Here is a 72,089-nt window from a genome sequence, read left to right on the forward strand (position 1 = left end):
CAGACTGCACACCTGCACAACAAGAATCGAAAACGTGTGACTGGACAAGAGACCTCGTATGTAGTCAACAATGTATACGACAGCTCAATAGATGACCACTCACACCGTCCATCTGTTCGTCCGTGCGTGCGTACACTTGTCCGTGCGTCCTTCATACTAGTCGGTGACTTCAACGTAGACCTTATGGACGCTAGTACCCATCCCTCCGCCCACTCGTTGTCAATAATTTCATGAAAACGCACTGTTTTTCCTGATCACTCTCAAATTCAAAATTGCGAATGGCTGTTCGCACCATTTTTTGGTTGATATAAACTGTCAATGACCTTCAGTGCATTGCGCTTAATAGCCAGATGGTACGGCTGTATCTGAGTAGTACACATGTTACTTAAAAACTGGATAGCCATCATTGCACCCCAACGAACACCGCATGGACCTTATGGTCTATTTGAAAAGCAGTTGCGAGACCAAGCGTGGCTGTGTGGTAGAGTACATGGTGGCCATGCAGAATTGTAAGGCTCAATTCCTGGTGGGACCCTGGCGTTTTTTTTTTTGCGTACCTCGGGCCTATGTTGCTGATGTCATTTCCTTTTCAACACTTACGCGTTAAAGTTAACCATGTGTGTTTGCGCCGTTCCGGGCTAGATATAAAGTGTCAATCACCTGGGGTACATATCCGCATACCATTGGCACGTATCTATCGGCACTTTTGTGCCACTAGTGCCAATGAAAAGACAGACAGACAGACAGACAGACAGCCAGGCAGGCAAGCAGGCAGATGGATAGATAGATAGATAGATAGATAGATAGATAGATAGATAAATAGATAGATAGATAGATAGATAGATAGATAGATAGATAGATAGATAGATAGATAGATGGATAGATAGATAGATAGATAGATAGATAGATAGATAGATAGATAGATAGATAGATAGATAGATAGATAGATAGATAGATAGATAGATAGATAGATAGATAGATAGATAGATAGATAGATAGATAGATAGATAGATAGATAGATAGATAGATATCAAATGCGCTTGGAGTATGCAAAGAAATGTTTAGAACAGAGCACAATGAAGTGAATCGGTGAGGGCGATGGAACTGAAACCTGTAAATAGCTACGTCGACAGCACAACTGTGACTACGGGTGCGAATCAGGCATCGCTAGAACTCTGCGCTTGGAGAGCAGCCACGCACTTCCGACAAAATGGTCTGATGTATGAAGTCAATATGTTACTTCGTTGCTATATGCTAAAACGTCTGCCAGAAAGAAACCAAGAATGTCAAAGTGTTAGTTTCGATGCATTGCTTAGGATGGGAATTCAGAGCTTTATAAAAAAAATCACAACATATCCATGGAGTAAATGATAATGAGTGGGACGAAGCGCTAGAGAGTTTCATCACTAAATTGTGAACCATCACCGAATATCGCCCATTGCATCATCAAAGACGTGACAAACACTTTATATTGATAGAAAAAAATTATTATTTGTAAGTGGTAGCTATATGTCGCTTCCGTTCCCCCTTCGATAAACAGCTCTATGGTACAGGAAGTTGTGAATCGGTGATTGGGCATAGCGGGCAGTTTGCAAAGGTGCACCTATAGGCGCTCACGTACAAACAAGAGATAGACACAGTGGGGTAATCTATGGTTCTTTAACACGCATCTGGATACAAGTACACAACTATCTTGCATTTCGTATTAGCAGCTTCTCAACAGTATTTGTTTTATGGTAGGAGAAGTGGTGAATAGGTGATGGGGCGAAGTGAGATGTTTGCATGGACGAAGTAGTGGGCAGTTGGCAAAGCTGGAACTATAGGCGGTCACTTACATATATATAAGAGATGGACAGACCCACACTATTAAGAGCTTCACCCTAATAATTCAGAAGATTAGAAAATAATCATGATTCTCGCAGGCAACACATAGACAAATTTACATATAAAAGTAATATGGAAAATGCTACTAAAAGATAGTCGACGAAAGAATTGAAATGTACGCACGTGTTGACTGAGTTCAATAATGTTAAAAAAGGGAGAGTGTAAACATTACCCTTTAAAGCTGGTGCACACCGACGACTAGCAGCGGTCACGCGACCATTTGCGACTGGTCGCAAACAGTCGCGAACGGTCGCAAACGGTCGCAAAGCGACTGCTTTGGCTAGTCGCTTCCTGACCAGTTTTTCAGTCGCGCGACTGCAGTCGCAAAGCGGCTGGAACCAATCAGCGATGCTCAATTTTTGTTCTTTTGTTTTTTCATTGCGCTGGCTTCCTGCCGCCAGATACAAACTAGTGCGTTCCTCTGTGCCTGTGGCACCATGGCCACCGCGGAATACATGGCTTAGAGATGGCGGGGCGCAGAAGCTCAAGCAAAGCGTCGAGTTTACGTGGCGGTATTCGTAAGAAGGTAAACACCGTCAAAGTAAAGAGAAATTAAATAGTGCACTATTTTTTCCCCGAATTCAGAACCATTTTATTGTCTTGAACTTGATTTGTCACCGCCTTCAATGCAGCGCGTTTGTAAGGCGTTTGTAGTTCATGCCTTGGCAACGACTTAAGACACCACGTTTGAGACGCGTTGTGCGAGACGCGTTAGACTGTGGCAAGTCAATTTAAATTCAAGGACCGTTTCTGAATACGTACGACTCTCGAAAATACTCCTCGTCGTCTCAGTGCAGCTCGGGAGGCAGGTGGCTTGCATAGCTGGCCAACTCCCGCGATCGAAAGGATGGTCACACCCACTACCGTTTTAGATGCGGAAGCATCTTATACTCGCGCCTTGTAGTGCGCCGTCCGCGCCGTCCGCGCCGTCCGCACCGCTTCTCGAACATTCGACAGCTGACGCGCGCGCATGCGCCGTCGCGCCGTCGCCCACTCTTCCACCATCTGTGCATCCCTTCCTCCTCTACACACCGCGTGCGCTTCACTCCTCCACCATCTGTGCACCCTTCCTCCTCTACACACCGCGTTCGACATCTACAATTCTCCTGATTCTCCAGTGGACGCGCATGTGGCGTCGCGCTTCGAGAACATTCAACAGCTGACAGTGCATGCGCCGTCGTGCTGTATATATACTCAAGGTCGGCGCTCGCTCGCTCAGTTGCCGCTCGTCGGTTGGTTTGTACGGCGCGTCGACGTCCAAGGTCGCGGTGAAATGAATTCCAACGAATCCACAAACACAATGATCGACGTCCCTTCGACCAGCGCCGCCCTTTCGCATACGTGTGTACGTGTTCACCCATTTAACACCCCCTCCTACAACCACGCAAACCAATTTTGCCATCGACCCAAGTAAGTCGCAATTTAACACCCCATTTCACAACCACGTTAACCAATTTAGCCATCGACCCAAGTAAGTCGCACTTTAACACCCCGTTAACCAATTATATGGTCCGCATCCTCCTCAGTGTTCCCCCGAGGGAAGCTGCGGGCAATTTTTTTTTTGGATGCATCCGTGATACCAGCGCTGACATCATGGCACAGCACATCAGCACCATGACATTGTCTCGTTCTTCGCTTGAATCGAATTTGATGCTCTTGAGAACGCTGTGCGAGAACGGACGAAAACAATAGATGCGGCACTTCCGGTTTGCTCCGCTCTCTCAGCTCAGTCAGTTGGCGGTGATCAGCTGATCGGCGCCGGTCTCTAGAGTTCTCGCTGATAACGAGATCCGGACGTGACTCTCAGCTTTTGCGACTTCCGGTCGCTCGCATGCAGCCCGTGCCGGTGTGAACATCAGTGGCTTTTTGGTCGCCAGTCGCAAATGGTCGCGCGACCGGCTAGTCGCCGGTGTGTACCAGCCTTTAGTAAATCAGCACTCAGCTCGTTTTTTAAACAAATAATACTGAAGTAATACAATAAGAATGTGGTGTTGTCACTCCTTTGTGTGAAGTAGTAGTGGGGTAGTAAAACCCTTGTATCATTTTTCTTACTACACGTTGTGTCGAATAGCATCGCGAGTACTCAGCGTTCATCTGAAATTGTTCTCGGAAAGAATTATTTTCATGAGAACGAAGTATGGCACCTATTTCTGCAGATAGCATTTTACAGTTAGAATAATGCGTCCAGAACCGATGAATGTGGTCTACGTCGTGCAGGAAGCAGCGAAGAGACGTTTAGAAATTGCTTCTGTTCCTGAAATATTGTTTATTTTCGAATATTTCTTGATCGTTGGACTGGATTTCAGGAGATACAACATTTCCGGAAAGAAGAGGCCCCAGTTCTCGAATAATCATTGCAAGGACGGACACACGCAGCATTTTAGTAAATACTTCGAAAGAACTTTCCCCATCGATACGAGAATAGCCTTGAAACTGGCAGGCCATTTCATATGTCTCGGTGCTGAGCAAGAGGGGGCTTTCCCGACGTACCGCCTCAATTAAAGAGCGTAAACGTGAAGGACGTGTCTGCACGTGACTGGGAAGAGTGGTATATAAGCAGGCGTCGTTCACCACCCGATATCGCACAACTTCGTAGCCAGCACGGAAAGAAGTCTTCGGTGAGTACATTGAAAATGTCACTTCATTCAACCAAAAACATTGGAAACTTTCGCTACAGCAAAATATTTCATGTTGCCAACTTGCTTTTGTAAGAACACTATTTTTCGTGGCTCAGTTTCATAGCAGTGTGGATGGAGAGACTGAATATCCTAACGTCGAATACCAACGATTAGAGTACAATTGCCCGTAGAGAACAGTAAGTGACTATGTGCGGATAATACCGGTATAGCTGATGAAAACTTCAGTTTGCAGCACGTTCTTGATTGGTATTATCCGTATACGCTATTGTACTTTCTCGAATCGTGCACAGAACGACAAGCGCACGCAGCAAGACAGGCGAGTTGATGTGTGTCGTGCCATAAAACTTGCGTGCTGCTCTTATAGAAGTCTCTGAAGTACATTACGCTAGTTACGCTAGATTAAATGAATATGTTGATGCTCGACACTTTTACTTAGGTTTTAAATTATGTTTCCCATCTGTGTCGAGGGATTAATAGCTTCATTCGTTTCTCCATGAACTCTCACATAGCGCGATGGCTCCAAATTAGTTTTTTTTTCTCTTTCGCAGCCTAGGTATATTAAAAGAATTACGGATGCTGAACATTGAAGAACTTATCATTGCTACACAAATTCCATCATGCCAACTTTTCAGTGATCTTAAGAATAGCATCCGTATAGTTGACGTTTCAAAAGCTTTCATTAAGCATAACACTATCGACCAAAATCATGTAGCTTTTTTGCTCCTTTCTCGACGACCTTTAGTGCGAGTGCGACCCTGTCGTCATACTAGTTGATTTATGAAAAATTACCTTTTCTGTGGTGACGCAGTCTTTTACATCTTTGACGATGTCTTTTTTACCTCACAGCTAATCACAACCATGATTGCTGTGAGCAGCAAGTCCTTCCTCCTCGCCCTGTTGGTGCTCACTGTCGTCTGCAGCATAGCCGCTGCCCAGTTCGGCTTCGGACGAGGAGGATACGGAAGGGGCTATGGCGGCTATGGAGGAGGCTTCGGCCGTGGATACGGAGGAGGCTATGGCCGCGGATACGGCGGATACGGCCGCGGATTTGGAGGCTATGGACGTGGATTCTACGGCTGAGCGCTAACTTCATTTGCACGAATAACAATCTACTACTACCACGAACAACGAAGATGAATTTACTATATTCAACGCACGGCACGAAGAAATAAATTGTTTATTGCTGACAAGCAAGTTGTCTTGTGAAACTTTTTACACAGAAGCAAAAGTGCTCGAAGCGATCATCTGATGTTTCTGTGAATAGATATAGGCATTATCACTCTAATTTTATTGTTATCGTCGGCAGGTACTTTGCGCAAACTATTAGCCCGTCTGTCCAATATGCGTAGAGAGCCCGCCAAAGTGCCCCCCCCCCCCCCCCCGCGTTTTGTGTTGAAAATTGGTTCAAGAGCTTCAAGGGGTCACGCAACACTCTTTCAGCCTTGCCAGAAACCGCTGTCATCAGTAGTCGAGGCATTTGAGAACACACGAGCCAGAAACTATAGCACGCCACGGTGCATGGAATGCACTGTGAGGGTAAAGTTCCCAGAAGTTCCCCAGAACGTGTGACCATGGCGCCGTGGGTGGTGTACCCGGCCTACATTGTCGCGGGCCGAGAGATCGTGGGTTTGACTACCGTTGACGGAACTTTAATTTTCGACCCCTGATAGCGTGCTTTTTTGCACGTCATTTTCACGGCCAGAGTAAGTTACTGAAGTCGGGGAGGTCAAGGTCATGAAAGACTATTATAGTAAAGAAAAAAAGAAAAGAAAAAGCAACTTTATGATTCCCTACTAGTGATAAACAAGGGATGAGTTTTGAAAAGTAAGGTCTGTTTTTGCAGAGATGGGTGTTTCTGACAGTGAAACGCTCGACTTTTTTCCGTGCTCCAATGAGTAGCCATACATACAAAAATCTGGCACACTTCGTGGCCACGCGCAGTGCTTGAGCTGATTGTTTTTATTTCATAGCGTGTAATGTTGAGGAAAGTATAACAAACATAAACGGACAATACAAGACAAGAATTGTTCGAATTTGAGTTCGTAAATTGGTGGCTGTTAAAGACACCCTTTAACTGCAGAAACCATAGCAATAGCCACTCCAATGCATATATATAGCTCCAATGCATATATGCTCCTAGAGCTAATATTGCATTTGGCTGAGTTAACCTGATGCTCATTAACATGAAGTGACGCCAACGAACCAGTTCCTGCAAGCGCTGTTAGCAGCGGGTGTTACACTTCTGCAGTGCTCTGTGCAGGTGTGATGTTAAGATATAGCGCATAATTCACCAGGCACCTGCTCTGACTTTACTGCGTGTTCACACACTGAAGAACATCCAATATTTACCTCCTAATTTTCAACAGCAACATAAACGTTTTTGGAAATAACTGGAAAAGGTAAATATAATCGACCAGCCTGTGCAAGACTCGCGTAACAGCGAAGACAGATTAGTTGGTTGTCATTTTATTGGGGCTGCGATAGAAATGCCTAACCTCAGTTTTGAAAATTGCGTTTTTTATCGCACAATACTTTATACTAGATTCACTGTCGTGAATATGCAAACGCTTCTTGACACGATAACAAAAAAAAGAACAGAACGAGAACGACCCGCACGAAGGCTAGTCCGCAATGCTCGAATGAATCTTTGTCCGTAAACAGCCCGTAATTATCTCCTTCTGATTACCATATGCGTACCAACAGCATGTTGCAAGCGCCTCTACACGCTTCATAGTGAAAACCCCACGCACTTACCATAATTGTGGCTCGACACCATGTACTGACCACGGGACGGTGAGCTGCTCGCGCTGGCCCGTCTCAAGTTCAGTGACATTGGCTATTAAAGGTGTGATATGCAACAGCGTTGCGTGCACGCCCATTGCGGCAACGTCCCGCTAGCAAAACCTATAATCTTGTGGCTGCCGACGGCCCCTGACGCGCTCGGGCGGCACCCGTCTCCGAAAAGGTGCTGTGTCGTGGTAGGTTCCGCTGCCGTTATTACACTATAAATCTATAACTACGTCGCGCTTCAACCCTTCTGAGACAAAGCCGCGTGCAGAAATAGGGCAGAATATTTCAGTTCACCTAAAACTGAGCGATCGTGGTAAGAAAATCTAATAGAGAGAAAATAAACATTTAGAAAAATAAGTTATTTGTTTATTCACACTTTAAGAAAAAAAATAGGTACAACAGCGCGGAATAGCCAGAGCCATCAATCTCAGCGCGTCATTGCATGGTCATTTTCAGTCGAAATGACCTGCACGTGTTATTATAAAATACAAAAACTTGTACACACACGCAGAGCACTACATTGCCCCTTTCGGTACAGTTAGAGAAAAGGACAGCGAATTCATTCAATGTGACGTCACCTAGATGAGCTGCGAACGAGGAAAAGAAGTCGCTCGCAATTGGTAACCACACACTTTCTTCCTCATCTGCTCGTGTCTTTGTAGTAATCACCGCATTACGCTGTTAACAATTCAATTCGTTCCTGGGAAAGCCCATGCTTTTAGATGCGGAGCATCTTATACTCGCGCCTTGTAGTACGCCGTCCGCGCCGTCCGCGCCGTCCGCACCGCTTCTCGAACATTCGACAGCTGACGCGCGCGCATGCGCCGTCGCGCCGTCGCCCACTCTTCCACCATCTGTGCATCCCTTCCTCCTCTACACACCGCGTGCGCTTCACTCCTCCACCATCTGTGCACCCTTCCTCCTCTACACACCGCGTTCGACATCTACAATTCTCCTGATTCTCCAGTGGACGCGCATGTGGCGTCGCGCTTCGAGAACATTCAACAGCTGACAGTGCATGCGCCGTCGTGCTGTATATATACTCAAGGTCGGCGCTCGCTCGCTCAGTTGCCGCTCGTCGGTTGGTTTGTACGGCGCGTCGACGTCCAAGGTCGCGGTGAAATGAATTCCAACGAATCCACAAACACAATGATCGACGTCCCTTCGACCAGCGCCGCCCTTTCGCATACGTGTGTACGTGTTCACTCATTTAACACCCCCTCCTACAACCACGTTAACCAATTTAGCCATCGACCCAAGTAAGTCGCAATTTAACACCCCATTTCACAACCACGTTAACCAATTTAGCCATCGACCCAAGTAAGTCGCACTTTAACACCCCGTTAACCAATTATATGGTCCGCATCCTCCTCAGTGTTCCCCCGAGGGAAGCTGCGGGCAATTTTTTTTTCATCATTGGCTGCATTGATAAGCGGTGTTGGACGACTGATGAACGAAAATGCTTCTGTATTCCGGTGGGATTGTTGTTAAAATTATCTTTACTTCCGAAAACGGACTACACATTCACAATAAAATAACGAGTTATACAGATGAAGCGCTACCAATACCTGCTGTTAGAAACTGTAAAAAAATAAAATTCTGAGCCTCTGCAATACACACACCTTGCTCGATGTGCGTATTGTTGGCTCAATGTAGTAACTTGAATTCGCTGTAGCACGTCAATCTGTCTTATTCAACCCGCCTTGCCGTGGTAGTCTAGTGGCCAAGGTACTTGGCTACTGACCCGCAGGTCGCGGGTTCGAATCCCGGCTGCGGCGGCTGCAATTCCGATGGAGGCGGAAATGTTGTAGGCCCGTGTGCCCAGATTTGGGTGCACGTTAAAGAACCCCAGGTGGTCGAAGTTTCCGGAGCCATCCACTACGGCGTCTCACAATCATATGGTGGTTTTGGGACGTTAAACCCTACATATCAATCAATGTCTCATTCAACCCCTCTGTATTTATGCCTCTGCGCATTTTATTTCATAGCACATTTCGCAGGGCGTGTGAATTAGTGAGTGAAGCTTTCTGCTTCACTAAGCTGTTTGCAATGAAGAATCACGTAAGTACACATTAGGTACACTTTCAGGCTCCCTAAGAACGCTAAGGATTTAAGGTGTGAGCTTGCATGTGAAGGTGAATGGTAGAATAAAAGAAATGGCAGATCTCACGTACAGTGAGAAATAATGATATGCGAAGGACGAATGAGGAAGGTTGATGTGTCACTTCAAAATCAGCTCAACGTTATGAGGCGGGGGTAAATTATGCCGCACATGACCTACATGTCATAGATGATTATCATATTCGAACGTGTCATTTACCTTCATCGTCTATTAACGTCTGTTGATACCTAATTTGGTATATGTAGTGCTAACGAAACAGCCGCGAGCAGGCTATGAGCGTTGCATGTAGTCAATTTGAATGTAGTAGCGTTGCATGTAGTCACATACCTTCGTCATCCATTCACGTTCTGTAATGGCATGTGTGAAGTTAACGGAACGGCCACGAGCGCATCGTAAGCGTGGAATGTAGTCATGTTGTTACATGACACGCATGTCGTGATATTCATGTTGGGGTCTGTCACTTGTGTTGGCCATGCAGTCATGTCATAATATACTAGTTTTGCAACATGTCATGTGAATTTAATTACCGCAAGAGCAGCGAGACCATGAAATGTAAATCATGACATTCATGACATACATATCATGGTTTTCATGTTACGACTAGTCGGTTATGCTTGTAATACAGTCATGATATCGCATACCAAGTTTGGTATTGATACCCATATTGAAAAGTCCAGGAGAGCTAAAAGTCGCAGGTGGCTAGATAGATAGATAGATAGATAGATAGATAGATAGATAGATAGATAGATAGATAGATAGATAGATAGATAGATAGATAGATAGATAGATAGATAGATCCAAGTCGCCGAAGTTCGCTAAGAAAAGCTTGGCATTTAAAAATGGGCAGATCCAACGTACAGTGGGAATCGATGATATGCGAAGCATGAAGGAGAAATGGTGGTAGGTCACTTTGAGTTCAGCACAACGCTATGAGGTGGAGTTGAATTATGCCGTACATGACTTCCGTGTCATGAGTATCATGTTTGAATGTGTCGTTTACCTTCGTCATCTATTCATGTCACGTGACACTAAACTTAGTATATTTGGAGCTAGCGAGACAGCCGTGAGCACGCTATGAGCATGGTATGTTGTCATGTTCTTACATGAAACGCATGTTAGGATTATCATGTTTGCACCAGTAATATATTTTGTCGTCCATTGACGTCACGTAACACAAAATTTGGTATATGGGGAGCTAGCAAAACGGCCGCGAGCACATCATGAAGGTCCCTATATACTCTAATATAGCGTCGACGCGCGCGCACGCTGGGCACAGCGACGGTATACGTTAGCAAAACTTGAGCACTCCATAGTCTGACGCCAGGTGCGACCAGCGTCCGTTGGCGCGGCTCGACGGCAACCGGTGCGAAAGGCGACATGCTGCATTTCGCGCTGATGCCCTAGAGTAGAGAGAGAGAAAGAGAGAGAAAATGTAGGGAAGGTAGGGAGGTTAACCACACCATGCGTCCAGTTTTCTACCCTACACACGGGGAGGGGGAGAGGGGAGTAAAAAAAGAGAGAGAATGATAGACACATGTCACATCACACACACAATGCCAATGGCTCGAAGAGCGTCGAGCTCAAATCCCGTAGATGTCGTGACGTGTGATGTTTTGAATTTGACGGTGGTTGATCGAACTGGTATGACAAAGGCACCTGTTGAACTTCCCGAGACCAAACCGTCCGTGTAAACATGAATTCGGTTAGCATACGACAAATGCAAAAGGTCCAGTGAGATCTGCTTGAGGGCTGCAGATGACAGGCTTGCTTTTTTAGATATCCTCAGCACTTCAAGGTGCACAGTGGGTCTTTCAAGCACCACTCTGGAGATAGTGGTATGGTTGCGGGCGAGAATCTCCACGAGATGAAATTATGGTTAGCTGTAACAACTTTGGAAAACGCTGCCTTTCGTCTTTCTAGTGGCAAGCTAGCAAGGTGGTGGTTAGGGACTCTGGATATGTGACGGATATGTGTCCGGAGTGTGTCGACAGTTATATATGTTGTAATCGGATGGTCTTCAGCAATACCGATTGTTGCTAACGTATTAGCGCACCGAAGTAGCCCCAAGCATGTGCGGAAGACTTGGCCTTGAATGCTTTGCAGGACCCTGATGTTAGTTGTTCCGGCGTTGGAAAACACGGGCGTGCTATACCGCAAATATCCCAAGAAGAGCGCTCTGCACAGCTCAAGCATAGATGACACTGATGTGCCGCACGTTTTACCAGCGAGAAATCTCATCACGTGTGTGATAGAGCTGAGACTCTCCTTCAAGTGCGAGATCTGAGCACTCCACGAGAGATCTCTGTCGATAATGACGCCCAGGAATCGGTAACGTCTCATATACGAAAGGTTCAGGTTGTAGATAGAAACAGGATAACAGATCATGGGCTTGCGGGTAAAAGGGACTAAGGCGCACTTCTCGGTGGAAATTGTGAGGCCTGGAGCATAGAGGTACGTCGACGTTATTCTCGCTGATGTTTGGAGCCGTGCACGAACCTGGGGTCGTGTCACTGCTGAAGCCCAGATATATATATCATCAGCGTATGTAGAGAGATTGACTGGTCGAGGTAGACTTTGTACAAGGCCAATGATCGTGAGGTTAAACAGCGTAGGGCTGAGAACCTCGCCTTGTGGAACGCCACGAGCAGTGTAATGATCAATGGTGTGGCCTTCCGCAGTAAGCACGAAGAAGAATCTCCTCTGTAAGTAGCTCCGAATCCATCGAAACACTTCTCCACCGATTCCAATGTTAGCCAAGGCATCTAGGATGGCATAGTGCGTTACGTTGTCGTATGCATTTTGTAATCTAGGAACACTGCAAACGAGATGCGCTTGCGGTATTTCTGTTGTTGCACCGAGGTTACGAGGTCGATGACATTATCAGTAGCAGAGTGCCCTCTTCGAAAACTAGCCATGGCCTCTGGGTATATATTATAGCATTCAAGGTACCACTCGAGGCGTGTCAGAACCATTCTTTCCATTATTTTCTTCACGCAGCCGGATAGCGCAATGGGTCGATATAATGCCAGATGAAGCGGCGACTTCCCAGGTTTGAGCATTGGTACTAAGCGGCTGGATTTCCACCTTTCTGGAACAACGGCATCGTTCCATGACTGATTGTAGCATTTTAGTAGCTGGTCTTGGCCGTGTCTTCCAAGATGGCATAAAGCAGCGTATGTAATACCGTCCGGCCCAGCTGACGATGAACGTCTGCAGGTGGCTAGAGCTGCATCCAGTTCCTCGAGTGAGAAAAGCATATTCAGTTCAGAAACTCGTGCTACAGGAACATCCCCGAGAACTTCGTCACTCATGGTAACCACATTGCCCGCAATCCTCACGCAGAAATCTTCAGCAACGTCAACCTGCAGGCGGCCTCGATGGAGAGCCAATGTGCTGAATGGACGTTGTGGTGGAGTCGAGCCAAGGCCACGCACCGTACTCCATATATGGAACATAGGCTTGCGAGAATCGAATGATGCACAAAATTTTTCCACCGTTGGTCATCCAGCTTGTTTAATTCGACGTTGGATTTTCTTTTGTAGACGTCGAGCGTCTCTGAGGTTATGAATCGAATTAGTGCACCTGTACCTACTCTCAGCCCACCTACGAATCGTTCGTAGTCGTTCAAGTTCTATATCAAATTCTGTACGCTTTAATGTGTATTTAAAGGCACACGTAAACTCTTCTATCACATTTTTCATTACCTCCTCGAAGCCGCACGCGCTATCATCGCATGCCTCTTCCACCTTTGTCTTGTACATTGTTCAATTAACTCTTTTGTTAGTTGATGAGGAGGAAGTTGCAAAACCTGTGACCTTCAGATACGTTGGAGTATGATCACTGCCATCAGTCTCAATATCAGTGAACCATCGCACTTGTCGGGTGAATCGCAGTGACACCATTGCAAGATCCAAACAACTGCTATATCTCAAAACACGCAAATACGTTGGACTGCCGTCAATTATAACGTTAAGTTCGTGGCGTGAGGCGAATTCAGCAAGTTTCCGGCCTCTGGAATCAATCTTTGTGCTTCAGCAAACCAAGTGATGAGCATTGAAATCACCAGTAACAATCCAGGGTCCACGTGTAGCGTTCAAGATGTCATGTAGTCTTTCACAATCGAACTGACCAGATGGTGAGATGTATGCGTCAATAAGCGTGAAGTCTACCTTCTTCTTTGCAACGTGGAGGCATACGTATAGATTTCCGTTATGGGGTTGCACCAAATGTGGAATGTAGGTTAAATCTGTGCGGATATATATAATTACTTTGCTGTGCTCACCACAAGTAGACGAAGTGAAGTCTTTGTAGCCCGAAAGCTTTATCGCTTTTGACAGATTTGGCTCACATATTACTAATATAGGACATCTGTTGCGGAAAATGTACTGTCGAAAACATGACATCGTTTATTTAGGTCCTCTGGCATTCCACTGTAAAACTGTCGCACTACGTACTTCGTCTCAGAATGAAGGCAGTGAACGAGCCATTTTGTCTATGCAAAGTTGGCAAGCACTGGACTCAGGGCATTCAATGCTTGCACTGCGTATCGTGCTGTAGGCGTGTTCGTGCGAATGGGATTGATGAGAGACTTGATCATCGTCAAAATTTCACGGTCACGCTCTGTCGCCTCATCTTGGCGAGATGCAGAAAGTGGTGCTACCGGTGCACGTTCCAGTTTTTTCTTCAGGGGTTATCCTTGGAAGTGATGGCCATGCTTTTTCCAGAGCCTCCTTTTCAGGGGCAGCATTCTCAGTGCACGTGTTCCTTTTGTCCGGCGGTGATGGTGAGGCTGATTCAACGAAAGGAGGCTTTATAGAGGGCTTGATACTGTGGGCAGGCTTTCTAGATGAGCGTCTGTGACGAAAATGATGTCGCCTGACGACAGCAACCGCTTCTCGGTGAGTCGAATGCCATAGAGTAACAATACTCTATGCCATGCGTTGCCGAAACAACACTGCGTCTCCCACTTTTTATGACGGAGGGATGCCGTACGCGCCGAAACCCGCAGCGCGGCGGGCTACCTGCAAGTATATGCAGGACCGGAGCCTGGCGTGGCTACGCCAGCGGGACGCGACGAACTTAACACCGCCAAGCAGGCGCACCACGTCGTGTCGAAATGTATTGGCGCCTTGACTGTGGCATGTAGACATGTCCTCACATGACATGCATCTGATGATTACTATGTTTGCACTAGTCACAGTTTTCACCTTGATCATCCATTGGCGTCACTTAATGCCAAATGTGGCATATGTAAAGCTAGCGAAACGGCCGCGAGCACATCATAAGTGTGGCATGCAGTCATGTTGTTACATGACGCGTATGTCGTGATTATCATGTTTGGATTTATCATTTACCTATGTCGTTCATTCGCGTCGATAAGTACCGAGTTTGGTACATGTGAAGCTAGCGAAATGGCCACGAGCGCATGATGAGCGTAGCATGTAGTCATGCTGTTACATGATACGCAGCTCTTGTTTATCATGTTTGCCCCAGTATCATACCTTCGTCATTTATTCGCGTGCCGTAATAGTACATTTGGCATAAGTGAAGCTTGCGAAACAGCTGCCAACGTATCATAATTGTGGAATGTAGTCATGTTGTTACATGACATGCATGTCAGGATTTTCATGTTATGGTTTGTCGCTTGTGTTCGCCATGCAATCATGCCATACTATAAAAGTTTTTGCAACATACCGTGTGAACGAAACCACCGCAAGAGATGCAGGACCATAAATTGTAATTCCTGACATTTTTAGCATACATGTCATAATTTTCATGTTATGACTAGCCACATACGTTCTTTATACAGTCATGCTATCCCATGCCAAGTTTGGTATCAATACCACTATTGAAACGGCCAGGAGAGCTAAAGGTCGTAGGCAACTAGATAGATAGATAGATAGATAGATAGATAGATAGATAGATAGATAGATAGATAGATAGATAGATAGATAGATAGATAGATAGATAGATAGATAGATAGATAGATAGATAGATAGAAACGCTCGAAGTCACTGAAATTCGCTAAGAAATGCTTCGTATTTAAACGCGATTGCAGACCTAATATTCGCATATACGGCAACATGAATTCTTCTTGTACTAGGTTCACAAGTGTAAGCAGGGTTTTTAAAAATCATAGAATCCAAATATAAGTATAGATACAAGCCTTATAAATATAATCGCACGATTGTTTTGTGAAGATAATAAAAGGAAGTACAGCACTTCCCTACTGAAAAATCCTGTACAAATAGGACCCGTATCATACGATGTTATTGGATACGGGGATTATGGGCCATATGGGGGATACAGGGATTACGGGCCATATGGGGGATACAGGGCTTATGGGGCATACAGGGGTATATGGGCCATACAGGAGTTAAGGGGTTTGTGGGTAATATAGGTGATAGGGGTCCGAGGAATTCTCCGGTCCTGCTGAAAATCATAATATAGTGCAAAAAAGAGAGAACAGTCACACAAAACCACACACCATATAATTTTAAGCAAGCATAAACTAGCCCAAAAACAAGTCCTTCCGCAGAACAACCCCGGTTACTTTGGGCAAGTAGTAAGGGTCATAAGTAATGTTTGCCTAAGCATGGTAATAAGGCTATGCCAGTTTATAAAGTGTAAAAAATATGAATATGCCACAATGGGCAATTTAATGGTGCTTCGAAAGTGCAGTTGATTAAAGGGGTGGAAGTGTTGTATGTAGTGTAGTGTCGGGACATTTGAGAAAAACAAGACAAATACTTTTGCATCCTCGAATTTATTTATATGATCAAACATTTTGCAAGGAAGTGTGTTTATCTTTCTCAGCCTGCTAGGTGCATGCATATCTGCTGGCCGATTCACAAATTTTGCAAAACCATTTGCTTAGTACTGGGCAAACACATGTAGCACTTACTAAATACTTTAGTTATTTGTTTAACTGTAAGTTAAAACATAAAGCAAAATACCATAAAGAGTACTGACACAAAATTTTGTGGCTAATATAGCCTACGACATCGATTCCCTTGAACATGCGTATATCTACAAATTGGATGAACAATTATAGCTCAGATGGCCAATTATATGAATATTAAAGTTTGCGTGCCTGAACCAGTGCTATATGCCGCATCTCGCATCATTGAATCACTGAAAGTGACCTGAAGCTGAGTCCCAACTTCCAGGTGCCACCATTGTTGCCGAGCTCAGAGTTGGCACAGCTACATTATTGACATCATAGTCGTTGTTGCCTTTTGGCCACACTTGTGCTAGCAGGCTACTATTCAGTGACTGCTGTGTCCATGCCTAATGTAAACATGTGGAACGTGAGGATGCCCCAAGAAAATCTTTGCACCCAAACGAGAACGATCAACTTGACGACAACGACATTGTGCTGCATATGCAGCAGCAAAAGAATGTGAGCACATAACGCAGGCAGCACGGAAGTGCGTCAGTGTTTTGTGTGTAAGGAGGAAGAAGAACAATACGCCATAGTGGACCATCTCTTAAGCCAGAAGCGCCGAGCGGGAGCTGTTTGCCCCAGCGGCTTGATTACTGTGTCGGTTGTCACCGCCCACTTTCACTATTGATAGACCTGCTGTGCAAGTGCTTACACCTGGAAGCCCCGTTTATGTGTACCATTTAGCACACTAGCTGGCATATATTTGTTGCATTCCGTGGCTCGTGTTCTCAGAGCTGTGCCAAGATAAAACTAGTCTGTAATAAACAGACAGCAATTGTCCATCTGTCCCATGCTGCAGCAAGCAATCCGCCACATTGTGACTAATAGGCTGTCAACAATGTTAATATTGCAAGACAAAAATTTGCGTCAGTACCTCTTTAAGCAATATTCACTAGCCACAACCTCCAAATTTCTCACTGTCAGGGCCCCGTTCAGGGGCACCTGTTTGTCCTCTTGATGCACAAATACTCCAACACGGGGCTACTATGAGGCTCTTGTTCTGAAGCTGAAGGACACTCCACAGGAGCTTTGTGGCCTCCTTGCATCACGACCGCAGCCTCGCCCACTGCTCCTTCTTCTGCCTCTCAAATGAACCTGCAGGAGAAAAATGTCTCTGTGATCGTTTTTTCTGGTGTGGGAGTTAACATCGTTACACTCACTCTCAAATTATTGCTTTAAAACTTAAAACTTACTAGCACAACTACTTCAAAGAACAAAGTTTCAATAGTGAAAACTGATCCAAGAGGTTCCACAATTTTGAATTCAAACAGGTAAATAGAAGGTCTCACAGAAGAATATGCGTGGAGCTCTAGGCACGTGCATGAGTTGTGATCTGTGGTCTTAGCACAGCATTTAGAAGGGCACATGTCTTTTCTACTGAGAACGAAAAATGGGGTGAAAAATGTGAAGTAAACAATAAGTAGGGGTACACAAATATTCATATTTTTGAATATCTTTTGAATAATGTTTGCTATTCGATTCAATTTGTACTGCAAATTTTGCTATTTGAACTATTATAACTTACCAGAGACAAAACAAAGTCAATGTCTGACTGATAGGGACCCTCCAAATTTTTAATATGTTTCACCTCATCACACTCGTATTGCGTGAAAGCTGCCTTTCTGGCTCTGCTACGGTCACAAATGTACTGACTCTAGAAAAGGTTGATCCTAACAAGGAGATGATAGGTGTGGCAGAGGCAAGGGCTTATTTATAGTGGTTTTTGACCTGAAATTTGATCAACTCTTCGGCTGCATGAAATCGTGCATATAAACACATTCGTGCATACATAAATTCAATTGTGCAGTGCCTTATTCTTTATAAGGCAACTATGAAATGCCACCTTACCAACACTTATCAATTTTGCCAAAAGGAAGACTTTTATCTCATAAGAATAAACATTGGAAGCCTCTCCAACTTTTTTCTAGAATTTCACATGAAGTATTTGAAAAAAATTCTAGAAGTATACAAGAAATTTCAGAAAAATATTCAATTTGCACACACACTTCAATATTAGAATTCACTTTGGCACACATACTATAACAATAAAGTTCAAGAGAAGTGGGAAAATCAGAAATAGTTGAGCATTTTATCGGACACTTGTGCCACAGAGAATTATTCTCCTTGTTCTTCAAGCACTTTGAAGATGTTGAAGCAGGCAAAACCATATAAAGCATAGCCAATTAAGGGCACACTTGCACCAGAGAGAGCTTTTCCTCCTGTTTTTCAAATGCCTTGACGGTAACATTTAATGTCCAGCAATTTAAGGGCCCCGGTCATCTACTGTCATCACTTAAATCGTTTTCAAATTGTTCTTATAAAGTGTAGCAGATGGCAGATATACAGGAATTAGGCATACTAAAATGGGCATTTCTTTCACAAATTCAGTATAGTATACACAACACTCTCCATGAAGCAATTTAAGTCGCCCAGCAACCCTTTTCGGGCATGGTCAGAAAATGCTGCCGAGGGTAGTCGAGGCACCTGAGAGCATGTGAGACAGACATAATAGGGCAACACGCAGCTTGTTATTCATAATTTATTATCAGTCACCTGAAAAACGCTGTTTCTCCTGAACAAATAAGGCTCCGAATTCAACTGACTGCGCTTCAAGTGCAATGTGTACAACCGAAACCGGAGGCTGCCACATGCCCCTGCACCTGTTCGTGATTACACTGAAAAGAAGCCCCATGTTTGAAGAAAAAAAAAGGGGGGGGGGGATAAAAATAAAAGAGCTCAAGTTTAGAACGCACGTTGATAAAAAGGCATAGCTTCTTGTCCCCCAGTCATCCCCTCCCGCGTGGCTTTGAGTGAGCTCACTCGAACGAAAGGTAAAAGAAAGTACGTAAAGCATGTGACGAATTCCTGTAGCTCCGCTAGTACTTCGCAGATTGCAAAATTTTTTCCAACAGTCGATTTGGGATGAATAAGTTTCTCTAATGAAGACATTTGATGATTACTTGGAAAGGCTTTTCAGGGCTTCTTCATTACAAGGCAATGCGAACATGTGCCTGTAACATGAAGGTAGGAACTCTTCAACCTGATATGGTTTTGTTATGGCACAACGTAGTCATCACAATTCCAGCTTCCAGTTTTAAATTTAGTCGACCTGTTCCAAAACTTTACCCACTGTACAAACCACACCTTTAAATCAGTAAACTATTCAAAAATGAAGAAAATGCAATTATTATGTGAGCAAATACAGTACATGGATATAAAAAAGATAAGTGCAAGCAGCAGGAGTGTAAATGGCATGCATGAGGAATGTCGTGGAACTGGTAGAGATTAGTATTAATGCATCAACAGCAAACAAAACAAAAATTTTCAAAAAAAAAGCACAGCTGCCTACTTTGTTGTTTATGAGGGCCAGAACTGTAAGCGGCAGTTCCATCACTGGGTGCTGCCCCTCGAAAAGCAAAAAAAATTTATAATTAATTCAGCTATAAAATAAGGTGATTCCACACAAGCATGCAACCACAGCTGACACAAATGAGCACTTAAACAGCATTAAAAAAGAAGCGCCCAAGCACAGCCCCTAATGAGCCCTTTGCAGCTACACGAGCTATCAATAGCTGTTTCTCTGAAGCATGCATGCTCCTGCACCCTCCTCTGAAAGAAGGCACCGCGCAATAGCCAGCATGCTTCACACCAAATGCTGGTGCAAAAGCCCCCCGAAAAAATGAGAACTCAGGACACAATGTCATGTGGAATCCGCTACAGTGCTATGAGAAAAGCATGCAAGAAACTTATTCATTTCAAGCCTTTGCCTTTATTTTGCTATGCATGGATGAGTCATGTCAATATTCCTCGAACCAGGGTGCAAATGGCAACTATTGGCACCCTTGTTCAAGAATTATAGCAATTGAGAATCGATATTAGCAGTTACCTCTTTTGGATTCAATCTCACTTAACTCTACAAAACAAAACGCTGGTTAAAGCAAATGTGAGTGCTCCCAAGAGTGAAGGGTTTTTGTGTTGTTAGTGACTAATGACGAAGTCTGGTGAGTCAACTTACGAGTCCATTAAAATATGATTATCTTTTTCACCTATAGTTTCAGTGCTCCATAAAAGCAATATATTGCATAATAGGTGCTCCAGCTGGCACCTTGCAGTGTCTCGTGGCAGTGTAGCGGCCTCCCTCCACATGGATTTGCGCCTTGAGCTCTCAATTTTCACAGCTCACACATATCTCAATGCACAAGCATTTGTGCACCGACTCAATATTTATAGCTGAGAGGCCAGAACTACAAGTAGGGGGGGGGGGGGGGGAGTCGAGGTTCTTTGACATGCCCTCCTGTGAATTTCTTCCCGGGACATTCTCATAAAATATCTGAGGTGCCATCTCTTTGAATACAGATTACCTTACTGGGTTGCAGTCACTATATAAAGGTCTGAGATTGAAAGGTTGTAACTGGAGCACCAATTATGCAACACATTGCTGTTAAGGAGCATTGAAACCATGTGTGGAAAAGATCATCAACTGGAGCACCAATTATGCAACACATTGCTGTTAAGGAGCATTGAAATCATGTGTGGAAGAGATCATCATATTTTAACGGACTCGGAAGTCTACTCACCAGACTTGTCAGACTTGCAATGAGCAGCGAGTCTGAGTCCACTAGTAAGGCCTAAGGAAAAAATATATTTCATGAGTGAGTGTGAATGATTCGCAGATTTCTTTTTAACCTATGCAGGGTGCTGCTCAATATAAGCACGCAGAGACAGGGTAAATGCAGAAGTGGTTCAGCTGGTAAGGTAATGTGTTATGATATAGAAGAGTTCTTCGGTTGTCCAGAGAAGTGTTACATTATTAAGTAGTACCATCGATCATCTTACATCGCTGCCGAGAAAAACACTGACCAGAAAAAATTTGAAACAATGCAGTGTGATGTTTTGCATACAAAACAGCTCCTAATAGCACCTTAATAGGGCATCAGTCAGTCGGTCTATGATTAAGATTTTATAGATGATGCTGTGCAGTCACTGAGGAGGTGTTTTGAAAGAGAGTCTCGACACTGAGGAGTAACAAGTATTCACCGACTGCAGCAGGGGAGCTCCTGGTCAATACTGCAGTCTACATGGAGGGACTAGTCGGGCTGGTGATGAAATCATTGCTTGAAGGATTGAATATTCTGGAGTGCCTGAGTTTCATGCTTGCGATGAGTAATACTTGATGATTGTCTCACCATCATTGTTAGACCCATTTGAGTTGTCAAGTGATTTAACTAGCCATTCATTTAGAATAAAATATTGCAATGGCAATTATATGGACACTTTCAACAGCTGCTACCATTGAACATAAGGGCGCAGTTATGAGTGCTGGTGCGTGCTATTTGGATAAATATCACTACACGACTTGTTTACGTGGTGTGCTCTCAGCACTTTCTATTCGTTGAGACTACCGACAGCACAAAAACCCACTCACTCTCCGCAGCACTGACATTGACTTTAACCAGTGTTTCGTTTTGTGAAATGGAATCTCAAGAGTTAAGTGCTAACCTTTGTATAGCATTCCCATTTGCTCCTATTTCCTTCATTGCTTTGTGCTTGTAACAAAACTCTGAGCTAAGACTTTATCTTTGGACCCCAACCAGCATTTGCTGGCGTGCTAAGACAGGGGTACAACAGCCGAAATAGCATATGGAGCAATTTTTGGAGCAGCAAAATGTTACTTTTGGAGCACTAAATTCCAAGTTCGGAGCTGGTTATGGAAAAAAAGAACATGCATTTTTATCAAGACATAGCGAATTTGGAGCACTATAAAAAAAGGTGGCTTACATTTAGAGAAAAAACATGTATAAACAGTTCAACATAACCTAAATTATGTAGTGTGAGCATACTATTTACTACTATTTCAATGAAGGTAGTATTTTGAACCACCTCGCTAAGGAACCAATGATAAAGTCTATATTAGCGTTTACTGAACCTGTTAAATCAATTGACAAACTCTGAGAATTTCAATATCAATCTGCCGATATTGTGAGCTTGAAATTTGGAAGATTCGTAAAAACGAGAAGTAGAGGTGGTGAAAAAAAAAATTGGCGCACAATTTAGTTTATTTCTGTAGAGAAGCATAAATGTCACACACTGCTTCAAATGATTGACAGTAGCTTATTTATACGTCAGTAATTATACTGGTACTCAGAATTTAATGGTGTACAAACGCATGAGTAACTGAGCAAAATGTGAAGTGTCCCAGTATCGCGAACAGCCCCTTGTAAATCTCAACACGCTTTTTCGCAGGCACCGGTCTAGTGCGGCAAAGGTGACTCAAGCAGCTTTAGAACGAAAGTCAACAAATTTTCTTACCGCTCACCACCCCCCTCCCACCCACCCTTTTCAGCATGGGGCTATGTGCCGCTTCGGCTACCTTGCAAGACGAGTTTGACCAGATAAAGTAACGGCGCACCCCCGTTGCCCCGGCGACGGTACTAGATATCTATGGCCAAGACCGTGGCAAGGACACAGCTTCCAGCCAAAATTTGTTATGTGCCACTGCTAAGGTAATCAACACCGGCATTTACAGCACGTCGAAGCCTTATTAAGCCATATCCGCGTTTCTGGCAAGAGAACTTACATTTTCCGCGAAGGGTTGGTGCAACACATTTTTGTTTTAAAGTTCTGCCATCCCGCCGATACGTATCTGTTGTGGTCAGCGGACCGATAGACATGCAGTGTTGTTACTTTATCAGGTCGATCACGTCTCACGAGCATAGGGTGGGTGGCTAGATTATTTTAGGTATATTCTAGGCAGTTTACTTCGGGTTTGCACGCTTTTAGTGATGGTGCAAAGCTGCAGGTGGCCGACATGGCCTGCATTGCTCACCGCAATTAGTACACCTGAAAAAAAATTGAGGCTTGCTGGGCATTTTGGCGCAGCATGGTGCAATTTTAACAATTTCACGGGTTTGGCCCAGCTCGGTGCAACAATCAGGAATTGTATCAAATTGGCGCGATTGGCACAGCTGCTGCACCCCTGCTAAAAGGGCCTGATGTTAAACTGTTCAAGCTTTAGCAGTGCATTTTGGGGGATGTTAAGTCAGCCATTGGAGTCTACCTGGTCACTGCCTCCAATTAAGGGGTAGCGACAATAACTTTTCTGCTCTATGTATCTACTTTGCCATTATTGAATATGACAGCTCTGCAGGTGTATGTAAACACTGCCTTACTTGAGAGCACTGTGTTGATTAGAGAAGACCGGCAAGTCCCAGACTTCCACAAATTTTTTACCCTATTGTAATCATTTTTGAGCATGTAATGATAGCAACCAGAAGTTTATACTAATTTGTTCAGAGCCTTGCGTTCTATTGACCGAACCAAAGTATGGTTTACTTTATTTAAAAAATTGCATTTTTTTGCTCCTGTACATGATTTTGGACATTTTGCACACTTTCTTTAAGATCAAATGAAAGTTATTCTAAAGGATCAAGTTCAGTTCAGTACACCACCATGTGTTGCTTGAGTACGTGCACAAACAATCAGCATGACATCTTTTGCCATTTTAAAATTATCATACTGACATAACAAAAAATGCCATTTCGAGAAGATGGAGTTCTACATATGCAATAAAATTGCACATTTTTTTTTCTGTGCTGACTTATTTTTTTTACTGTGCCACCTTATCTATTTCACTGTGTCTGACTTCGGTAAATGCTTAAACAACACTAGTTGGACAGCCTTTTCTTTTTGCTAAAAAATGCTAACTGCATGCTTTTCGTCAACTTAGAAAGAAAATAAGCTACAAATATACCATATATAAAAGGGCCATTTGCTTTCAGGTCGCTTTTTTCAGTTGATTAAAAAAAGATACGCAGGATGAGGACAATACTGTAATATATCAAGCAAGCGCCCCAACATAAGCAAGTTCCATCCTCTCTCTTTCAAGATATTTAAAACATGTACGAACAACTGAGCAAGCACTCCCCCCCCCCCCCCCCGCCTTTTTGCCATTTCTGTAGTTTCCTTCACTTTCTTTATTTAGAAGCGCAACGAGGTTGCAGAATCATAGTGAATTCATGCATATTTATTAAAGTGTATCAGTTTCGTTGGAAGCACATGCGACTTTTTCACCATAATCTTGATTTTTTGATGCAAGACAGAGCAAGAACCCCCCCCCCCCCCCCTCCAATTCTCGTCACATTCACCATAGTGGGAGCACTCGCTCAGGATTGCACGGTACACGAAAATTGTAGAAAAAGAATCTGCTTTCATGTCTAGTAAACAATGAAAAAGTACTTTCTTCTAACGTTTGCTTACCCTGCTCCCTTCATACACAAAATTAATAACATAACCCTTACAAATATTATTTAGTTCTGTAGCAAGGAAATATGCTGCCCACTGATATTTTGAACTGCTCTTCTGTCAAATTTATGAACAGAATTCAGAACTTATCTGAACACCTGTATACTATACAATGTGCATATTTCTTGCTCTTACTTGCTTTGTACATAAGTTCGATTTATTGTCCTCACATTTTTGTGTATTCAAGTTCAAGCCATTCCTGCATTGGCCCGAGAAGGGGCCTGCAATATTGTAAAATAAAATAAAAGTAAGCTACTTCGAAATTCACATAAACTTGGTTCCCTACACTGACAGACACACGTAGTTTCAACCCTGTTCAAGAAGCATGAAGTTGGCAGACTTGTCACTTATTCTGCCCATTGAAAACATCAGTGCTATTGAAAGCTAAATTTCTTAACAGTACACACTTGCCTGACAGCTTCTTCTTGAAGCATGTGAAGCCCTGTCAAGGTGAGGCATCATTGGGAAGGACTGTGGTAGCGGCTCAGAAGTTGTAATACTGGTTGTGATGCAGCAATGGCTGAAGTGAAATATAGGTCGTGGTGGTGGTAGCAGCAGCTGCAGTGTTTCTGCCGAAGGTGCCTGACCTGGAGGATATCATTGAAACCTAAGGGGTGACAGATAATAGGCATTAGAAATCATGAAAAAGAATGTTCACTACATTATAGAAATTTGCAACTTAGAGTAATGGACAGCTGAGCTTATTGGTAGAGATTTATGTTGGACTTCTGTGAACATAATAAGCGAGAAGCGTAGCATGTAAAGGGTGTGTCGTGGGTAGTACCTACATTCACAACATAGCTCAGGGGCTAAATAGAGTGATAAACAGATACAACATAAATGCATTATGGCCACCAATAGACTAGGTACTAGGCGAGATATAATGTCATGCTGAAAAACATCGAGAGGGGACAAGAAGCTGGACTCACATTTGTTTCGTAAACACACCAAACATTTTGTTGATTACCATACAGGCGTAAAGTAACATGTTCCTTTTAGCTTCGGCCATACCTACATAGGGAAGATGGGCCAGTGTTAACTATAGATGAATGAAAAAGAAGAGAGCGCGAACTACAGGCTCACCGAAAATTCTATCTTTAAATTGTCGAAGGTGTGTCGAAAGCACAGGCCGACCAAAAAAAAAGAGTGAAGCTCACTCAATCGCAAAATGTATTTGCACATATAGCTCATTCAGATTCTCATTTATGGCCCAATCCGAGTTTGAGTGACTCGGCTTGTGAGGGAGTTTGCCGACCTATGGCTGAGAGGGGTTCTGAAGTCTGCCATTCCTTTCCTCCAAAGCCTCTATTTGTTGCTCAATCCACTCGTTCAATTGTAAAAATTTTCTCTTTCTGGAGGAGGCTCAATCAAACAAGCTTCTAATTGCCAGAGCCATCCTACAGGGCTCTTTTTCTTTCTTGAATCGCTGCCTTCTGCGACTTTTTTTTTTTTTGGAGGGGTGGGGTGGGGGGCCTTGGGAGTGTATATAAAACCCAAAATATTACCACTCAGTAGAGACGCTCTAAATGCCATAAAATCCAGAGTAAGCACTCCTGACAGAGCAAGCACCTCCCTACTTTCTTGCTAAATAGAGGTGCTAAATAAGTAGCCTCTTCTCCTCTACCACCATCTTCACTGTTTTCATTTGCCGAGTGAATGCGAAATAAAGCCGTGTATGCATGGGCATTCAAGAAAGTGCTTAAGTAGACGCACAGATGTGCATTTTTTATTCTCAGTGATTCTTCCACTTCCACGTTAAATATTGACCGATGACTGAGCAAGAGCCTAGTCTTCAAACCTTGTCGAATTATCATTCACTCTCCAGGAGCACTTGCCGAGAATTTTTCGATAAACACAACATACTACAAAGTCTGTACTTTCCAGTTACATGTACCTCAAGACTAGAGTTGCAGTAACTACCTTACTAAGTCATATTACTTCATAGGTAGCCATGAATATTCACTTGAATATCATACTGTCTGCTGTGTTGCTGACCGCAACAACTGCATGTGCTCCTTAATTTATAACTATTCAATAATTGCACATCATATTTGCAGACTGATGTTTATACAGTGATTTACCAACATGAATTTATGCAAATCATTACAAAATTAACTGCTTCATGAACGTAACAAACATATAGTCAGCATGAGTATAACTTGAGAAGCTTGCTTTGGCATGTTGACACTCCGGAGATACATTTCAGCTCATAAAATACAATGCCTATATTTTTCAAAGTCAAACTGGCCTCCGAATAAAAAGCAATTAAAATTTCATGATGCAACGCATATGTGTTGTACGATTTCTTTAGTGTGCCTGTCTATCTTATGAGGTCACAGCTTTCAGTTCTTGACGCAAAACCCATGTAAGCATGCCTCGGATAAGTGTGAAATGTGTGCTAGAATTCAATTTCAGGGTGCTGAGCAGTGCAGTGCAGCTGAAATTCATCGAATATTGAGCAACGTGTACAGCACCACTTTCAATACATGACAGCAAGGCACTGCAATAGTGTAGAAAATTAGAAGCATGATGTACAATATTTACAATGCAAACTGACTGGGAATGAAGCAAGTGTAAAACTATGATTTTGTTGACTGAACGGATCAGATAATTCGATAAAATCATGGGGTCAGAATTTTTGGGCTGAGTAATTCATTTCCCAAAATATTGCAGTCAGCTCAATACAGCACAGCTGGTATACCATGGTTGGACACAGAGTGAGAGACTCTAGTGCTGCAAACTGCGTGCAGTCAGTTCCTAAAATGCTGACTGGTCATGAAAACAAAATGATAAACGGGTGCCATTTTGACATTTCTCTGGCACTACCATGATGTACTCCAGAACTAAAGGTGCAATACAAACAGAAGCATTCCGATAAGCGCAAAGAAATTCAAGTGAACCTTCTCCAAGAAGAAGTGCATGGCTGCTGTGTTTGGGGAGATAAATGGTGGTGTTTCCTTGATAAAATAGGTGAGGCTTAAACCCACAAAGACTCATGAGATTTGCCATCTGCATCGGCTCCTAGTTAAAGATATTCGTGACACGCTGTTTCGCTGGCCACGCTTTTGGAGACGTAGACAGGGCTTTTCTTTCAATTGTGTTGAAATTTAGTCATTTGCACAATCATAGTCAGCTGTGCAGCTGTCGAAAATAGCGCCAAACGGGAAAAAATGTTCAGATTCCCTTGGAACAAAGATAGAAAGTTGAAGGAAATTTTGTGGAGAGACATGACGAGTGGTATATGTCTAGCGTAAGGTGAGTAATATTTATCGACAATCCTGCATGGATGGTTTCGTTTGACACATTCGGTATTTATGTACAGGCGCTCCAAGCAAAGATCCATGGCAGGTTGACTACGTGCCATCAAAATATTGGCACGTCGAAAGAGAATCTAAGGCGCCAAGACTGAAGTACAAAAGTCGTTTGGATGTGTAGTTTTCATCAGCACAACCACAATCACTATCTACACAGCTACGACAAGCATACGGCATTTGTTTTAAAATGCACGGCCGCTATGCAACGTGCAGCCAGCTCTGAGCTTGATACAGAAAACAGCAAGACACAGCAGCCAACAGCCGCACGATATCATGCCAGGGGTGACACCGTGGAATGCACGGCACCAATTGCAGTGATGTATACACAATTAGTAGTGGTTAAGAAGGTGACGACTTCGTACCAGTTGGAAAAAATGATGTGTCAGTAATGCTATGTAGACAAGAAAGGGCGCTCCACTATTCTATATATAGAACAGGTATACAATGTGTTGCTAGTGATTTCAACTGTTCCTCCAAGCATTCATTACGTAGTAAATTTATTCATACCTGATCTGGTACACATGCGAGCAGGACAGGTAACAAGGCTTAACAAACACGGTGCCTGACTGTGAGGTGAGCATCGCCTATACCAGCTTGTTCACAAAAACGATGCAATGCCGAAACGCCTAAGAAGCTCGACTTTACTAAATAAAAGTCGATGTCATTCATGAACATTTTACCAGGCCGTCACCGCTGAACACGTAGTTTTAGTAACATATGATACTCATTGCACATGATGAACATTGATACAAGATACTATATATACAACAATCTGAGACAGCGACAGAGTGTTTCAATTGCAAATGCAAAAACAGCTGAGCGCCCTCACTGAGGCAAACACGCAAAAATAAGCACATTAGTCGGTAATGTGCATTATTATGCAAGTGTAAAATTAGTTGAAAGACGTGACAACCAAGGCCACGCCACTTAAAAGAAAACACATAATTGTGATAGCACATACAGTCGGTTGTTTGCCACTTCAAATGAAAATATTATTTGGCAATCACAGCACATGCTTCTCTTTTGTGGTCAGTCGTAGGTGCGGCCATGCTATTGTGTGCTAGAAATTTGCAGCATATGCGTCGGGATACCATGAAGAAAGCGAGTGACACGGATAAACGCCAATACTCAAGGAGTGATGCAGCACGCAGAGAGCCATTGAAATGGTAGCTGGTGCAGATGGCATGAATCCCATGAGCCTTTGCAAGTTTATGCCTCACTTATTCATGGGACATGGCATGACCCTCACTGCAGTATTGTAGGTCTAACTCTCAACTGTCTACAGAGCGCAATTAAGAATAAGCAAAGAGAGACATAAGACACTGTCTTTTTTTTTTTTCATGACAACAAGGGGCCACAGAGGAAGCAGCGGGAAGTTCAGTCGCCCAACACCATACAGACTCAACTTAGCTATCTCTGATTGCCATATTTTTGCTAACATAAAATGCTGGCTAGGAGGCCTGTGCTTTCACCCGGTCCTGTTCTTCGCTCTGCTGCTTGATGCAGACTCGCTTACTGAACTTCTAGGCGGAGAGTAAAGGAAGTTGCAAGGCAGACAGTTCTGATGAAGCCCTTGATCAACATTTGTTGTGCTGAATACTAAATCACTGAGACTCTTACATTACTAAGTCAAAAGTGTGGTTGCTAACTATTAGTGCTGTTCTTTTTCTTTGTAAGAATCATCCCGGCAAAACTGACGTATTTACGTGTGGTGCCAGTATTGTTACTAATTATTTCTGTACCATTCTCCTTTCTTGTAATTCCACTGCAGCTTGGGCTATGCTAGGCTGAGGTATTGTGAATAAATAAATTAATGAGTTGGTGCTACACACTGTCAAATGTCTGAATCAAAATGGCAAATATGTACAGATGTAGCTGGTATATGTACCTAAACAATTCAAATTAAGCAGTCTTCATTTTCGCTCTGGTTACTACTTCACGACCGAACAGAACTTGAAAAAAAAAAATTGCAACATAGAATGAGTGACCCTTGCCTAGCCAATTAGCACAAATGTACATGAATGAGCGACTATTGTATAGACGTGCGGCTTGTGAAAGCAACCAGGACATTGGAAGTTAGCATTTTGTATATGTTGTTAAAATAAGTTTTACTATTAAACCACATTTACCTTCCAAGTTCTGACGTTCTTTTCGCAGTCACTCTGGTAGAAAAGATTGTGTTGCACGGCGAGTCGTTTTTTTTCTCCATCTGCACGAGGTCAGTAAAAATAGTTTAATCAGAGAACACATAAAGTTGGAGAGCAGGCTACTATAAATAACCACACAAATGAAAACGTAGAATGTGTGACTATTACATGCGAACAATAAATAAATGCAATGTAGTGCAGGTTTGCCATCAGGAATAGCGACGTCGACTTGTTCATATATTAATAACTCTACCAGTGTCACACCGGACATTTCCAGCCCCATCAGGGCCGACCCGAATGCGGTTTTTGATCGCGATCAACAGTGCCAGCTACAACTTAGGTCACTGTGCAGCCGCACATAATACATTTTGATCCAGATCGGTCATGATTGCGATCGAAAGATCCCATGGGACACGAGCGCGCGGTATCAGGTGCAGCATGCCAACATACACAACACACGGATAAAATGTGCCACATAAAAAAATAAAACACACACGCACTCAAACATGTTTTCGTTGTGCCCTCCTTTGTTCGCCTAAACGCACGCCAGCGAAAACGTCATGGAAAATAAAATGACACTCACCTCAAAGAAGGTGGACATCCCTGTAATAGCAGCTCTTGATGTCCTTACCCGGCTCACTTTGCCGATAATGGCCTTTTTTGCCATATCGGCAACGCTCAGCGATATGAAGCACTTCTCGAGGTTGTCCACAACGGCGCGGTAACCGTCTCCGCAAATGACGAACGTGACTTTTGGTGCACCCCGCATTTCAAATGACTTCTCACGGTTTTACTGAACCACATCTGTTTCACACCTGCCGCACAGTTCGAAGAGGCATAGAGGCTGCACACAGGAAACGTTTAAATCCGGTAGCACAAGACAAGCAACAAACCCCTTCGCACAACCTGCAAGCGCCATATTGACGACGAATGACTCCGAAATGGGCTTGTCTTGGCCGCTTGTCGTTAACCGACTCTCCCGCAGTTACAATGAAAAAAAAAAAAAAAACTCGAAGCTGGCGAGAAAGAGAAAACTCATTGACACAATTTCAAATTCATAAACTCACGTTTTTTTGCACGCATAAAAAAGCATGTAGTAAGTTTGATTGGTCTCAATAGATTTTTTTTTTTTCACGCTCGAAAAATTTGTATTTTGGCTTCGGTAGTGCGGCTCTCAGGTGGTGTTGACTTATAGCTCGTAAACATCCGGTCGCGCAAAAATGCAAATGGCAGTTAAGCATTCTGCGATGACCCGTTGATTCTCATCGACGCAGTAACAAACTGGACCTACCTACAGCGGAGAGCATGTGGAAAAAAAAAAGCTTTTTTGAACTTCACTAAGGTTCCCAGCTGATTATTGTTCAGCAGCATGCCGTGACGGCATACGTTAACTGGCGTACATAAGCATACATAATCGCCAAAAGAACGCGACCAGTACACCCAACTTCGAGGAGACCAACAGAAAAAAAACATATAAAAAATAAAATTCGTTCATGTTAATCTAGATTAACGACGAAAGCATAAAGCGCAGATCTGCGAGATGTTGACTATTTTTTGTTCAATGCACAGAGTAATGGTAGAGATATTCTCGTCTGGGCCCTGTAATTAGTGTGTGGTGTTGTTTAGAATTTTTTCACGAACCGTAAGTGTTACATAGATGAGTATTCAGCTGACCTTACTGTATCTGTAAGCATTAATATATTCTTTATCTTGTATATGCATATGCCAGAATTCAGCGTAATAGTGTAAAAACAGCTGAGCTGTGGAGAATTATCTTTGGCTAAGTTGTAAATTATGCGTAAAGCTCTGTTTTGAATAAGGTGGAGCTTCTTTAAAGTGCTGCTAGTAGGAAGAACAATTAAAACGTGAGACAGCTTAACGCACGAGACTGGCCTGCCCATCCCTCAGCAACTTTTATGCTAACCAAACTTCTAGAATTTTACATGGCTAGCACATTTTTTATGTTTCTAGAGCTGCAAGTCACTGATTCCTGTCATAGCACATGCTCTACCCCGTGGCAAAAAAGTGATTCCTCTCGTATTAGCCACGACAATTTCTAGTGAACTTTTTTCAGTCACACTCCTTTTTTACTAACCAAAAATTCTACGAAGATTACGATATTACTTAACGCACATTCAACGCGCAGCTTCTTGTTGAAGCAATGCTAACTGCAGCCACATGCACTCCGCAGTTGTAGAAACATAACATTAATTCGCTACATGTTGCCACTAAAACTGCCAGTGCTCAAGCTTCACGCACACCACTATGTGCATTCAAGGAGCCGCGAACTAAGCGGAACGCCTACAGCCACTTTAGGACAATCGAAGCCTGCCACACTGCATGCGCACAAACTTCATTCATAAGGAACGAAAGCGAGGAGTGGGGAGACAGCCTGTGTGACTGAGGAAGCAAACGAGGCTGCAGCCGCTCTTGATATCTACAGACTCCGCGCTTACTCTCTCGTCTTCGATCTATCGGTTACCCCTCCAACGCAGACAGCGAAGCCGCATGACCGAGGAGCACACGCCTTGAGATCAGCTCTCTCACACAACTGTATTATCGGTGCCACTAGTGCATGGTCATCGGCAGGATTCTCTCTTGAGGGGTGAAAATGGCTGGTGTAGGGCGAAAGCACTGCCATAGCTTGGGTGGGTGCAAGTGCTAGTGAGGCTTGAGGGGGACAACTACCCTAATTTTTTCCCCTTACTGACACCCATGCATAAGTGTGCAAAACAAAATGAGTAATATATACTAACAGTCTTGTTAATAATAAGTTAAACAAGAAACAAACCAGTATGCTTCTCTATGTGACTCCTAGCTGGCTAGGATCCAGTGTTTCTCATGAGTGCTAATCAATATTAACATGCTGATGTCAAAGTGACGCATAAGAATTCACAAGTTATAAGACTCAATTGCCATCATATTACGGAAATTCAAGCTTGACACAAAGTATTTCTTGGTTTTGTTTTATGAGTGTAATACTTCCTTAAAGTAAATAAAAAGGGCTAACACTGGACACTTCTCTTCAATTCTTTGAAGAATGAATTCTCTCTGCAGTTACACTACACCAATGTTTTCTTTAAACCATGCTTGCATGGCACCGAAATTTCATAATTATTTGCTCTTATTCTGATTCTGAGGAATAAACACAGTCAAGTACCGTTCACAAGTGAGCAAGCTTGTGCGAAGCCAACCAAACTCTCAGATCGACCGTTTTGAGCAGTGCATGGAAAATTGATCTGAATATTGGATGTAGTTTTCTTTCAACAATACCAGTATTGCAAAACCTTTTTAATGTGTTTGTATGTAATTATTTTGTACTTGTACAGGTTTAAGACTTAATCGATATTTTTCATTGTGTGTGTTTCTAGGTCTTTAAAGAAAACTCAAAACAGGCAAGCAGAAAATGCGCAAGTTTGTGTCACACAATTACTCAGATAACATATTTCAAACAATGCAAATTCGTGCACCACATCATTCGAACTGAAGAGCTAATGGTCAAAATACTCATGTCATGCAAACAAAAGTGGCTCAAGTCGTTGTTTTGAGCTTCCATGCATTGCTTTGAATGGTTTATGAGTGTGTTTGGTGGCACAAGCTTTCTTCATCCTGATACTTGGCTGGGCTATCACAGAGAAGGCGCACAATAGCATATGATTCTCCACGCTATGTTTTGTGCACTTCCATCTGAACCATTGAAAATGGCTTGTTGCACGCTTACGTGTACAGCATCATCCCCATTGGACAGCTATTTGTAACAATACTCATGTCAAAGCACATGAGCATCTTGTGCACAAAGCAAAGCGTGGAGCATTATTTGCTATTGTGCACCTTCTCTGTGATAGCACGCGTCAGGAACAAGAAAGTTTGTGCCACTAAACACTCTTGTCAGCTATTTTAAGCAATGAGTGGAAGCTCAAAACAACAACTTGAGCCACTCTTCTTTGCAAGACACAAGTACCGTGACCATTAGCTGTTCAGCTGGGATGATGCGGTACATGAATCCGTACAACAAGCTGTTTTCAAGGGTTCAGATAGAAGCACACAAAACAAAGTGTGGAAAATTATTTCCTCTTGTCCACCTTCTCAGTGATAGACACAGCCAAGTATCACAGACAAGAATTCTTGTGCCACAACAACATTCTCAAGAACCATTTAAAGCAATATGTGGAAACTCAAAATGAAAAATTGAGCCTCTTTTGTTTGCAAGACATGAGTACCATTGCGAATAGCTGTCCAATGGGCATGATGCTGTACATGCAAGCATATAAGAAGACGTTTTGAAAGGTTCAGATAAAAGCGCACAAAACAAAGCGTGAAGAATTATTTCCTCTTGTCCACCTTCTGAGTGATAAACACAGCCAAGTATCACAGACAAGCATTCTTGTGCCACAAAAACACTCTCATGAACCATTTCAAGCAATACGTGGAAACTCAAAATGAAAAATTGAGCCCCTTTTGTTTGCAAGACATGAGTACCATTGCGAATAGCTGTCCAATGGGCATGATGCTGTACATGCAAGCATATAACAAGACGTTTCGAAAAGTTCAGATGGAAGTGCACAAAACAAAGCGTGGAGAATTATTCCTCTTGTCCACCTTCTGAGTGATAAACACAGCCAAGTATCACAGACAAGCATTCTTGTGCCACAAAAACACTCTCGTGAACCATTTCAAGCAATACCTGGAAACTCAAAATGAAAAATTGAGCCCCTTTTGTTTGCAAGACATGAGTACCATTGCGAATAGCTGTCCAATGGGCATGATGCTGTACATGCAAGCATATAACAAGATGTTTTAAAAGGTTCAGATAGAAGCGCACAAAACAAAGCGTGGAGAATTATTTCCTCTTGTCCACCTTCTGAGTGATAAACACTGCCAAGTATCACAGACAAGAATTCTTGTGCCACAATAACATTCTCATCAACCATTTAAAGCAATACATGGAAACTCAAAATGAAAAATTGAGCCCCTTTTGTTTGGAAGACATGAGTACCATTGCAAATAGCTGTCCAATCGGCATGATGCTGTATAGGCAAGCATACAACAAGCCGTTTTGAAAGGTTCAGATAGAAGCGCACAAAACAAAGCGTGGAGAATTATTTCCTCGTGTCCACCTTTTGAGTGATAAACACAGCCAAGTATCACAGACAAGCATTCTTGTGCCACAAAAACACTCTCATGAACCATTTAAAACAATACGTGGAAACTAAAAATGAAAAATTGAGCCCATTTTGTTTGCAAGACATGAGTACCGTTGTAAATAGCTGTCCAATCGGCATGATGCTGTACATGCAAGCATACAACAAGCCGTTTTGAAAGGTTCAGTCAAAAGCGCACAAAACAAATCGTGGAGAAATATTTGCTAATGTACACCTTCTCTGTGATAGCCCAGCCAAGTATCACGAAGAGGAAAACTTGTGCCACTAAACACTCTTGCCAACCTTTTCAAGTAATGCATGGAAGCTCAAAACAACAACTTGAGCAACTTTTGTTTGCAAGACATGAGTATCGTGACCATTAGCTGTTGAGTTGGAATGATGTGATATATGAATGCGTACAACAAGAAGTTTTCAAAGGTTCAGATGAAAGCACACGAAACAAAATCTTGAGAACTATTTGCTCCTATTTAGCTTTTGAGCAATAAACACAGCCAAGTACATTTTGCAAGCAAGCTTGTGCCACCCAAACACTTATTCAACTATTTAAAGTAATGTGTTGAAAGTTAAACTGTATATTTGAATCAATTTTGTTGTAAGACAGGAGTAGCATTAGAAATACTTAGTTGGCCAGTGGTGAAGATACTTTGATGCAGACGTACAATAAGCCGTTTTCAAAGGCTCAGATGGAAGCACACCAAACGAAATTTCATAATTATTTGCTCTTATTCTGATTCTGAGGAATAAACACAGTCAAGTACCGTTCACAAGTGAGCAAGCTTGTGCGAAGCCAACCAAACTCTCAGATCGACCGTTTTGAGCAGTGCATGGAAAATTGATCTGAATATTGGATGTAGTTTTCTTTCAACAATACCAGTATTGCAAAACCTTTTTAATGTGTTTGTATGTAATTATTTTGTACTTGTACAGGTTTAAGACTTAATCGATATTTTTCATTGTGTGTGTTTAGACCAGAGAGCGCAATTGCTATGTCATAACAGAGACGCCTTGCCTCTCGACTGTGTCTTGTGCACTTTTTCCTCGAGGTCCAAGCTTCGTAGAGCTCATTCGCACTCTTCCTTGGCAGTCCTGCATGGCCCTTTGTGCTTTGTGCCTTGGTTCAATGACAGAGCACGTGAGCGCGGCTTGGTATATCTCTCCTGAATATAAGGATTAATTGTCTTTTATCTTCTTGTGTATGTTCATATAATAGAAAATCACTCACTCACTATTTTCTGTTAGAGATTTCTCATAGAAAGATTATTCATTGCACAAATACAACATTTAAAATATTCTTTTTTTTCATAAATTGAACAGCAATATTTGTGCAAATATAACACGTGTACAACTAAGGTGATCAAATGAAATAAAGTTCTTTGGTAATTATCTGATATACTTATCTGTTATACTTTTGCACATATTTGCATCTCATGATATGAACTAGTTAAAATTGGTTATTTCTTGAGGTTGTGTACAGCCAACTAATGGAGCTGAAAAACTTAGTATTTTAGCCCTTTCAACACACAAAAAAAAACAAAAATGTTATGCATGCCTAGGTATTTGGTCTAATAAGTTTACTGATGTACTACATTGACTATCAAGGTTGACATTGAGCCCTATCAAGTCCTACGTATGGCCCCCATTCAGCCCCATTAGCTCCTATATTGTGCTAGATGAGAGTCCTACATACCAAACCCATAATGCCTGTATAGCTCCTACATACCCCTATATGTCCTGTCCAGGTCCCATTCAGCTCCTACATACCACCATATAGCTCCTGTATAAGACCCATCTACCCCCATTTGGTTCCTGTACAGCTCCTGTATTAGCTCCTGTAACCCCTGTATTGAAGCACACGGATCCTGTATGGAATTATATAGGTTTTTTCAGTAGGGTTTTGTTGAATATGCGGTGATCGTCTCTGGTCACATGAAACACTTATGTAGAAACTGCGAAGGCCAAAGTGGGACGTTTTTTCTTGAGAAGAGCTCTACGTGAACGGCGTTTCCCTCCGTGTTTGCCAATGTATTTCATTGACAGAACGAAATAATTCAGTGTGCGACAAAAACCCATCAGTGACGTTACCGGGCATTTTCCGTAAAGATTCCAACGAAAAACTTGATGTAGTGTACGAAACAAGTCCAATTAGCGGCATAATGATATCCGGAAGCGATAGTTGAACAAATGTATACCCAACCTGGTCGCGTCCCCTTCACGATAATCCACGTCGCACTGATCGTTTTTGTAAGCGGGCACAGTAAAAGAGGAAACACCACACACGGCTTGGTAAAACACGGGTCTTAGCGCCGTTGAACACGTCTGTCTTCTACGCTTGGTCGTACAAACGTATCTTCAGTAATCCACCTTTAAGACCATACATTTAGGTTGGAATTTACATTAGGCCACAGCTTGCCTAGTTTGCATAATTAGACAAAGTACTACGCAAAAACTACACAAAAAAATACTGCGGTGTGTGTGCACACGGAATGCGGAAAGAAATAGCTTCAAGACAAAGGCGACGTAACTAACCATCATCCTAGCAAAAAAAAAAGGATTTTCATAAAAAGCATCAAGTCCGTTATAATGGCTGGTACTACGTATTTTAGTGCTCTCAAGCTACATGGTTTTTTCAATTCCTAGAACCTTCTAGAACTTATAATAGATGGAAGATCAAGCTCACCCGCTAAGTTGCAGGCATGCTGTACGGTAGCCACATCGTCGGAACGTCTTTTGGCACAACGCGATGGTGTCGTTTTTTTTTTTAATTCTATATCAGAGATTTCTAACTTTGCTCCAGAAGTTCACTGTCTCGCTGTCCTTGTGAGTGGGTTATCAGGGTCAGTGAAAGTACTCTTCGTCATGGGAGAACGTTATGAAGAGATTAAGCGTACGAGCAGCGCCTGATGCTCCACTCGCCACTACACATATATTGCTAAAAACGGCTATAGCATTTTACGTAACATCAACGGGCGTCGTAGGGATGTTGTAGATGTTGATTTATACGTTAAGTTTGCGCACGTGCTTGTGGAAAGGCTCTTGCCGGGTTACGTGCGGTACAGTGTTGTCAGATTGGAGAATGTAAGTTAACAGTAACTGCGAAGTTCATATGCGCAGAGAAGCCAAATTTGAGTGCAATAGAAAAATGGGTTCAATAAACAGTGACACGAGGTAGTTTCGCGGCGTAAGGTACATAAAGTATAAGGTTGCATAAAAAACGGCATATGAATAAGGTTTGTTTGCGAATGCAAGCCTAAGCGTGGCCCATTAGCATGAAGGCCACCTCAAGTGAAAGGCTGCCATGGTGTGTGTTCTGGCAAAGAAATACTTGGCACGCTTAATGCAAGGCAAAATAATGTGTCGAATTCATTATGCTTCATAAGGCCTACATATATAACCAAATTAGGGAAACTTGGTGCATGTTTGTGGTCTTCATTGAAGTTGTGCAATAATTAACCGAAGGGACTTGAGTGTCGATAACTTTTACCGCCAATAGGCACTGCACGCAAAGCGTTAGCATAATGCCTGCGACACTCCTGTCACGGCTACAGCTGGCTGTCCCACCCTGCATTTCACTAGTTATTCCTGTCTGTGTAGTATATGGAGTAATAACCAGCGACGAAAATAGCAATGGGGGTGAACGTGGGATTTTCATTTTTTTTTCAGAAAATATATTGTAGCATGTAGTGTCATTCTAATCTAGCCTAAAGGCAGGTTTAGATATTGGGGACAGCGTGAACCATGTGAGCTGATCCGTGACAGAGTTCATTAAAAAGGCAACAGGATAATTAGTGGCAGAGCAGCATACAAAAGTGACAATACAGAAAGTATGTAATCTCAGTATATCCAAACGGGAAAACGTACAACCTTAAGGTATATGACCAGAAGGTTTTCTGCACTAAAAGTATGCAACTTGTTTGTCAGGGCATTTGGCCTAATTTTTTATAAAGCCTAGTCATTTAACAGTCAACGCCCTGTTAGAAAGGAGTTACACGTAACGCTCATCTATTCAAACTTACGTGCTAGCAGATGACAAAAAAAAGTTACGCATCGCGTATCTATTTGCCTAAATTTATTACAAGGTGAAACCGATTTAGTTTTTTCTCACTCGATTATGTTCAATCCACCGCCTTGCGTCCTCCCTCCCCCTGCAAACGTTTTCAGCACCCAGCATGGTTTGCACTGCCTTTGGCACGGGAGGTACTGGAAGCTTTTGCACCTCGCATGCTTTTTCAGCCCTTTTGAAATCGGCCCAAACTTCATCAAACGTCAAACACGGTGTGGTGATGTCAGGAAGAACTAACACAACTTGGCGTCTAGTTGCATTATGACGATGCCAATGTAGGATGTCATCGCGTGATGTTCGACGCCAACGGTGGCTTCTCGCGTTTGATTAGGTGCCCAAGGCTTCCTATTTAATGACATAGAGGCACAAACGAAGAGGAAAGGCAGGGAGGTTAACCAAGCTTGGCTCAGTTGGCTACCCCACACGAGTCATTTGCTTCAGAGCTAGTGGTGACGTGCGCGCCTTCTTATTGATTCGAGGAACCGATAAGCGCACGCCAGAATGACGGATACTCTACAATGCAGATGCCGGACTCATCGAAGGTTTGTATCCAGGCGGTAAAATGTCGTGGTGTCTCAACCCAATACCGCAGAACGAAGCATGGGGCCTCCGCGCTAGCAAGCACGCTAAATGATGTGACTGAAGCCACGACGAACGCGGAATGTGTGCTCTCAGCGTCTCATCGATGATGTATGTTGTGGCCGGCCGTTCTTCGCCTATATGGTTAGTTGCAACTGTCGATGAGCATCTTGAAAGGCCAAGACATATCCTAAATGCTTTGGTTTGTGTGCTCTGTAGTGCACGGATGTTAGTCTTCCACGTGTTTGACAGGACAGGAAGGCTGTACCGGAGAAGCAAGAGAAAGATGGCTGTTTAAAGCTGCCTCATTGAGTGCATGCAGGGGCCCATGGTTTTCCGGCCTCAGGCACAAACATTCTCATTGCCAATGAGCGTTTTTCTTCAAGTATGCGACATGGGGACTCCAAGTTAGGTCGCGATTCGGGCTGACGCCTAAGAAGTTATAGCTGCCGCTATATGCAATTGATTGCCCAACGTTGCACACTCATTAGAAGGACATTATTTTGCGTGTAAATGTCACCACTGCGCATTTTCTGTGGCGATATTCAAATATTGTTGGCAAAGGTATGCCAATGTGAATGTTGCCGCCTTCTGTAGTTTTGCGCTCACCTGAGGCCGTTTCACGCCGAACTCCGAGATGCAGTTATCATCAGCCCAGAGAGATGTATTAGCCTAGGTTGAAAAGTGTCGGGCTCAACTCGGACAGTCCGGCAGCATTGCACTTTGGCATCGTTTACTAAATCTACACTTTTTTTCAGATATGCCTACGACCGATGCATCGTTGACGCAGCCTGATAGTCTGGCCCAGGCATAGCGGGGCATGTTTCCTCTGTCGACCGACGACAAAAGCAGCGCTTCACCAGGGGGCAATGGTTCATCGCTGCCAGAAAAAGATGCTGCACCAGAGCCATCGCGACAGTCCGGCAGCAGTGCACTTTGGCATCGTTTACTAAATCTATGCCTCTTTTAGGTGAGAATGTGTCTATTGTATTGAACAGATTTTAATTTCTTTGCAACTTGTGCACTGCTGCCGGACCTGCTGTTCCTGTCTAAGTCTTTGAAAGTGTACGCATTTGTGTTTACTAACCATTTCGAAGAATGCAAGCGATACCGCTAAAGCAATTAAAAACTTACGACGAGAACGGAGAAAGGAACTTGGAGATATACAAGAAGCTTTGAGCGATGTGAAAGAACTCAGAGAAGATATTCAATCTGTAATAAAAGACAATGAAGAGCTCAGAGCTCAAAATGACAGACTGCATTGCAAAATAGAGGAGGTCGAAGCTTATCAGCGCTCAAATAATCTTAATATTAAGGGTGTCCCAACCGATGTTGAACCCTTTTACGCGATTAAAAAATGTGTGGTGTTATTCAGAAACAAATAACTGCAGAGGACGCTGATAACTACGACCGAGTACCGACTGCTAGTCATGACCTAACTAACATAGAAGTCTGATTTTTGCGCAGGACAAAGAAGCTTGCCATACTAAGCAAGGTAAAGAAAGTTTGATTGACGGTAAGGATTTGGGCAGCCAGACGTATTTTGCAGTATATGTCAGTGAGCACTGACGAAACACGGGAAAAAGCTTCTTGGCTCAGCTATTCAGAGAAAGAAGGAAATGCGTTGAAAATTTGTCTTGACATCGGGGGGGGGGCGGGGGGGGGGCAAGATATTTGCTCGCAGAAACGAGTCTTCGTCTGTTATAAAGATAAGCAACGCAGATGACCTCACCAAGATGACCGTAGAAGGAGGCGGAATTGCCCCATAGTGTCTGTTTTTTGAACGTGCGTAAGCTAATAGACCTTCGTTTAAGATGAGCACCGATATAGCGACACCTACTGATGATTACCATGATAACTGTTCTGTGAATGATCTGCTTGGAGTTGCGCGTATGTGCATTAAGGCATTAAGGTTAAGCCTCCACACCACCTCTGAGGATGGAACCAAGTCGGTTCCGAAACGGCGGGTTTCTTCAAAAGTTATGGTTGGAGTCTAAATCATCTCCCAGTTTCATACCCAACAAGACAGACTTCTGTCGAATGATTACATTCAGACTGGAACTATGTGTTAGAGGAAAGGGATGCTAACTCGGCATACAAGCTATTTATTATTCAACTTATAAAATGTTATGATGAAGCTTTTTCACTGTCTTTGAAGAACGCAAAACGTCAAAAAATTAGAAAACTTTGGATAAACACTGCGTTATTTAAAAAATGCAAAGAACAACATGTACCAAGCATTCATCAATACTGCCACGTTCCATTTCCCAAGTTTTTGTTATCGTCCCAAAACACCACACGATTCTCAGCGCGAACCGCGCCTGCAGTTTTCGAGAAGGTTCTGGATTGGAGTAGATCATTTGGATAAGATCACGCCCACTGTGCGAACGGTACAGATTGTTCTGGAATCTACGCCACCGCCCGCAATAACGCTAGAACATTCGACAGCAAAAGTATAAATGCCGACGCGCTTCGCCGCTTGTGAGTTGTTGATCGAAGGCCGACGCTCCTTCGCCGCTATCAGTCCAAGACTGCTATCTGTGTGAGACTGCTGCTGTAATTGGACTTTCCGTTTACCGGGCACAGGTTCGCCCAAATAAACAGTTAAATCCCAAAACGAAGTCTCCTGTCTTCGGCCACATCACGACCCCGTGACATCTGGTGGAGGTGCTGTTTCGTTCATGTAGCGGACGCTCCCGTCAAGCCGTGAACCCAGCCCACGTCGCGGAGAAGACACCGACGCCAACCAGGAGCAGCGAACAAGCCGCCGACAGCAAGAGCTACCACCGGAGTACGGGCTTCTACAAGACAAGGCGCGGAAGACCAAGGCCATGACCGTGACTGCAGCGACAATGACAACCGCAGCGTCCCAGCCCACGATGGTCATGCATCAACCCAGGGAACCACAAATTTTCCATGGGTCATCGTTCGAAGACCCGGAGTCCTGGCTAGAAACATACGACCATGTAGCCGCCCTCAACCACTAGGACCATGAAGAAAAGCTGCGTCGTGTGTTCTTCTATTTGGAAGACACCGCCAGGACCTGGCTTGAAAATCGAGAGTCCACGCTCCGAACGTGGGATGTTTTCTGCGGCGCATTCCTGCAAACGTTCGCGAGCGTCGCTCGCAAAGAGAGGGCCGCTGCTTTATTATAGACCCGGGTTCAGCTACCAAATGAAAATGTCGCCATTTTCACAGAAGAAATGACCCGACTATTCCGTCACGCTGACCCAGACATGTCTGAGGAGAAAAAGTTCGTTTCCTCATGCGAGGGGTCAAACAGGAGCTCTTCGCGGGACTTATGAGAAACCCACCGAAAACCGTCCAAGAACTTGTAGCCGAAGCGACCACTATCGAAAAGACCCTGGACATGCGCACCAGACAGTATAATCGTCGCCTGACTGCAGACTGCGCTGCTGCTCAAACCAGTAACTCCGGAAACCTGCGTGAAACGATTCGAGCGATCGTGCGGGAAGAGCTGCGCAAGCTGTTGCCTTCGGCACAGCCTCAAGTGGATCCAATCGCCGACATTGTGCGAGAAGAAGTTCGACAATCGCTTCAAGTTCCCCACGCACCGCTGCCCGAGCCGGAAGTTATGAGCTACGCCGGTGCACTGCGCCTCAGCGCTCCTCCCCGTCCACGCCAAAACGCCGCCCCATCGCACTTCCGTCGACCGACGCCACCACCGCCACCACCCCCACGGACATCATACCGTTCACCAGCGGCCCAGCTCAGTGCACCGAGGAAGACTGACGTCTGGCGCACCCATGACCATCGCCCGCTCTGCTACCACTGCGGCGAGGCCGGACACACATACCGCCGTTGCCAGTACTGACAGATGGGACTGCGTGGCTTCGCCGTCAACGCACCGCGTCCACAGCCAGGAGAACGACCACGTGACATTGCCGACTACCTGACAAAAACTCGGTGGACACAACGAAGCCCTTCGCGTTCGCCGTCACCCAGCCGCCGCACGTCACCGCACCACCGGCAGTACTCTGGCCCAACGTGGGGCCGGTCTCCTAGCCAGTATCCGGGAAACTAAGGGCAGCAACCGATGGAGGTGCGGTTGCTGTGCGACGAACTACCGAAGATCCGACGACGACGACGACGCCGCGACGGAGCTTTCCGAACACAACGCCAAACAGGCAAAGCCCTGACGGCGAAAGCTCACTTACCGAAGGAGGCCTGACGACGCAACATGGAAGCAGCGGAACAAGCCGATGCAGCCGTAACCCGACGCCACGCGCTAACTGTAATGCGAAACGGCGAACTAGCGAACTCGACGTTCTTATCGACGGCCACAGTGTAACTGCTCTCGCCGATACTGGAGCCGACTATTCTGTCTTCAGTGGGTCGTTCGCCGCGAAGTTAAAGAAAGTTAGCACAGAGTGGAAAGGCCCGGAAATCCGCACAGCCGGAGGTCATCTCGTAACGCCTGCAGGAATCTGCACAGCGAGAGTCACCATTAACGGCCGTATTTATCCTACAGACTTCCTAGTCCTACAGCGTTGCTCAAGAGATGTCATCCTTGGCATGGACTTCTTATGCCTCCATGGTGCTGTCATCAACCTAAAAACAAAGTCGATAACGTTATCCACAGAAGAAGCACTACCGCCGCGCACGCCGTCAGGACACCATGCCTTGAATGTGCTGGAAGAACAAGTCACCATTCCGCCTCGCTCAAGCGTCATTATTTCAGTCGGTGCTCCTAAATCACCTGACTTCGAAGGCGTCGTTGAAGGCAGTCAGCATCTGTTGGTAACCCGAAATATTTGCGTCACAAGAGGAATCGCAGAGCTGCGGGGAGGCAAAGCAACGGTTAAGCTCACGAATTTCAGCAATGAGTACAAACATGTGAACAAAGGAACAACGGTCGCATACATCCAAGAAATTATCGAAGCCACCAGTGCTTTCACCCTCGCCGATTCTGCGGAACCTGCTCAGAGGAACCATGCCCCTCCCATAGCTTTCGACGTCAATCCCCTACTTCCGAACGATGAGCAAGAACAGCTCAAGGCGCTGCTCCTACAGTACGAAGATTGTTTTTCGTCGTCATAGAAAATTCGGCAGACCCCAATCACGAAACATCGCATCATAACCGAAGAAAATGCCAGACCACTCCATCAGAGTCCGTACAGGGTTTCGACGCGAGAACGTGAGGCCATGAAGAGACAAGTTGATGAAATGCTGCGGGATGACACTATCCAGCCGTCCAAGAGTCCATGGGCATCCCCCGTGGTGTTAGTGAAGAAAAAAGATGGGACCCTACGTTTCTGCGTCGATTATCGCCGCCTGAACAAAATCACATGAAAGGACGTATATCCTCTCCCACGAATAGACGACGCACTTGATCGGCTCCATAACGCCAAGCACTTTTCGTCAATGGACCTCAAGACTGGCTATTGGCCAATCGAAGCCGACGAAAGAGACCGAGAGAAGACGGCGTTTATAACACCGGACGGCCTCTTCGAGTTTAAGGTGATGCCCTTCGGCTTTTGCTCAGCGCCTGCAACTTTTCAACGCGTTATGGATACAGTACTGGCAGGATTGAAGTGGCAGACTTGCCTTGTGTACTTGGACGACGTCATCGTGTTTTCCTCGAGTTTCGACGAGCATCTTCGGCGCCTTGAAGCTGTACTTCAAGCCATCAAGACTTCCGGACTCACACTGAAGCCAGAAAAGTGCAGATTTGCGTACGAGGAGCTATTATTTCTGGGGCACGTTATCAGCAAGTCTGGAGTTCGTCCCGATCCACGGAAAACAGCCACCATCGCCGACTTCCCGCCACCTACTGACAAGAAAGCCGTGCGCCGATTTCTGGGCCTGTGCGCCTATTATAGGCGGTTCGTGAAAAACTTCGCCCGCATCGCCGATCCTCTCACAAACCTTACCAAGGCCGACGTGGAGTTCAAGTGGGAAACGCCAGAGGAACACGCTTTCCAGGAACTTAAACATCGCCTCCAGACGCCTCCGTTACTTGCCCATTTCGACGAATTCGCCGAGACAGAATTACATACTGACGCAAGCAGCGTAGGTCTTGGCGCCGTTCTTGTGCAGAGGGCTGACTGACTTGAAAGGGTTATTAGTTACGCCAGCTGATCACTATCCAAAGCAGAAGCAAATTATTTCACAACAGAAAAGGAGTGCCTCGCCATCATCTGGGCTACGTCGAAATTTCGCCCCTACCTCTACTGCAGGCCCTTCAAAGTTGTGAGCGACCACCACGCCTTGTGTTGGCTAGCCACCTTGAAGGGCCCTTCAGGTCGCCTCGCACGATGGAGCCTGAGACTTCAAGAATATGACATTATTGTCATTTACAAGTCCGGCAAAAACACTCCGATGCCGACTGTCTCTCTCGTGCGCCTGTCGACCAACCGCTACCCGACGACCCAGAGGACGACTACTTCTTGGGAACGATAACTACCAATGAGTTCGCTGAACGACAGCGGGCCAACCCGGAACTTAAAGCCCTAATAGAATACCTCGAAGGCAGGACCGCCGAAGTCCCGAAGGTATTCAAGCGCGCACTTGCGTCGTTCTTTCTTCGAAACGGTCTTCTACAAAAGAAAAACTTTTCACCGCTTCGAGCCAAGTACCTCCTTGTGGTGCCTTCAGCTCTGCGACCAGAACTCCTGCAGGCCCTGCATGACGATCCGACGGCAGGGCACCTCAGTGTTTCTCGCACGCTCGCGAGAATACAAGAAAGGTACTACTGGCCACGTCTTACCACCGACGTCACTCGTTATGTGAGGACATGCCGGGTCTGTCAGCGACGCAAGACACCGCCGACAAGGCCAGCGGGACTTCTGCAGCCAATTGATTCACCTTGCCGACCTTTTCAGCAGATTGGTATGGACCTACTGGGGCCGTTCCCGACGTCGGCTTTCGGAAACAAGTGGATCGTGGTAGCTACCGACTACCTCACCCGCTACGCCGAGACAAAAGCCCTGTCAAAAGGCGGTGCATCCGAGGTAGCTAAGTTCTTCGTCGAAAATTGTGTCCTACGTCACGGCGCCCCGGAAGTCCTTATCACCGACAGAGGAACGGCATTCATTGCCGACTTAACTCAAGCGATCTTGGCATACAGCCAAACAAACCACCGCCAGACGACAGCGTACCACCCACAGACCAATGGCCTCACCGAGCGGCTTAACAAGATGATCGCCGACATGCTGTCAATGTACGTCTATGTCGGACACAAGACGTGGGACACCATTCTTCCGTATGTGACCTTTGCATACAACACGGCGGTGCAGCAGACGACGCAGATATCTCCATACAAATTGGTTTACGCAAGGAGCCGGGCGACGACGCTCGATGCCATGTTACCCAACGTCACCGACGAAGAAAACCTCGATGTGAGCGAGTACCTTCAACGCGCCGATGAAGCCCGACTACTTGCGCGTCTCCGTATCAAGAATCAACAGACGACCGACAGCCACCGTTACAACCTTCGACGAAGCTTCGTGGAATACCAGCCCGGTGAACGTGTTTGGGTGTGGGCGCCAATACGCCGCCATGGACTAAGTGAAAAGCTTCTGCGACGGTACTTCGGACCGTACAGGGTGGTTCGACGTCTCGGCCCACTTGATCACGAGGTTGTCCCCGACGGCATCATGAACTCTAAACGACGCCGATCGCGACCTGAAGTCGTCCATGTCGCGCACCTCAAGCCGTTTCATGCGCGTTAACAAATTGAAACAGTGTTTTTTTGTAATATTGTTGTATCGTATTTTATTCAATGTACTTTCTTGCATTATTATTGTACCTTCATATTCAGTTAAAGCATCGGGACGATGCCTGTTTTCAGAGGGGGGCAATGCCACGTTCAATTTCCCAAGTTATTGTTATCGTCCCAAAACACCACACAATTCTCAGCGCGAACCGCGCCTGCAGTTTTCGAGAAGGTTCCGGACTGTAGTAGATCATTTCGATAAGATCACGCCCACTGTTCGAACGGTACAGATTGTTCTGGAACCTACGCCACCGCCAGCGATAACGCTAGAACATTCGACAGCAAGTGTATAAATGCCGACGCGCTTTGCCGCTTGTGAGTTGTTGATCGAAGGCCGACGCTCCGTTCTCCGCTATCAGTCCGAGACTGCTGTCTGTGTGAGACTGCTGCTGTAATTGGACTTTCCGTTTACCAGACACAGGTTCGCCCAAATAAACAGTTAAATCCCGACACGAAGTCTCCTGTCTTCGGCCACGTCACGATCCCGTGACATTGCAAATTACTCAGTGAGTTCGGAAAATTCAGAAACCAGCTAAATTGTGAACTGAGGCACGCTAAACTCAAGTATTATGAGAACATATTTAGTAGAATAAGTGATAATTTTACCAAAATTTGGATTGAGGTTTGAAATCTTTCTGGTTGAATAAAAAAGATCACATTCCAAGGCTTCAGGCAAACTCCAGTGTTATTGGTAACAGAGATGTGGCAACAGCATTGAATGAATACTTCATAAAAGGTAGTCATTTCGATGAAGTGGTGCATGATGAGGTTTCACAACTGCCCGTAAATGTCCGCAGCTTATCTAACTCCATAGTCCTGCACATTAACTCATGTCATGAAACCGAAGAACTAATAACAAAGCTTAAAAACAATTGTACAGCAGGTTATGATGACATTAAACCTATACCAATAAAATACGTCGCCGATGTTCTATCTCCTGCGTTGACGCATATTATTAATTAACCTTTTGTTACCGGCCTGTTTATTGATGAATTAAATATAGCTCGCGTGTACCCTGTTTTCAAGTGTGGCAATGACCAAGAAATTGCAAATTACCGACCCATATCAGCACTAGCGATTCTGTCAAAAGTTTTTGAGAGTGCTATTACTATTAAATTACAAAATTTTTTTGCGAAGTACAATGTCATAAGTGATGCCCAATTTGGCTTTCAAAACTGTATATCTACTGAGCTTGCATTATTTATTATAAAAAATGAGATACTAAGCAATTTTAGAAAAAAACTGTATGCGCTTGCACTTTTTGTTGATTTTTCGTAAAGCGTTCGACACCGTCTACCATAGTGTGCGTGATGTTGCTAATAAAATGCTGCGTAATTACTTAACAGAGCACTATCAGTATGTTGCTATCAATCAAGAGATATCTCCGCGCGCCAATAGTAACAACAGTGTGCCACAATAATCGATACTTATCTATCTCTTGTTTATTGTTTATGTTAACGTCTTATGTGATATTATAGGTTCTCCTAAATTAAGCATATATGTTTACGACACCAATATTTTCTTCGCTGGTCACTCAAACCCTGAACTTCATCGTACTGTGAACACATACTTAAATAAGTTGTCTTGCTGACTTAAACTAAACAAGTTGCGGCTAAATGCGAGTAAAACAAAATTTGTGTTGTTTGCGCCTATCAAAAAAGTCACGAAACATAGGTATAAACGTCTCCTGAAGGCCAGCCTTTAGAGCAAGTATGGGCACCAAAATTCTTAGGCGTGTGGCTCCAGGAAGATTTTTCTTAGAATGAACACATAAATAAACTAGTAGCAGACCTAAGTAGAAGCGCTGGATGTATGTACAGACTATTTCCATTATTACCCCTTTGGCTAGAGAAAGCGTTATATTATACACTGCTCTACTCCAGGCTAAGGTATTGTGTCTTTTGTTGGGGAACAACGACGGCACAGAACTATAAGACGTTACTCACGTTACAGAAAAAAACACTACGACTAAGCGAAGGATACTATGGTCACTCCTAAAATTTTAGCATGCATCCGTTATTTTACAAATATTTCTTATTACAAGTCAACCAAATATATTACTACAAGTTATTTTTGTACACAAAAAATAACAAACCATATTCCATGTGTGATCCTTCTCGGTGTGTTGAGTAGTGTCTCTGTACACCTGGCAAGGGGATATCGAGAAATAGGGCCATCTATGGTCAGCAACATACTAACAACCAAATACCCCGTCTCCTCAACAAACACGAAAATGTTGTTACCTAAAATAAAAAAAATTAAAAATACAATAAAGCAACTTCTCCTTCATAATTGCACTGAATATGTTTAATATAATACTTCAATTAGTTGTTACTTTACGTGCACTAATTGTACACTGTATAGTTTCAATGCTGTTGTTTGCTTTCGAAATGTATATGTCCGCAAATGTGTTTTTCATCTCACCTATTCTACATTTTGCGATAATGATGTTTTTCTCTAATGGTATTTTGTCTTTTCTTATGCATATTGTTCTGTTCTTTTTCAGATCGTAGCGTTTATTTGTCTGATTATAATTTGCTGACTGTTAGTCTTTGTGTAAAAATTTCTTTTTTATCTGCGTCTAGGTTGTGTACCAGACTGTATTTCGGAGCGAAAGCCTCCGTCAGGCTTTCTGCCTTTTGATATTGCTTCGTGTTTTTTTATGTGCAGGAAAAAGAAATAAACCTCATACCTGAACCTCAAACTTGTGAAAGCCTGTCAGTAAGCGTTGATGCTTTGAACGCGAGATCACAGCTTTTCAGATATTCTCAAAATTGGCACAACTACGTCCAGGAAGCATGTTCAGTAGTGGAAACTGCTCATCATTCGGTGCTGCTTGCCTGAAAATGGCAAAAAATTTGCTACAAATGGGTTTCACTTTTCTATTCATCTTCATGCAGAGCGAAGTATACATGAACGGAAAACAAGTTTGAAGGCATCTGGTGGGGTGCGCATAGTAAGCTATCATGTTTTGAACGCACTGTCAGGGCAAGTAATTGTAGAACTGATATGGATAACTATGCTAAAAAAACGCGCACCCACATTCTTATAAAATAAACCAGCTTTATCCCAACACACTTTGCATCAATATGGTCATAGCAATGACGAGCTACTATCCACTTCTGAAGGTCAAGAGATAATTGAATGAAAACAAAAAAGGGTGCGTCATACATTTGGTGCCCACATCTTCGTCGACTGGTAGGAATTTACGGCAAGGCTGACTGCTCCATATTTCGAAAGCAGCTGGCATATTGATAATTGCTGAAAAAACAAGGACTCTCGGTAAGATGTTTTTTTATTGTTTTGAGGGAGAAATAATGCCATACGTATCTGCCAGTGACGAGGACAAAGAAGCAGCGCAAACACGCCCCAGAACAAAAGTGAAGACTACGCGGCTGCACGTTTGCAGAGTCTAATAAAGCCCATTCGTTTTTAGTCCTCCGTATGATAGTTGACCACGCGTCGTCACAATACTCCGTGCCATCAGATGCCGCGTCGTCATGGTGGGATCACTGAGACTCACACTCACCAAAACTTTCATCAGCTGGTTTCTGTATCAATCAAACTAACTAAAGATTTTAACAACCGGACTCAGTCAAACTCAAATTCACCAATCTGTTATTCGCACGAACTCACTCACACACAGAACGATGGGTCAATCTGAGCTTGAGCGGTTTTTATAGAGTCAACTCATGAATCAGTTTGCCATTCTTATGTAAGTGATAGACTTAGTTCTGGATTTACTAGTAGTTAGTCCACTGTGATGAAATTTTTATGCGGTATAAATAAAGGCTTTCACATATTTTCCGGTATTTGTGACGACTGAGCCAGAGGAGTTGCTTGAGACCACCGTAAGCGGCAAACGTCATTGGTTATAAAGCCACAAGAAATAAAATATGTTTATTTAAATACCTGGAAACTATGCACATGCAACGACAATGTTACCTTACTATGGTAGTGTAAATTCTTCGTGCCATAGAAAAGTAGTGCGAATATCTCCACTTTGAATTTTCAAGGAGCTATATCAGCCAACTCCACGCCAGCAGGTACACTAATACATCGCATTCAAAGGTCGCTATAAGGGTATAGTGTGGTGAAACAATGCCTTCATGTATTCGCCTACTGGTACCTAAGACTTAATGTAAACATGCACTATTTGCCGCTATTTGTTTTGATAGGTTAAAACACGGAAAAAGCTGCGCGTTCTGTCAAAAAATAAGATAATTGCTTAGTATTTACCTTCCTGTATTCTCGAAACTAAAAGTTTTATGTAAATTAGATGGGCCTATTTCAAACGGTGATCAAACAGCCTTTGAAGTTGTGCCTAAAACGAACGTACAAAGCCTACGTAGAGTAAATCTCATGTGCACGACGCACATATTTATAAACACCAAGTGCTAATAAATATCTACTTTGCCCAGCTATTCGGATACTTAGTATTACAACTCTCGGTTAGTCACAGCCAAGATACATGCTCTGGCCATTTCAGTGCCAACTGAAACCGACCTTTTGGCATCGATACGACAGTTGAGTCGGCCGTCCTTCAATCGCTTGTTTTGATGCGGTGTAAGAAAGGGGACTTCCCTGACAGATCGCTTCAATTAGAAGGGCGTGAACGCGAAGGACGCGTCGGCACGTGGCTGGGAAGAGCTGTATATAAGCGGGCGCGTTCACCGTCAGGGAACACACAACCACCTTTGAAGCCAGCGCACAAAGAACTGGAGGTGGGTACTTTGATTGTTGTGGTTTGAGTGCCCATGACGCGGTATATTTTCCAAATTATCCCAGAATGCGCATCACATGTCTAGCTCTCGATGGTGGTACTAGGCCTACGCTTTCTTGCGTAGTTTGTTCATTTAAGGTAAATTAATTGAGCGACAATGGTAAGCGTTGAAAGTTAAAGCTTGTGTAAAAGTTATTCTGCTTTGAAAAACATGAACAGCTTACATCGTTCAATATTGTTAAAGTTTTGGTTTTCTGGTCATTTTGTTAAATTTTATATTGGACCCATAACGTACTATCACAGCTCTATAAAATTGAATCATGTTTCTTTCTTTCTCGCCATCGTGCGCATATTACAGGAGTGATGTGAACATAATGGAAAATTGTGATTTCGTGCAACTGATCCCATTGAATGTTGATGTGGATATTTACTGTACAATTATGAAGTTATGCTGTCAATCTAACAAACTTCAAATTGCTAAGACATTTAACGTAATAAAGGCACGCCGCTTACTGAACACTTCAGAGATGTTTTTGGTATGGTAAATATGGGCACCATCCCGAATCAGCCTACACGTGTTTAAAGGTACATAGTTCTGTGACAATTGAATGAAGTGCATAAAATTTAAAGGACCGAAAGTTTAGCTAGCGCATGCATAACACAACATCATTGTTGACTACATTTGTCTATGTCTGCCTGATTAAACCCCACCTATTGGGTAATCAATCTTCGCAAGATGCCTGACACTTTATATATGTGATGTGATATATGGATTCATGTCGTTAAGATTACATAATGCAAGCGGCATAGAATGTAAGCAACATTGCCAGCGAATTTTTCAACGGCATTTTTGTCTAACTGTGTAAGCCTCTGCACATGAAGCCTATAACACTGCACAATGAAAATATTCTAAATACAGCGGACTTGCAAGGATACCGTCTTTACAGCAATTTGATTTGAAGTTCTTTATCAATACGAATGAAGTTGATGAAAATATTTATAATGTAAATTACCACTGCCTACAATTTTGCGCATTCTTTTGCACTTCTGTGGAGAACATTCCTCAACTGTCATTGTTTTTAGCCTCACCCCGTGGCCGTCGTAGGTGACTTGATTTATATGTACTTACGTCAAGGTTCAGTTGATGCCTCATGCTTGCGATGTTTATCTCCAGCCGACCACAGTCATGATTGCCGTGAGCAGCAAGTCCTTCCTTCTCGCCCTCCTGGTGCTCGCTGTCGTCTGCAGCATGGCAGCCGCCCAGTACGGCTTCGGACGTGGAGGCTTCGGAAGGGGCTACGGTGGCTACGGAGGAGGCTTCGGCCGTGGATACGGTGGAGGTTTCGGCCGCGGCTATGGCGGGTATGGCCGCGGATATGGAGGCTACGGCCGCGGATTCTACGGCTAAATGCAAACTTCGATTGTATGAATGACTACCGTGAAGTCTACTCAGAAGATCAATAATTGTGCCAATGTGATTGAAAATGCTGTCTAGAACAATAAACTATTTATTTATGATAAGCAGTTTGTTTTGATTAACCACCTTGCATCAACTGACTTGGTTATGCTAACATCGCTCTGGGGCTGTGTTGTTTTTATCTCATTATATTCGCCTATGTCGCGCTGCATACGTCGAAATGCGCTGGTAGGTCTCTTGTATGGCAGTAGTCAATGTCGAGTAGTTTTTTTTCGTACTTATGGGCACGAGAAATGTCACGGAGCTCACTTGTGTTGCGGTAATGAGTCTAACAAGTTCACCGACGGTTGCTGTGCTGCCCTGTGTGATTTTAGAGCACAGATGTTACCTTTTGTGATTTTACAATCAGTTAAGCTATGACTGCCTCGTTGACAGCGATACTGCGGAAGGCAACGTGTTGTGTTTTCCCCAGCAGCCACCGCAGACAACCGCTTTACTTCTACATATAAGATTGGTGCGTGTTCTCGCAAATACATCGAAGAACCTTGAAACAGATTTGACGATTTTTACGAAGACATTGGGCCGGACGACTAAGTCCCAACGGTCATTTAGAGACCGAGTTGAGCTTTCTGCGTGTAGTTTCTGCCAATGCTTTAGAGCTGCAAAATGGTGTAGATCGCTGCAGCTAGCAGCGACTCTGCAAAACCAGTTTTCATCCACCCATTCACAGAGCAATATTCTCTGCCCCATTTACGTCATCGTGTAAGCTGATATGACTGTCTGTGAAACGCGCGGCACAGGGATTTTGTTTTCTAATAAGCTGAGAACAAACATTGTTCATAATCTGTAAAACACTTTATAATTTGTTTTCCTTAAAAATTTATCAGAAATAAATAGAACGCAATCACAGTTTCCAACTAAGCTTTGAGACTACCGGCGCACGGCGAACGTTACATAAGTGCTCGTGTCGACCTCAGCGGCGCGATCAGTGGTTATTGCATGATTGTTGTTACAACATCAATCTTTCTGCGTTGTGGGCTGCAAGTACACCGATTGGCGGCAAGGGAAGGTACGACACCGTGTACTTATGAAAGGCAGCAGGTGCACGGAGTGGCTGCAGTGCATTGGACTTCCCTTATCGGATCAACGGCAGGATTTACCCGTTTGCGGTCACCACTTTAAACAGGAAAATTATGAACTCAATTCCGTACTTATGCGGCGTTTTGGTGGTGATCTGAAGACCCGTTTCTTCAGAGCCAATGCACTGCCGTCTTTTGACTTCCCCGGTGAAAAGGTAAGTTCTTGTTTGATCCAGACCATACGCTACGCACAGTGTGCACGGTTCGCACATGGGAGTTCGGGAAATTTCATTTAACCTCGATAATGATAACTATAACAAATTCGTCTCTTCTGTGCAATGTGGTTATCATTGCAATAGCTTTATAAATGCCGAAAGACACGCTAGTGCCAGAACTGATTTTAAAATGACAGGGTGGATGTTAATCCAAAGCTATACTTTAAATGACTGCACAATAGTATACATCTTAGGCCCTGTTGCAAAATCTAGGTTCAAGTGTGTGCCATACATTTTACCTACACGATTAGCTCGAATAAAATCCTGCAGTAGTGGAACTCGTGTGCGTTAGCGTTAGTTTGGGACGGCCCCATTGCTCATGATTTAATCATGCCAAATGGCAATAGCACGGAATGTTAAAAATCATCTTGCAGTGCCGTCTAAAGCTGCTGTAAATCTTATACTTTAGCTGTAGTGCGTATGCTTTTCTACCGTATTTGTTCACTTATTTAACCGGGTATATACACTTTACTTATGTGAAAAGAGAACCTTGCCGTATAGAGAGTGTGCTAATTGATTGTTTGTTTGATTCATCGACTGCGTTCGGAGAAATTCAATTAAAAAGATTATACGCCCCACCGTGGTGGTCTAGTGCCGAGGATACTCGGCTTCTCAACCGCTGGTCACGGGATCATCTCCCCGCTGCGGCTGCTGCAATTCCGATGGAAGTGAAATTGTTGTAGGCCCGTGAGCACAGATTTGGGTGCACGTTAAAGAACCCCAGGTGTTTGAAATTTCCGGAGCCCTCCACTACAGCGTCTCTAATAATGATATGGTGGTTTTGAGACGCTAAACACCACATATCAATGAAAAAGGATATCACTGTTCATGGAGCTCATTATGAGCAGGTTGCTTCATGTTGTAGCACATTCTGCGGGGAAAGAAAAAAATCCTAGAAATGTTGGCACCACAGTGGCTCTTAGGTATTTGCCCATTATGTAACTGCAATACTTCAATTGTTTCCGCGATAATGCTTGAACACCAAACCATAGAAGTGCAATGAAATGTTAACTTCACATTTAACAAGGTGAACTGAGTAGTTCAATGAAGAATGAAAAAGAACTACAAGTTAGTAAAACTACAAGCAGACTTAACGTGCTTATTCTCTGTGAGATGGGAGAAAAAATGAAAATGCCTAAAACTTTTTACGACCAACATAAACTCTGCAGCCTTCTTTAGTTTTATACGAGATTTTTAGCAGAGTGCTTCTATTACACAAAAAAGCAGTCAGGCTACGCATAAGAAATTATTGTGCATACAGTGTGTCAGTGCAAATGCAAAGACGACACTTAAACACAGTGTCACCCATTGTGTTTCTGGTAACAAAAATTGCTGCTTTTTTCAGCATCACACACTGCCCCAGAAAAGTGTCAGAGAGTGTGGCACGGTCTTGGAACCTCTGCCAGCTAGGTTAGTTCTGCTCTGTTTTCTGTACATTGGCACTGCACAAAAGTTAGATTGGAACGTATATGCATTGTATAACTTTGTTACGTAATAAAGACCATAACTTAGTATTTTCATTCTTATGCATCCACACACTGTGCCGCAAACTGATGTCATAGATGGCAGCTGAATTGCTAGAGCTCTCAACTCTCAGGTGAAAAAATATTTCGTGTGATTTGAAACACAACCTGGCACCACGGAAGTTATCGTAAAACCAGAAGCATTTTAATATTTTAAGCATGTTGGGTTTAAAACTACTTTAAGCTATTTTATATAAAGTCATTTTATTACCGAATGGTCACAAAGACAGCACAATGTAAAAAGTACACAACTTAACAAAAGTGTTCTTGTACATGGTATGTTTATTCTCACCAACAAATATCCAGATAACTGCTTAAAGAAATGCAAATGTGCACTAGGCAACAGCGAGAACAGCGGCAGCTCAAAACACAGTAGAAGGCTTGTTCGTTTTTAATTTGACATACAGTTGAAGAATGAACGTATGAAGCATGAAATGTACAGTAGCTGTTCACTTACATGCTTCACACATAACCTGGTAAACAAAGAAAGCTAGCAGGAAATAATGCACTATGATGAGCGATTGCGCATGAGACCAATCCCTGAATTTTTTATTTGTGTGTATTAGAACCATCTCAGTTACGCAGGTGCACATGGCCCTGAAGGTGCCCGTTTCAACCAATACACATACAGCAGCTGCCTTCACGGCAATGTGGTGCTTCACCACATGAAGAATCAGTAGAAGCTTCAGCCAATGTTGCTTCAGTGCCACAGCTCCCAGCATTTTTCAGGCCTCTTGGTGGCTCAACACATATTGTCCGAATGAATCAATTTTTCCCTGCTGAGAAAGAAGAGCAAGCTGATAAATCATCTGTCTTTGTCAAATGAACGAATCTTTCTTTCCCTTCTGAGGAAGAAAAACCAGGTGCTGAAGCTGATGCCACATACTTGCCTTTATTCATGTAGTTTTTCTGCAGGTATTACGAGCACTAGATTTTGGTTGAATAGAACAAAGTTGAACTCCGACAATGTCCAAGTCAGACTCCACATGTCAACTCACAACCTATTTAGACATAATGAAACCGCCACTTAAGACAGTTATTCTCTGCGGTTATGACCACAATCTTAATGTTTTTTAACTAAGAAAGTTGAACCCTTTAGTTCCCCAAAACATTTTACCTTAGAGTAAATCGTCATCGTTAACGTGTCTTCACAAGAACACATATGCTCCAATCCTTAGTACATGCTCATTTTTCTAGTGTATTTCAAAACTGCAAAAATGTGGAGAGGCATGCAGCTCCATTTCTGTGAAAAGCCTGCTGAGATATCTCTATGTTTTAAAGGCAACGCGTGAATTATAGCGAAGTACATAGGTGGTTGTACACTTGAATGCAGACCCCTAGCCAGAAGTTTTTTCAGGGGTGGTCCACCTGTATAGGGCCTTAAAAAACTCCTTCTTTTCATTATTCGCCTCTGCAGGCCTCTCCCCAGCTCCTTCCGAATCTATTGCGTGAAGATTCCAGTAAATATTACCAGAAAGCGATATTTACTGGGAAAAAGCATACGATGACGTTGCTGGAACTGCGACTTGCAAATTTTTTTAAAGACGACAGCCTTTCTTGGGGACCTTCGACAAAAAAATTTTGGTCTGTCTGTCTGTCTGTACACTTGTGTGTTTGTCTGTCCTAACGATACCTCAAATGGCACCAAACGGCCAACCCCGTTCTCAGTGCCCACCAATATTGCTCAAGGTTTACGCGTTCATAGTTGTGCGATTGTCAATTAAAAAGCAAATATTGTGCATATGAGAGGCGCCACAACAACGCTTCGATGTTTTCTATGCCCTTATACTAGGAGAGGCACAGACAAGTAACTGTAAGTAATGTAGCGTTTATTCGCGCTGCACTGACAGTGCAACGCGATGTTCAAAAAGGTGTTTCTAACGCTTTGCTACGACGTCACGGTGGTGGCACCTGCCCGTCGCTTTGCGTTCTACACCTTATCACCTCCGAGACTGGCTCGCATCTTTCTCTGCGGGCTGCACGTCTTTGTTTTCGAAGATAACTGCCGGATGGCACTTGTGTCTAACGTGCCTAGATGCGCTCATTCACCTCCGCCACACGCTCGAGGCATTCTAACGCAGCGCCTGCAGAATACCATTCACCGAGTTTCTTGCGCAGAATATCAAATAAACGTTTTGTTCACTCTCTCCAGACGCAAGGCTATCGTATTTCGACGACATTTACAGTGTAACATGCAGATTTGGGATAATTTTTTATTCTGTGTTACCTGTGCGTTTTTTCTTCATTCGCGGCACCGTTATCCTGCAGCTCACAATACAGGGCACCGCAGAGCTTAAACACACGCCTCAGAATTAATCGTGTTGAGTGATGCAGCAGTCCGGATTTACGCAAACAAGTTCCGGTATGGCGCTATAGCAGACTCTTTCACGGGTCGTAGGCATGAGTCCACAAAGTGCGCACTAACACCTGCATTGGCGAAAATCGGCGTACGTGATTGTTATTGGTAACACCGCACATACACCGTGAAATGAAAGATAACGTCATGAAGGCATCGTGTGTAGGTTTGTAGTTATGCAGCACAACGCAGAAGTTACACACACGACACAGCAAGCGTGACAGCTATGCGAGGACGAATAAATGTAGAACAAAAAGACCTAATTAGATAATTACACTTATCCGTAATTATTGCTGTTGTCATGGAAGTCCGGTGATTCAGGCGGTGGTGGATCACTGCTGTCATCTATCGCGCAAAGTTCAGGATCGTGAAAGGGAGTGTCGAAACCCATTATTCATCGCTCATTTGGAGCAAATGCTTTTGCAGCCCAGGGTCCATGGAGAGGAGGACCGTAGACCTGTTCCTTTGAAGACCATGACCAATCTCTGGACCTGAGACATGAGTAGAAAACGCCGGAAACTAACCATGCAAGACCCGAGGCACAACAAAGAGAGAGCACTCAACTCACCTCGAGAAACGATGACTACATTTTCTAAAAAAAAAGACTTCATTAAATTTTCTAATTGGTTAGCTCGTTCGTGAAAATTGCCGATCATATAACGATGCTTTAAAAAGCACATACCTACTACGTGTGGAGAATTAGAACTAAACTAACGTTTTTTACCATTTCCCAGTGATTTTCAAGGCTTTCAAGGCACGCAGGTAAATTACATTTCTCACTACATAAATAAACTCAAACTCAAACTTGCGCCTAGGACATAAAACAAACTGTGAAACCAAAACGTACACTTCACTGCAAATACAGATAGTTTAAACAAAGGCTTTTACCATAAGCCAACTGTTCTGTTAAAATGAGTGCAATATACTCTATATGCGGGTGCTATAGGTTGTCTTAAATGTGTGCAAAAAAACAATTAACAAATATCTCACTGTCTACGATTCAGGATGAGGAGGAAAAGAAAGCTTTAAGGAATTGATGTATTGGCTCATCGGTAAACAGCAGAATATAAGACAGCAAAACAATCGTAAGAACTGAATACAAGACAATTCTTAGTACCCTTACATTGTGCACAACATTAGGCGGCAACCTTTTAAATGGGCTCTTATGGGACATGCGTACACCACAGTTTTCGAAGTGTCAAATCCTGACGGAGGGACAGACTGCTGACCTGTCTGAAGCTATTGAAGCACTCAGTTGCGGTGACCTTTGTTCTCTGGCCCTCAAACTCTGACGAACCGACGCTGTCGCTTCCTCATTATATGCCTCCTGGTCAGGCATTCATCCCCCAACTTCTTTTTTGCGATGTTGGGGGGTGGATTTTATTGTTAGAGTCACGTACGCGTCACCTCGCTTTGCCCCTCGTCTAGTCTGAACTAAACAAGATGAAATCAGGCGGCCCCTTCGGCGTCTCGGTTTCTTGGCCTTCGGGACACGCTTCATGCCTAATTTCACTTTCTGCGGGACCCTCAACTTTTGATTTCTAGCTTGCCTTTTCCGGAACTCTGGCCTGAAGTTTATTATTTTCGCTGTGGCCCCATTTCTGATCTGTGACCTAACAACTCGCTTGGTGTTCTGAGAGCGTAAGGCATTGTGTTTAGCAACTTCTGCCCGCTTGTGGCAACTCTGGCATTTGGCTTTCGCTTTACACCTTCCTCGGTGCTTTTTTGTTTCGGGGTGGCACGAAATGCTCAAAGCCTCGGCTCTAGTACAAGGAAGTAGGCTGCTTTTGACATTGACTTCTAAAACTCAAGGCGGCTAAACTGACTTATCTACGGTGTTATTTCTAGCTGTTGACGCTTTTGAAACAACGATACGATCGACATTTTCTAAGCCAGCCGGCTCGCCTTCAGATGTCTCTCCTTGATGAGAGTCATCCCCTCGCGTTAGGCTATAAGCGCGTCATTCTGTCGTGCTATGCTAAGCGCCTCTTCCTCTCGTGTTAAGTTAAGCGCCTCATCATTTAGACTTTCACAGTTTACTTCCTCTCATTGGTGCTTTCAGCTTCCTGAATTTAATGAGCAGGATCACAGGTTATCGGGCACGTCAGAGCTCTCGCCATATTGTCACCAAAACAAAGGTCCTTCACAAGTATATCTGTGTCATTCTGAAAGAGATAATGGTCTATCAGGTTTCGGGACACCCCAGTTTCTTTTGCGAACAGTCTGAATGGTCCCTCAATCTCGACGAGGCTAACGGTAAACACACAATTTTCTTTTCAACTACTAGCAGTGTTCAGGAGAGTTGCTTATTGGACAAGTTGATACATACTTAGCTACCAACAAATGAAGCCACAAAACCTCTAAATCAAAGGAAGCCGTCTGCACGCTGGTTCTTCTGTGGTCACTTCAATTCTGATGAAGTCGAGATGCACTGTATCCAACGTAGCGGCTGAGGCCTCCGGTACGTTATCCTCAACTGACTCCTGAACGTGCGGTTTCAATTACTCCTGATGACTGTAACTGCTGTCCACCAAAAAGACAGCATTCTCAGGTCTACGGCAGCCGATCGCTTTGTGACTGGGCTCTCAGCAGTGGTGACAGACAGCCAGCTTTCACACCCTAAACAGGCACTGTTTTTCTTTGTCTTTGGAGCGGCTCACTGAAGTTCAGGTCTCGGCAGGACAATCTTTCACTTTCGATTAACGGGATGCTATTCAATTAATGGGATTACTTTAGGCCTGATAAATTCCTAGTGGTAATCAACTTTTCTCAAGTTACCTATCTTCCTCAGCCCATCTTCCTTTTCTATCTGCCTGTTTTTTTCCTCTTTTACAGCCTTCTCCTAACATTCCTCAATTTTGTCATCCTCCGTACCCCACTCCTTAATTGCCCCGATTAGCTTCGGCTCTCCATAATATCACCCCACCTTGACTCCCAGCTCTTCACAAAGTAGTGAGAAGACTGGTCTCTCTAGCTTGTTTGCCAACTCCATGGTGGTCACGTGTGAGGACTTTCTTTCCTGTGGTAACAGTAGGTAGCGAACCAGCGAAGCCTACACGTACGCTAAAATTATTGCTGGTTTAGAACAAGAAAGCTAGAATTTCATGAATAGCTGTGACGTGTGGTAGTGGTACAGCGAAGGCTATACGATAGAAAATTACACAAAGTTTTAGGAAACTTCAAAATCTAAAACCTAGCAACAGTCAAAGAAAGTTGAGCACTCACCTTATTGTTAAGGCCCAAGTCAAGCATGGGCCGTCCCATCACTGCCAACCAGCTGATGTAGTCGGGCGTCTGCCCAGATGACGGGAGGCAGCCATAGTCTCGGGGAGATATCGAGGAGAGAAGCCGGGGCTGATAAGATTTATTTACATTATTTACAGGTTATGGGTTGCTGATTACACGACGTTGGTAACGTCAGGGACGCTCTCGAAGGAAGCTTATGGGAGCTCCTGGCAGCTTTAACTTAGAAGAAATCAGGTCAAGTTCAGCCACAGAGAGAGAGAGAAATAATTAAAAGGAAGAGACAGGTAGGTTAACCTAGACGAACTGGTTTGCTACCCTGTGCGAGGGTGGGGAAAAGGGTCGGAAAGAAGATAGCTATAGAGAGATATAAAATAAATTAGAAAAAAACACATGCACACACATTCAGGGAGTTCCAATCACAGTCGTTTGGACAGGCCGGTTGAACGCAAGAAGCGCATGAGCGCCTTCACAGCCTTCTTCTGCGACATAAAGTCCTGTCGGCAGCGTAGGAGTCTTTCTTCCGAAAGAGACTGGTTGTCCAGTTCATCTAGTGCATTGCAGAGTGACTGTCTCTGCGAGCAGTATTGTAGGCATTCACACAGAATGTGCCAAGTTGTTTCATCACTGCCACAATGGTCGCAGGCAGCAGTGTCAGCCATTCCTATGCGGAACGCGTACGCATTGGTAAATGCGACGCCCAACCATAATCTGCACAGCACAGTAGCGTCTCGTCGGCGTAGTTCCGGAGGAATTCGAAGACTGAGAGTTGGGTCTAAAGTACCTAACCGTGCATGGAAGAAATGTGACTTGTTCCATTGTGACGTGGTGTGCTTGCGAGCAAGTATGCGGAGTTTGCGTGCAGCGTCAGTTCTGGAAAGCGGAATTGATATTTCATCGCTTTCAGTATGGGCAGAACGGGCAGCTCGATCGGCCCGTTCATTGCCAATTCAGTTCAGCCACAATGTCCAACGCCTCCAAGCAGCACCAAGCCAGAAACAATGATTGTAACAGCCTATTTATTATCTCCGTCATGTAGTGGCAAGCAGTCTGCATTCAGGAGCGAAGCTCTGGCAACGCAAATTGCATCTGGCAATTGCAATCTTGCAATGCAATCACCGGAGCTACACTCTCAACAGTACCATGCAAACTGCACTATACCATGCAAACTACCATGCAAACTATACCATGCACTGCAAACTAAAACTTCACTTCGCGCTCACACGAATCTTATTGCTTTGCGTGCGACTGTACTTCAGAGATAACTTGCTGCATATATTTATACCACCAACGTATATTTCCAGGCATGGCCTCAGCATGCTTAGTTATAAATTAAACTCAAGGATAAAGAGCACCAGGCTAGCCTTTCAGAATCAACTATGAATTAAAATCAAAGGGAATGCACTAATGCGTAATTTTATTTTTTAGATGACATGCAGTAACGCGGAAGCTTTATGGCATATTAAAAAGAAAATAACAACTCTGCGCAATGTATATTTGTTCGTCCAGCCAATACGTATCCTGGCACTACTTTTAAAATGCCACACCGTGGTGGCCTAGTGGCTAAAGTACTCGGCTGCTGACCCGCAGTTCGCGGGATCAAATCCCGGCTGCAGCGGCTGCATTTCCGGTGGAGGCAGAAATGCTGTAGGCCCGTGTGCTCAGATTTGGGTGCACCTTAAAGAGCCCCAGGTGTTCAGAATTTCTGAAGCCCTCCACTAAGGTGTCTCTCATAATTATATGGTAGTTTTGGGACGTTAAACGCCACATAAGAATCTTTACCTTCAAAATATTTTTATATTGTGGGCATATATTTTGTATGAATCACTAGGCACGCTGTCCAAAGTAGATAGCCTGGATGGATAGTATAAAGAATGCGCATGGCACACCCGGTGCCTCTCGATTGGCTGCTTTCTTTTTATGACAACACAGAGATTTTCAATAGCGCAAGCAAAACCTTGCGTTTGTGTTTTCCGCAACTGCGCAGGCTAACCGCTTGCGGGCTCCCGCTAAGTGACTTCAGGTGACGTAAAGCTATCCTGAAGCTCTCTAATGAACAAACTGCCGCGTCAGTTAGCTGTCCCAAAATTGTCACTGGGATCCTATTCATGTTGCGGGCTTGCGTGACAACCAGTAAACTTCTATTTCATATTACAAACAAAGAACCTTTTAGGGTCCCCTTTTTTCATCGCCGCTACGTGCTTAGCATCTTTATGGCAAAGTATTTTTAATACAACAGCGTTAGAGAGATCCTGTCGCAGAATTCCGCCACCCGCGTCGGCACCGTTAGTTGTAAGCAAAAAATCGCCCGTGAACGGAAAAGTTCTATACAGAGATCACCGCGAGAAGCCGCTGCTTGTCCACGCGTGCACGCGTGATCACACTGAAAAAGTCGCGCATCGAAAGAAAAAATAAAAAATCTAAAGGTCCCGAGGCATGAGTAACGTTGTTTCTTTGCCCCTGCCACCCTTCCCTGCTTAGCTTCCAGCGCTTTCGTTGGGACGAAAGACAGAATGAAATTGCAGCATTCGACAAACTTTTGTAACTCCACTCTAGCTCGACGGATTCTTACAATTTGTGTGGCATTGAATTTGTGAGGCAATAAGATCTCCTAGTGAACTCATTCCATAGTTATTTGAAAAATTGTTTCAGGACTCCTGTTCCACAGGTGTCACGACGAAAACGAGCGCATTCGGTGATTTGTAGGTGCCTTTGGGAAGCCTAGAACTACGTCGAAAAAGTCCGGGATGGTGCAGACGTCACCCCGCCGCGGTGGTCTAGTGGCTAAGGTACTCGGCTGCTGACCCACAGGCCGCGGGTTCTAATCTGGGCTGCGGTGGCAGCAATTCTGATGTATGCGGAAATGTTGTAGGCCCGTGTGCTCTGATTTGGGTTTACATTAATGAACCCTAGGTGGTCAAAATTTCCGGAGTCTCCACTACGGCTTCTCTCATAATCATATGGTGGTTTTAGGACGTTAAACCCCACATATAAATCAATCAATAGTACGGGCATCACCGCTAAAAGCACACAGGAACTTTCAAACAGCTTTTAAAATAGACAATTATCTTCATTTAGCGGAAAACACATCATGCCTTTCCAGAGGCATTGATCAAGCAAACAGCAAACGCTAGATAATGTGCTGTAATCTGCGAGGCATTGTGAGATTCTTTATGGCCTTCAAGATGGTGAGCGCGTGGTGTGTATATTGGATGCCATGTGACTCTTGCTTTAGATTACAAACCTGTATGTACCATTCTAACGCACACGCTGGTACGATCTACTGTGTGGGTGGGTGTGGGCGTGCGTGTGTGTGTGCGTGTATGTAACAAAACATATGAATATGTATACACTTAGTGGTACGAGGGTGCACTAGCGGCCGGATTTTTTTATTGTGTTCAACTCTTAAAGGTGAAGATTAAGGGTCCCCCAATTTTTACCTAGGTAAGTAACCTTGGACACCGCTTCCGCAGCTTGCCACAGCTCCACCATGCATGGCTTCAAGTATACAATGCAGCAATATTTAAATATTTTGACATCAAACATGCGGTACTTAAAGATTAGGAATGTACAGAAGAGGTGCAAGGTACATACGATAGCATGAATACACAAAGAGTGAAGGCAAGCGTGCTTAACTGAACTACGGGGAGTGGTAGCAGCAGGAACTGCGAAGAGGTGCCTCAGCAATCTCCAGACTTACGGGAAATCCTCCATCTTCTAAAAGTGTAGTATGCTAAATAAAAAGGTTTTTTACGCACTGTCCTCAAGCATTATTCTATTCATGAAATCCAACAAACCTATTTAGCGCTTTACGGCTGTACTTTTGTTAGAATAACAAATTCGTTACATGCTGTTCCTGGTCAAGGAACAAAGTAACCAACCAGTTACTTTGTTCCTTGACCGATTTTGTCAGTTGGTTGGTTTCCATTTGTTGTTTTCAAAAGTTGGTTTCCATTTGTAGTTTCAGATAATAATTCTATTATTATTATGAGGTATTTTCAGCATAATCGAAATAACTTAGTGGTCTTAAACATTGCACTATTAGTGTTAACGGCATCTGCACTGATATAATTCTGTCGCGCTGGTACATGATCGCTGATTGAATCCCGGCCTTAATGAAGGTAAAATGAAATTTGGCAGGTCCCACGTACCTGGGAATTGACGTTATGTGAAGCATGTGGCAAGAAGGTGACAGTGTTGCATCTTTAATTGATAGACTCATCACAGAATGACACTAAATATATGTACAAATGTTGCACGCATAGGCATATGTTGAAGAGGGACAGATGCTAACATAAAGAGTTGTTTGCAATAGCCCAACAATGCCAACTGGAACATGCGTATTAGCAAGACCAGAAGCTTATATGAAGCTCCGATGCTCGCCAGGATGCTGGCCCTAAACACTGCAATGTAAATCAACTTCAAGGCATGGAAACTAACCACAATTGACGTTAACCCGACGTGATGACTGTATCAAAGGAGTACATATGTGATGTTTATAAAATTGGGCAGGCAGCACTGCAATCACTATTGACGTTTCACGAAAGAGTAGCGTCTAGTTGAAACGTAGTTCTGTGACCTGGTGTAGCTCTGTGATGAAATGCTTCATTGCCGCGCACAATGCTTGGGTTTCATTCCACCTGGGTCCCTGACATTTATTCGTTGCATTGGTAGGGTCGAAGCGACCGATATCTGGTATTTCGTAACGCTCGCGCGTTAAAAATTAACATCTGTGTTCTCGTCGTTCCCGGGTAGATCCTAAGTGTCAATCATCTGTGCCGCATACTCGCATACCAGTGGCACATACTCACTCATGGGTATGCGCTACTGTTTGACAGGAAGTGCTTGACGACGTACGCGACAATATTGTAACACTATTCAAGTCTTCACAAGCGTGCCATAATCGTCAAACCATCTTACTCTCGCATGCTAATTTTAGTCCACGCCAAGGTGATGGGGTAACGACTAGAGCACCCAAACGTAAGCGGCTAGATAGATAGATAGATAGATAGATAGATAGATAGATAGATAGATAGATAGATAGATAGATAGATAGATAGATAGATAGATAGATAGATATATAGATAGATAGATAGATAGATAGATAGATAGATAGATAGATAGATAGATAGATAGATAGATAGATAGATAGATAGATAGATAGATAGATAGATAGATAGATACGGTTCAAGCCACCGAAGTTCGCTAAGAAATGCTTTGCATTTATTAGAGCTCCCAGAAGGTATACTAAAACGCATTTGAAAAAACCTTAGGTGGTTAAAATTTCTGTAGCCCTACACTTTGGAATGCGCCACAATACTATCGTGATTGTGGCATATAAAAGTTGAAATACATTAATTATCAATAAAAGTTTATCCAATCCAATCCAATCAATAAGGTCTCTGTCGAAGAAGAGTACCTTTCTAAGTTCATTTTCGCCAGTATACTATAGAATGTATTGTGACCACCACGTGGTTACGCATGAACACAGTCAATGGAACTCAATAGTTATCGTCAGTTCCAATCCTCAATGGTTAGCATTTGATAATCACAAGCAGCTCAACCACAAACAAAGAACACAGAGTTCGATTGCGTAAACTGTGTAGAATGAAGAAGTGTTTTGAATAAAAATGGGTGATAATATTGGTGCGATTCAAATGAGCAGGCATTGCACCCCAGAGCCCATGCATCAATCATCTTGTAGTATAGGCAGTAAGAGCTCTTTTGGTGTCATGATTTGATCAGCTGGAATAATTTTGCCTGATAGTTCAGTCTAGATGACAGAACGCTTCTTAAGTCTAAGCTCTCTAACCTTAACTTCTTTTATACTTTTGTTAGGAGACGATTCGACCATGACGAGGGCGTAGTGGAATACGACCTAGCTGTCAATCAAACCATTCAGCCGACTCTACATGTAAACTACCCAAAAAGGCACAAATAATTTTCGATCTACAAGTTCGCTCCCCGATCGCCACCCGTAGGAGGCAAACGAAGAGCCTCCTACGGGGGGGGGGGGGGGGTCTCGGATGTCTCCCGTATAAGTCATTTGCTTTTCCAAGGCCGCATTAACGAAATAGAAAGATGAATAACACTTGGCTCAAACATAGCTCAAACTCCACTCACAACGGCGAAAACGTACGGCCACTTACTAAGACGTTACTCCCCACGAAGTCTCAGGCCCTGACTTCGAATAAGGAGCACTGCGTCCCTTCGATCGATATTTTTGTAACTGAATTAGAAGGAAGCTTAAAAGTATGCCATTAAATGTTTGATGACGTGATTTCTTTCAGTCGGTATTTGAGGAAGCCACCTAAGGCCATATTTGACTTGTCGCAAATCATTTTGTATTAAATGCGAAGCATTTCTTAGCGAACTTCGGCGACTTTGAGCGTGTCTATCTATCTATCTATCTATCTATCTATCTATCTATCTATCTATCTATCTATCTATCTATCTATCTATCGATCTATCTATCTATCTATCTATCTATCTATCTATCTATCTATCTATCTATCTATCTATCTATCTATCTATCTATCTAAAACATTTAGCTCTCCTGACTGCTTCGATCATTTTATCAATACCAAACTTGGTATGGAATAACATGACTGTATGAAGAACAAATTTGACTAGTCATAACATGAAAATTATGACATGTTTGTCATGAATGTTATGATTTACTATTCATGGTCCTGCATCTCTTGCGGTGGTTTCGTTCACATGGCATGTTGCAAAACTGGTATGGTATGGCATGGCATGATTGCATGGCGAACATAAGTGAGTGACCCTAACATGAAAATAATGACATGCGTGTCATGTAACAACACCACTACATGCCACGCTCACGATGCACTCGCGGCCGTTTTGCTAGCGTCACATATACCAAATTTGGTATTATAGTACGTGAATGCATAACGAAAGTAGGTGACTGGTGCAAACATGATAACCATGAGATGCGTGTCATGTAGCAACATGACTACATGCTACGCTCATGATGCACTCGCGGCTGTTCGCTAGCTTCACATGTACCAAACTCGGTATTACGCAACGCGAACACCCGACATAGGTAAACGACACATTCAAACATGATAGTCACGACATGCGTGTCATGTGCCAACATGGCTATATGCACACTGATGGTGCGCTCACGGTGGTTTTGCTAGATTCACATGCCAAATTTGGTATTACGTGACGCCAATGGATGATGAGACTATGGGACTGGTGCAAATATGATAATCATGAGATGCTTGTCATGTGAGAACATGACTACATGTCACAGTCACGGTGCCAATACATTTCTACGAGACGTGGTGTTAGTGTTCACCGGCGTTCATTTCGTCGCGTCCCGCCAGCATTGCCACGGCAGGCGCTGGTCGTGCTTTGACGCATGCGCGTTTCAGCCCGTCCTTCGTCCCTACGTCACGAAAAGAGGGAGACACAGCGTTGTCTGGGTAACGCATCGGCGCAAAATGCAGCATGTTGCATTTCGCGCCGGTTGCCGTGGGGCAGCGCCGACCGACGCTGGTCGCGCCTGGCGTCGAACTATAGAGTGCTCGCGTTTTGCTAAGGTATCGTCGCTGTGGCCAGCGGTGGTGGTGGTAAAAAACATTTATTTCAGAAAAAGTTTACTAGAGAGTGCCGACGTGGCCCATCGGCGTGCTAGAGTGGCAAGACCCTATTCCGGGACGCCAGTGGAGCTGGAAGCTGCCCGTGCGCACTCCACCAAGGAGCGTTGTGCAGCCAAGGTAGAGCAGCCGAGCAGGTGCTCCTCCCAAGCCTCTCTAGTTGGGATAGGAAAAGGGGATGAGAAAGGGACGGGATTAACTGGGCACGATGCTACGACGTGATATGTGTCGGCGAGCACATGACAGGTCGAGCAGGTGCCATTGATTTCCGGCAAAAAGTGCCTGGCGACCGCCGGACTTATAAAGGTGTTCGTCTGCAGGCGGCGAAGCAGTCGTTCGTCCGCTTTCTCCAAACCGCGTGCGGGGTCCGGGTAGAGGCGGCGCGAAGCCCGGTAATAAGCCAAAATTTCGCGAAAGCGCGTCAGGTTGGTATTGCCAGATTCCGTCTCGGGACATGGAGGGGCAACGGCCCGGATAGGAGAAGCGCGGGCAGCGGCATTTGCCGCCTCGTTGCCGGGCAGGCCCGAGTGGCCTGGGGTCCACACTATACGAATGGGATGAGGGTTAAAGCGCCAAGAGGCTGCCTGTAGTAGGCTAGCCGCCAGCGGAGCAATGGAACCCTGAAGGTACTGAGAACAGGCCGAGCGCGAGTCCGTCAGGATGGTGCGTGAGGCAGGGTGAGAGGCGGCCAAAGCTATGGCAACCTCTTCAGCGTGCGTTACTGTGTCTGCTCGAAAGGAGAGGCCATCTACGTGTTTGCCCTCTGTAATCACGGCAGCCGTGAAGTGACCCGAGGGGGAGGGACCCGAGACGTCCACGTAGAAAACATCGGAGTGTCGCGTATGAAGGGCCGCGGCGCGTGCTAGTCTACGGCCAGGATGGAGGTCAGGGTTCATATTACGGGGTAGAGGTTCCACCCATAGCTTTTGACGCCAGAGCTCTGGTACCGGCTGCAGAGGGTCTTGGTCAGATATCGGGTTAAGGCCAAGTCTGTGTAGAAGACGGCGCCCTGAAGGCGTCTGCGACAGTCGATTGATTTGGTTAACGCGATGAGCTTCGCGCATCTCTGCAAAGGTGTTGTGTACCCCCAGAGCCGTGAATCGGCTGTTGGAAGTTGCAATAGGTAGGTCCAGAGCGCGTTTGTATACTGAACGAAGAAGGACGTCCAGCTGGTGCTCGTGTCGACGACGCAGGCGAAGGTAAGGCAAGGCGTAGAGGACGCGACTGGTGACAAACGCGTGGGCCAATCGGAGGGACTGAGACCCGCGGAGGCCGCCGCGCTTGGTAGAAACTCGCCGTATCATGCGGCTCACCTGTTCGCTAGTGCGTCTGAGGCCTGCTATTGTGCCCTTTGGATCCAAGGACGATGTGAGGTGAAGGCCAAGAACCCGAATATTTTTCACTGACGGGACGGGCCCGGACGGAAGAAAAATTTGAGGCGGCGGTAGCGGAGAGACTGAAAGAAGAGCCGATTTAGCTGGAGAGCACTCCAGGCCGCATGAACCTGCGTAGGTGTCCACCAGAAGGGCAGCCTTTTGCAGGCGTTCTTCGATTTGCGCTAAGGAGCCGGTGTTGGTCCAGATTGTGATATCGTCCGCATATAATGCGTGTTGTATTCCCTCGACCTCGCTTAGAAGAGAGGGGAGGTTCATCATCGCCAGGTTAAAAAGCAGAGGAGACAGAACTGCCCCTTGAGGTGTACCCCGCGTGCCTAATAAGTACGGGCCGTGTTCGGTAGAATTAAGGCGAATGAAGGCGGTGCGATGTGATAGAAAGGCGCGAATGTAGTTGAAAGTCTTCTGCCCGCAGTTTGTGGTAGACAGGTTAGTGAGTATAGTGCTGTGTTTGACGTTGTCGAACGCCCCGCGGAGATCGAGAGCGAGCACGGCTTTATCGTTATGGCGCATAGTAGTCGGCTCTATGATATTGTGTTGAAGCTGGAGCAGGACGTCCTGCGCCGACAGATGCGGGCGAAAGCCAAACATCGTGTCGGCAAAGGTGCTCCTGGCCTCCAAGTAGGCTGAAAGGCGTTCGCGAACCATGGTTTCCATGAGTTTGCCTGCGCAAGACGTAAGTGAGATGGGTCTCAGTGCCTCAATACTAACGGACTTTGCCGATTTGGGAATGAATGTCACGACCGATGTGGTCCATTCCGTTGGAAGCGGA

The 72,089-nt window shown here is 44.2% G+C and overlaps 1 protein-coding gene across 5 annotated transcripts; it reads right to left on the reverse strand.

The window, feature by feature from the left end:
* Positions 1 to 16,182: 16,182 nt before the first annotated feature.
* On the reverse strand, positions 16,183 to 31,143 carry LOC142796322 (uncharacterized). 5 transcript variants are annotated; one of them, XM_075886658.1, is made up of 5 exons: positions 30,727 to 31,143; positions 30,126 to 30,205; positions 25,094 to 25,289; positions 20,959 to 21,009; positions 16,183 to 17,476 (listed from the first exon to the last, which is right to left on the reverse strand). In XM_075886658.1, the coding sequence occupies exons 3-5, from the start codon at positions 25,142 to 25,144 to the stop codon at positions 17,366 to 17,368; spliced, it is 213 nt and encodes a 70-aa protein (XP_075742773.1). In that variant the 5' UTR covers positions 25,145 to 25,289; positions 30,126 to 30,205; positions 30,727 to 31,143; the 3' UTR covers positions 16,183 to 17,365. The 5 variants fall into 5 exon arrangements, with proteins under 5 accessions (XP_075742773.1, XP_075742772.1, XP_075742770.1 ...); XM_075886657.1 differs by lacking the exon at positions 20,959 to 21,009; XM_075886655.1 differs by lacking the exon at positions 30,126 to 30,205 and having other exon boundaries at positions 30,727 to 31,142.
* Positions 31,144 to 72,089: the final 40,946 nt, after the last annotated feature.

Source organism: Rhipicephalus microplus, chromosome 2 (genome assembly GCF_043290135.1).
Source record: "Rhipicephalus microplus isolate Deutch F79 chromosome 2, USDA_Rmic, whole genome shotgun sequence".
NCBI classification, from domain to species: domain Eukaryota; kingdom Metazoa; phylum Arthropoda; class Arachnida; order Ixodida; family Ixodidae; genus Rhipicephalus; species Rhipicephalus microplus.

Bases quoted from the DNA above. Each gene is read 5' to 3' on its own strand.
- LOC142796322 (XM_075886654.1), bottom strand. From the start codon at position 30,912: ATGCGGGGTGCACCAAAAGTCACGTTCGTCATTTGCGGAGACGGTTAC. The intron at 25,290-30,726 runs GTGAGTGTCATT...GTCACCCCTTAG, and splicing joins GGATGTCCACCTTCTTTGAG to GTTTCAATGATATCCTCCAG.